This window comes from Sapajus apella, unplaced genomic scaffold, assembly GCF_009761245.1.
Source record: "Sapajus apella isolate SASKATOON/1434 unplaced genomic scaffold, GSC_monkey_1.0 scaffold2, whole genome shotgun sequence".
In the NCBI taxonomy this organism is placed as follows: domain Eukaryota; kingdom Metazoa; phylum Chordata; class Mammalia; order Primates; family Cebidae; genus Sapajus; species Sapajus apella.
In genome coordinates, this window is record NW_022436942.1 from 84,667,969 (window position 1) to 84,740,057 (window position 72,089).

Sequence of the window (72,089 nt, forward strand, 5' to 3'; positions counted from 1 at the left end):
CCTTCCTCTGACCACTTGGAGGCACCTGGCCGAACATGGACAATCTTAGCTGCCTATTCCCCCTAGATAGCTTCAGGGTAGGCATGGAAACTAGGCCAGGCCTTTCTGAGACTGTCTCTGGATTTTTAATGTTTGAGGTTGGAGTAAAACCAGTCTTGTCTCCAGAAACAAGGCTGGAGAGAGATGGGTGCTGTTTAACCTTGTGGAGAAGACTTTACTGTGGGAACAAAGGAGTCCAAACCAAGACCAGACGAGATGAAATCACCAGGAAGGGAGAGAAAGGCACTGGCTTCTTTCCAGTCCTTGGGACTCTGGTCCCTGCCTTCCCCCACCTCCACCCCCAACACCCAGCCTCCCAGAAACAGCCCCAGACAACCTCTGCTCTGACCTGGTTCCTGCTGCAATTCTATCGCTTAAGACCAAAAAAAGATCCTAAATGATAGGATGAAACTCAGGCAACAACTTTCAGTGTTTACAATCTTCAAGGCATTGTTCTTTATTACTGTAATTTTTATACTTCCTCTGGGTCATGTTAGTGAATCTCCCCTCCCCCAATTCTCACTGCTCATAAAAGCTGAACCTAGGATGTGGACCCACCAGGCTTCTTTTCAGTGCAGGGTAGTTTTCTGTGAAAGGTAAAATGTAAAAAGTATTTGAAACTGACTTGTAGGAAGTGGAGAGAGACATTAATATACATCAGACTTCTTAATATCATCAAAATGTTTTAAGGTGAATTTTCCTTCTTTTAAGCCAGAGGGATTTATGTTTTTATTGTAAGGAAGGATTCCATTAATGAAAGCATTTACATGAATACTTTGAACATTAAGCAACATGTGTTAAGTAAGCTGAAGTCATATCATAATTGTATTTCTTAAAGTAGGCTATTCGCCTAGTATTTTGCAAGTATTTATTAATAGGAGGAATGGAAACGAGGAAATCCCGGGTAGTAGGTACATTGAAGACGCAGTTTATGGGATGTGATTGAAATGCAATTATTCTGTCTCCCTGAGCCCTTAAATTTTCTCCAATGAGTTAATCCCTCCTGTAAATGGGTGAAAATTTCAGCTAGCCCAGGATTTTCCACCACCTCTCTTAGGGTAAAAAAAAGTCCTATGTTCCCCTAAAAGTTGCGAACAGTCTAAATTAGAATAACCAATTCAAAATATGAAGGAACATTTCAAATACAGTTCTATATTAAATTATTTCCTCTCTCAGCTCAGGCTGGAAGACTTTGGTAGGAAACAGTCTCCCCTCTCTTCTTTCCAGGGTTTCTAATCTCTCCAGCGTTGGTGAGGGTTAATGGGAGGAAAGGTGTGGGAAGTAGAAAAGTTCCTTTTTAAAGTTTCCTTTCTTGTTAAACAATAAGTGTGCTAATAACTTTGTTAAGCCCTATCCTATGTAGCTGTTAGACATGCCATGTTTACAGGCACGTAGTACATTCTATATCCTTATACTTTCACCAAAATATCTGTGCTGGACGTGTTCACATGCATGACCCAGCTCTCCATTGCTTTTCCCTGTTAAGAAAAGTTTGAAGTTGTTAGCCAATTGGGTTTTAGTTTACATTGTGAGGTCTGATTCCAGCCAACGGAGATCAGACACAGCAGTAAAGACGATCCCAAATGGGTAAAGAATAAATTTGTGTGTTTTTCCTTGTTCATTGTACTCTCATGGCATGATGGCTAATGAGGGTACCCTCCTGCAGCCCAGGAAGTAAAAATTGCATTGCTGAAAGATCCTTTGTCTCAGTGCTATTTTTTTCTTTGCAGCACCAAACAGCTATTTCCAACAGATGGGAAGAAAGGACACAAGAGAAGACAGGAGAGATTGTAGTACCTTACTGTCTTCAGTTGGCTTAAGGTCTCTCGTCTGGTGGAAGCTTCAGTCTGATTCATTCTCTGTTGACTTCATGGGCTCCTGGAAGGTACCCTGTCGGGCACTCAGATGACGATCCCCCTGAGCAATGCATAGTTTGCTTCTACTGACCCCTCCTGAACCTCCACAACTGCTTTTATTTGTTTATCCACCCCACTCAGACTCTGCCCAGGCCCCATTGACCTTCAAAGGCGCCCTTTCAATGGCTCCAGGCTGGTTTTCTGCATGGCTAGAGTGACCACAGGGTTCCGATTGCCTGGCTTAAGTCTCAGCTTTGTCTACTTTTTATGCATAATTATCAATAGCAAACATGCTCATATTCAGACACAACTCTCTTTGGACAATAAATGCCAAATGTCACAGTTGGCCCAGGGCTTACCCACTTCTGGTGCACAGGACATGCAGCCTCCTTCCTCCAGTACATTCTGAGAGCCCAGGTCCCTTCTAGGACTAGAAGCGCTTCCTAGCTGTGATGTCCAACAGGAAACCAGCCCTTTCTAAGCCTCACACATCCTAAGCAAGACTCAGATCCCAGACCACAGCGCCCATGAGTTTCAAGATCGCTTTTAAACACAAAGATGTCTCTTCGCCAAGCTCTGTCCAAAGAACTTTTTTTCTTGCTCACTTCTCTTGACACTTCTCTGTTCTGGAAAAGGGTGAGATCCTTTAAGCATTAAAGAACCACTTTTCAAAGGTTTTGTCTGAAAATCTGCCTTTTGATTTTGTACCTGATTTTGGAATTCTTGATGCTTAAAAAAAAACTTAAATGTTAATACCTTGCCTCACATGGTTTTGCAGCATGAAAGTCTAATTAAAGCACCAGCATTAAAACTCAATCCTTAGCAAGATGCTGTCTATGATCTCCTTAATCTTTACAAGACCATCTAGGATTGTGTATCGAGGTTAGCAGCAGAACCGATGGGAGTCAAGCCTGCAGATGAGAAGGAACCCGTGTGGCTCCTCTAAGATGCTGGATTCACACTGAGGACTGGACAGCTTCTTACCTCTCCACGTGTTGTCTTCTCTTTCATTACATTTTTGGTCCAACTCAGTGACTGTCAACACTTTGAGGGGCATGGATGTTACTTAAGAGGATTATGTATACAAATACATTTATGCTCTATAATTTATGGTTGATTTAAAGGAATTTCAAGAGTAATTTTGACCTCAAATAATTTCCTTTTATATGCTAACTGTGGAAATGAGATATGCATTTACATATAATTACATTTTTGTCAGATGTATGAAATCTTCTGTGAAAATATTCTAAAATAAATGAAATGTCATCCCTTCATTTGCACTAAAACGTATTTTAGTCTAACGGGAGTGAAGATTATACAAAGGACTGATGATTCAAAGCACTATGATTATTACAATTATAATTTTAAAAGAAAATATCTATCAAGCTGTGATAATATGTCCATTTTCTAATTTATTTGTATATATTAGCTCACTTTTTAGTAACTAGTTTTTGCTTTATTCTACAGTTTGCAGACAACTCCAAACTCCACACTTGGTTTCCCTCTTCTACCTTTGTTATTCTTTAAATACATACATTAACAGAGACCATTTCTCCTAAAAGAGACCATTTTTTCCAATAGCACATGGAGCTGGACTCTCATCTGGCACACCCAGGCCCTCCTGGCCCTCCAGCACTGCTACCTGAGCTCCACCATTTGACTGTGCCCATGTCTGTCTGTGCTGGGGCTCTGTCCTGATCCTGTCACCCTTGACGTGTCTTAGGGCAGAAATGCCAAAGAACCCCATGTGATGTGTCAACTCTGAGTAAACTCAAGAGGCTCCTCGGAGCTCTGAGTTGAGGGTGAGGTAGCTTGTGCCTGGGCTTCATCACAAAGAAAAGCAGCAATTATTTGACAATGCCCATTAGGAGGTTTTAGAAGGGGCCTGGCGGGGGACACACTGAGAAGGGGACGAGGCTTGTGGTCCCTCCCTACCTTAGATGTTGCTTTGTTATCAGGCTGCACTGTCTCACTGGCCAGTGGCTGAGCAGGCAGTCAGAGGACCACGAAGCTGCATGTGGCTTTCCGGGGGCCTGCAGGGAACAGCATTAGCCCTGAGCTGGAGGGAGCTTGGAAGGGCACCCACAGGGGGGTCTCACAGGGGTCTGCACACAGCAGGTCACGTTGCCATTAGCCCCTCATCCTCTGGAGTTCATTTCATCCAGGCAAAGACAGCTGCCTGGCCTCAGAGGGTGAGATGCAACTTGAAGTTAAAAACATTTTTTACAGGGCATGGACACGAACGTGGCCTTTACTTCTGGATAAGCTTTTAAAACTTCCCATCTACACTAAAATGTGTTCTTTCTGTGAAGAAACCTAAACTGAGTAAAAGGACTATTTCACTTTAATCAAGTTCTGGAATGCGGGTGCATAGCTCTGAAAAGGAGCGTCGCAGCAGGAGATTCAAGGGTGCATGCCAAGCAATGTTTCTAGAAAACACCGAAGGAAACAGAATTAACTCCGATGTGGACTCTTGCTTCCCCACGCTATGGCCACATCCCCAGGGTGGAGACCACATCGTCCAGCTCACTGCAGAAATGTCATCATGCTCCTTGGGTGTGTGCAGCAGGTGTCTGTTGAAGTCCTCTGCCCTCTGCCTGTAGGTTTTGGATGCTTTCTTCAGGATCCTCTCCATTTGTTCTCCTGCATCTTCTTGAAGGCCACCTGGGCTGCGGTCCACTTGTCCCGGCCACACTCCTCCTCCTCATTCTTTTTGCTCATTCTGTCACTTCCTTGAGTTTCACCTTGTCTTGGTCTTTCTTTTTCTTCCTCTGCTTGGTTACGCTGAGCTCTGTGATGCTTTTAAACTTAAGGGGTTGTTTTTGGACCTGCTTGTGGACCACGGTGACATCTGCCTGCAGTTCTGTGGGTAGACTGTGTATTAGGTCATTTAATTCTCCTAAAAACCTTATGTGGTAAGTACTATTATTCTATTTGTACACGTGAGAAAACTGTAATACAGAAAGGCGAGCACCTTGCCCAAAGTTATGCAGAAAGTGAAAAAAACAAGAATTCTAACCCAGACAAGTAAGTTCTGTAAGGAAATGTGGCTAATAGAGTTGCCAATCAGGTGTTCTGAAAGTGAGAGGAGGCTGTGTGATAGCTAAGACGTGAGCCTGGCTCTGCAGAATAGAGACAAGAGACAATGAGAGACTGGACTCTGCCAAGAAACCAGCAAGACTGAGAACACGGGGATGGAGAGCAGCCAGGAGTTTACCTAGGTTGAATTTGGAAAGTCTGTGGATAGAAAGATGCAGGTCCCACCAGGCATGGCAGCTCACACCTGTAATCTCAGAGCTTTGAGCCCAGGAGTTTGAGACCAGCCTGGGCAATATGGTGAGACCCCATATCTACAAAAACTACAAAAATTAGCTGGGCATGGTGGCATCCACCTGTGGTCCCAGCTACTTGGGAGGCTGAGGTGGGAGAATTGCTTGAGCTCAGGTAGTGGAGGTTGCAGTGAGCCATGATCATGCCACTGTACTCTAGCCTGAGCAACAGAGTGAGAACGTGTCTCAAAAGAAGAAAGGAAGAAAGAGAGAAAGAGAGGAAGGGAGGAAGGGAGGAAGAGGCGGGTCCCTTATTCCCCAGACATTCACTGAGCATTTAGTGTGTGTCACATGCAGGCTTTTAGGTTTAAGGTCCTGGACAATGACACAGACAAGATAAACAGAGTTTTCTTCTTCATGAAACTTACATGAGTGGGGCAGACAACAAACAAGTCATCCAGACGATTTCAGATAGGGATGAGTGTTTGGAGAGCACTAAGCAGAATAATCTGAGGTTGCAACGGGCATTGCAGTATCTGCTGTGCTCCTTACCCCTCAGGACCTTTCCATCGGCTGCTCTGAAAGGTTGAAAAACCTTTGCCTTGTCACTGCAGGGCCAGATTGTCTTCATCCAGGATTCCCTTGGCTAAACTGTCACCTTGTTAAAGATGTCTGATGCCGACTAAACACCCTCTGTTGCTGCGTGTGCAGAGAGAAGGCCATTGTGGCTGGAGGGCTGGGTGAAGGAGAAACGCACGAAGTCAAGGTAGAAGCAGGAGCGGTCACACAGGCCTGGCCCAACACGGTGGAGTGTGTGGATTTCATTCTAAGCAAAATGGGAAGTCATTTTGCTTCTAAGCACAAGAACAACATGATTTGATTTCTACTTTAGATTAGGCACTTTGCCTGCCCAGCTGAGAATAGATAGTCAGATAGATAAATAGATATATAGGTAGGTAACTAGATAGATAGACAGACAAACAGAAAGACAGACAGATAGATGTATATGTAGGTAGATAGGTAGATAGATAGACAGACATGAAGATGAATAGGTAGGAAGGTAGATAGATACACAGATACATGTAGGCAGATAGATAGATAGATAGATAGATAGATGCACAGATGGATGGACAGACAGGTGGATGGATAGATAGATAGATAGATGATACATAGATAGATACATAGATAGATGATAAACAGATAGATGCACAGATGGATGGACGGACAGGTGGATGGATGGATAGATAGATACATACATAGATAGGTGATAATAAATAGATGATAGATAGATAGATAGATAATAGATAGAGAGATGCACAGATGGATGGACAGGCAGGTGGATAGATAGATAGATAAATACATAGATACATAGATAGATGATAGATAAATAGATGATAGATGATAGATAGATAGATAGATAGATAGATAGATGCACAGATGGATGGACTGACAGGTGGATAGATAGATAGATAGATACATAGATACATAGATAGATGATAGATAAATAGATAGATAGATAGATGCACAGATGGACAGGCAGACAGGTGGATAGATAGATACATACATAGATAGATAAAGAGATGATAGATAAATAGATGATAGATAGATACATAGATAGATAATAGATATATAGATAGATGCACAGATGGATGGACAGACAGGTAGATAGACAGATACATAGATACATAGATAGATGATAGATAGATAGATGCACAGATGGATGGACAGACAGGTGGATGGATAGATAGATAGATAGATAGATAGATAACATTTATGAATACAGATCTCTATCTGTCTCTCTCTAGCTAGAGATAGAAATAGATAAGTGGGCCGATGAATTGACAGCACTGAAAGACATCTTGGTTGTGGCCTTACTTCAAGGTGACGGAATTTCTTTTTAAGCTCAGTTCCTACTTCCCTTCTGAGGAAGTCCATACCAGGGAGCTGCTGTAATAGATGTGACTTTAAACTCTAATATCCCAGTAATATAAATACACTGATCAGCTCAGCAGGGTTTAAGGTGAGATCTCTACTCAAGAAGAATTATGAGACACACTTTAAATTCTTTAGCCATCAGTTTCACTGCCAGTCAAACTACATCCTCAGAGGTGAAAAAAAAAAATGCCCAGAAGGTAATTTTTGAAGTGATAAAACTGCACTATTTCTATATTTACAACCAAAACACCTTTGAAAGGATTTTTGGTGGGGCTCCAAAATCCTTTTTTAGCTCTGTCCACCATTTGGGTCGACAATAGGATTTATAAAGCGGAGAACCAAAAAGCTTACATAGACGAAGATATATAGATTTAGATACAGATTTAGAATATATAAGGTAGATATAAAAGTAGATAGAGCTGTAGAATGACATAAATATAGAAAAGATACAAATGTAGATAGAATATAGACACTGGATAGATAGAAGAGAGAGAGAGAGAGAGAGAGAGATATGACTGCATAGAAGAGACATAAATGTAGATATGGAATGGATGTAATGTTGTGCTTATGAGCTCAGCCATTCCCCTGCCCCTTTATCTGACCCCAAAAGAGCAACATTAGAGAGTATATAAATATTGTAAATAAAGCAGATAAAAGTAGAAAGATGTTATAGTCTTAGAGACAATCACTACTGCTAAAAGATTCTCAATGGAAAAAAAACCCTTAAAACAAAAAGCTGTGCTTTGCATTAAATTGGCTGTTTAAATTAGCCTGAAAGATTTACACACCTCACCCACTTGTTTTAGAAAGAATACTCCGAGCGATCTTTTGTTACGACCTGGCTCCAACTTATTTTCTTGGGTCAGAAATTGATTTCTAATTTCAAGAATTGACTTCTCTATTGGAAAGTCCATGTCACATTAATTCATGCTGCAACTGGTAGAGAATTCTTTTCCTTGGCATGTGAGCGATTCGGACTCTGTTTTTTCAGAGAGGAGTCTGCAAACCGAACAAGATATGCCATCTAAGTGTTCCTGGCATTTCACACTAATTCTCTTGCAAACATTTTGCTGTGTGTGTTCTGGGTATGTTGTTATCTGTTTGGACAGTTTAAAAAGTATTAGTGGAAAACATATGTATTTCTAACAGGTACACAAATGCCAAGCCTTGAGGTGAATGTGTACAGAATTGTGTATTTTTGAGATACTATCATACGTCTTCAGTATAGCTCTTCAGTAGCTTGCTGGAGAAAAACAAATTCATAGATAGCAAGTTCTCTAAATTGTCCTTATGGAAATGTCCACTGGAAGAGTGCAGGAAGTTCTAAAGTGTAGAAATTAGGCGACACAACTTGATAGAGAACCTTAGATTAAGAGAATAAATAAATGCAAAAGAGAAGAAAGTGTAAAAGAGAAGAAAGTGCTATTAGAAGCGAGAGAAGGCAGGTGTTAAAGGAAAATTTCTCTGGAACAAAATTCATGCTCTGGAAGTCAGAGAGTATAAGTGGAGATGAAATCACCATTTGGAGAAAATCTGGATTAGAGACTGGTATCATTAGTTTTAGACAATATTTATTTATTTTTTCTATTATTTGATTGAATTAAGGAGAACAATATTGATTTATTTACATGCATTCTGTCCGTGTGGACACGGAGGCTTAAAGAGACAAGGTCTTGCTCAAAGTCACACAGATAGTAAAAGGCAGAGAAAGAATCTCACCTTGAGTTGTTTGATCTCCATGCTGGGGGTCGCCTCCTCTCACTTAGGCATGCCCCTGGTGCTGACTTGCTGCATGTGTTCACTGTGAGGATGCATTGAGGGCCTGCAAGAAATGTAAAGGTATAGTGTCTGCTCTCCAGCATCTTACAGTCAGGTTCAGGGTCAAAAGCTTACAAAGGTACAAATCCGGAAAACAGATATCAAATAATGCCAAAGGGAAATTCCAAAGCAGGGTTTTTATGAGCATACCATAGAATGTCTTAATACTCAGGGCTTCAGGAAATGAATCATACGCAGAAACATCTTAGTCTAAAATAATCTCCTTTTACAAACCCAGAAATAAAGACTTCACTATCTCTGTCAATAGAAATTAATTCATGTCTCTTTGAGAATTTAGAAGCTGGTGAAGCGTAGAATTTGCAATAATAGGGAGTTCTTGTAAATCACTAACTGTCATTAATCAACACTAATTATTTGCTATTTAGGTTTTTATTTCGAAAGGCAAATGCATTTTAAAGTAGTACAATGCATTTTATTCTACATCTAGAATATGATTTTCCATTTCCCTTAAGATATCCTTACTTTTCAGATTGACTATATCAAACTGATAGCTCATCAGATCTAATAAATGATTCTATGTGTCTGGTATCTAGTAGGTGTTTAATAAATATCTGTTGAAGAAATTTATTCAACAATTTTTTTTGTTCACCCTGTATATACTAGGTAGGTGTCCTTACATATGTTGGAGGTACAGCAAAAAATAAACAGCCAAGTTCCTGGGAGTTGATAAAATGGTGGAAGCGGCTGTAAAAATTAATGAATTATCAGGTTGTGATCACTGTGATGATGTATATAAAACAAGGCAAGGACAAAATAGAGAGTGAGGGGAAGTGCTTGCACGTGATTTAGCTTACACACAGAAGGCCTGTCCCGCAGGTGATGTTTGAGCACCTGAAGAACATGAGTGAGAAAGGTGTGGGTCATCTGCAGAAAATAACTCTCTGCAGAGGGAACAGTAAGTGAAAAAGTCCTAAGGAAGGAAGATGCTTGGTGTGTTTGAGGAGCAGAAAAGAGGCCAGCAAGGAAGAAAGAGGGAAGAAAGAATGAAGAAGTTGATTTCAATCTTGTACATTTGTATAGAACGCTTTGGTTGGCTTGCTCCTGAAGCCTCTCTTCAGGGGTAAGGAGGGGGAGTGACGGCACATCTGAAAAATCTTTCTTACATACCTTGCGATGTCTTTACCCCTTCTGGCTTTTGAATTGTATCAATTAGGATACATTGACTGCAAGGCATGGCACACCTAACGAATAGGTAATGATAGTTACGGTTACTGGGTACGTAACAGTAAATGCAGAGACAGGCCAGTGCAAGGTGTGTGCACAGATCTGTGACGTCATCAGGGAACCAGGCTTTCCTTTCCAATCGGTGTATTTTGGGATGCTGGTTTTCTATTAACTCTTGTCTCTTCATGGTCAAATACGGCTGCTGAAATTACGGATACTATGTCCACACCGACAGCTTCCAATGAATAGTGAGAGCAGTGCAAAAGTATTTTCCATATGTAGCTCTCTCCTTCTTTCTCCCTCTCTCTCTCTTTTTTTTTTTTCCTGGACAGGGTCTAGCTTTTCTACCCAGCTGGAGTGTGCAATGATGCAATCACAGCTCATGGCAACCACAAACTCTAGGGCTCAAGCCATCTTCCTGATTTACTTTCCCAGGTAGCTGGGACTATACACATGCACCACCAGGCCTGTTAACTATTTTGGTATTTTTTTCTGTTGAGACAGGCATCTCGCTATGTTGTCCAGAATGGTCTCAAACTCCTAGACTCAAGTGATCCTTCCACCTCAGCCTCCCAAAGTGCTGGGATTACAAACATGAGCCACGAGGGCCAGCCAGCAATTTCTTTTTAAGGAGAGACAACTATTTCCCAGAAATAGCTAGCAGATCTTCTTTTATTACTTTTTGGCAAGTCAGCCATGAAAAGAAATGGCAAATAAAATGGTGTTCCACTGATCAGTTTATTGCAGTTGTAATTTATTGCTTTAACCCACAATTCAGGCTCTTAAACTGTGTCTAGCACTTTTCTAAGCACTTTATGTATGATACTATTTATTTCACACTACAATACCATCAGGTAGGAACTATCATTATCCCAAGTTTGCAGGTGACAAAGCTGAAACACAAAGAATTTAAATATCTTACTCATAAGAGAAGAAAATAAATAAAACCCAGGATGTCTGTCTCCAGATGAGAGAGCACAGAGGGCATCAACTCCCTTTAGGAACAGAGTTCACGGCTCAGTGTGTTAAAAGCATCCACATTCATTTCATAGAGGCCACATGTAAGACAATATGTTAGCTTAAATAACCAGTAGAAAAAAAAGAAAACATTCTTTATATTAACATTAACATTATAAGACAGCAATTAAAATTGTTAAAATACTTTGGAGTTATTAAACAGTACCTACTAAAGCTGAATATATGTAGACCTGACAACCAACATTTCATCCTTACATATTTGTCAATATGAATGAGAACATATGTTCGCTAAAAGACACATTCTAAGATTGGCTTATTACTAAGTTATAAGTCATTGCAAAATCAAATGCTTTGAAAACCACAATTTTCTTGCAAAGAAAAAGAAATTAGGCAGTGGAATCCTGAAAAACTTTCTAAAATAGTATATGTATGTTTGTCATTGTATTCAGTTATGAAGCTGTATGTAGTATGCCTTCTAATGTCCAATTTGATCTCCACAGGTTATGCTAAAAATTGAAAGCAAAGCAAACACAAATAAAAATTTTATTTGGTAATCTTTACCAATGGAAAGCATATATTTCACTGTCCATTATGTTGCCCTATTCAGTGGAAGATACCTGAATGGAATTACTTTAGTATTAGAGTAAGATTAATTAGTACAGTGAATTTAGCCACACTTACCAGTGTCGCCTTTCAGAAAGCTTGACTTTTTGTTGCAGCTGGTTGAGGCTTTATTCGATTCAAATTCAAGCTATTAAATCAAGGCTCTCAGACTCCTGCTGCCTGGCCAGTGGAGAAATCAAGTTTCACATATGGCTTTTGGGGTTTCTCTCTGTTATCCTGGTGCATGTGTTCTCTCATTTTTCTGAAGTCTGGGACCTCAACACAGACATCTGGGTGAAGGCGTTGACAGCACGGCTGGTGCAGAATGAATTGTCACATCACACCCAACTTTCTCAACCTTCAGAATCTGAAAGTAAGAAAAAAAACCTCAAATGCTGGGCCTGGTGGCTCACACCTGTAATCCCAGCACTTTGGGAGGCCGAGGCAGGCGGATCACGAGGTCAGGAGTTTGAGACCAGCCTGGCCAATATGGTGAAATCCTGTCTTTACTAAAAATACAAAATTTAGCTGGGCATGGTGGTGGAGACCTATAGTCCCAGCTATTTGAGAGGCTGAGGCAGGAGAATCACTTGAACCCGGGAGGTGGAGGTTGCAGTGAGCCGAGATTGTACCATTGTACTCCACCCTGGGGGACAGAGGGGAAACTCTGTCTAAAAAAAAAAAAAAAAAAAAAAAACCAAACCTTTCAAATATAGGTAATACATTTTTATGTTCTCTTTTCAGATTTCAAGTGAACTGTCTTTTTATATTATATATAGTTAGTTGATAATTTCTTAGCTGCTTAATCGTTATTATTTAAAATTTCATCTCACCCATTGAGTAGAAAGAGAAGTTCAAGACAGAATCACGTTTGTACACCATTGATATTCTTATGCAGAGATATGAGGGATAGAAAATTGTGCACAAACAAACAGGTCTCTGAACCCCTTCTGATATCCTGATCTCTTTTGTTACCTGGATTGAGGAAGCCTATTATGCCTTCTTAGCAAATGTTGAATAATTACTCTCAGCACAGGGTCAACAAAACTGTTATTTCTTTCAGCCTGAGGAGCTTGTACCTTGGCTTAGGAAAAGTCCATCAGGGAAACGGGGACACATATTCCTGGACCACATTTACATTAGAAATCCAGATGGATTTTTGTAAGCAAACATGAAGTAATCTAAAAATGGACACACCTAAAACAATAGACTATGTCTCTTGACTCCTGACCCAGTAAAAATAGGTCTTTAGGCATATCTCTGTTTTTAGAAAACAGTAAATATAGTGAATAATTCAAGGCACTATGCTTGGTGCTGAAGAAGACATAAGGAGGTCTACACATGGAGACCGCATCCACTCCTCAGCCTCCCTGAGCCACACCATTCTCTTCTTACAGCATCCACCTCTCTTGGCTCTCGTAAGAACTGAAACATGCCACAGGCTTACTGTAAGCATGGAACACCTGCGAGGCTTTGATGCCGTCCCATTGCCATACTGAGCAGCAAGTTTTCTGGACTTGCCTGAAACTTACAACAGAATAGATAGTTTTATTTCACTGAACAAAGTTTAGAGGTCCTTTTACATCAGTGAACAAAGTTTAAAGATTGGGAGATTATTTGTTTTTAATTTCTAGGGATCTTAGACTTCTCTTTTTCATGTTGAAACATCATGGAGGATTTTTTGGAATTTAGGTTGAGAGATGTACATGGCTTCAGAGTTGCTGTGGAATTCTATCTCCATGGGGCTGTCTGTATAATGGTCGTGCACTTCCCAGACCCTGTTCCAGTGCCTGCTATACTATGGCCATTTTGCCAGTATTATTGACTAACGGATGGCTTTTAATGGCAGATAAACCTCTATTTAGCAAGTGTTCCTTTTACCCTTGAATTTTTCCACCTGTTGTTTACACCAGCAACTCCCAGGGCAAATTCGAAAAAGCAAAGAATAAGGAATATTACAAGATGGGACTAACATTAAAAGGTGTATATTCATCAAACATGATCAGGAACCTACTGACAATTTAAGGTATCTAAAACCAAAGGAGCCCTTAGATGAGATGTTGCAAATAATTCCTAAGGGGTCATGGGAAGGGGGCATGGGATTTGAGGAGAAGAACAAAAGAGAACTTGTCTATAAACTTATTTAATCCTTAATAAAAATGTGCATTCTACATATTATTATGTACTCCTATACTACAGATAAGAGACCAGCCTTTGGGAGGTTACATGTCTTGCCTAAGGTCACGTTGCTAATTAAGAGGTAATCTCAGGGCAGGGACTCTCTCTTGTCGTGGCTGAAGCCTTAGTGCTGAGAACAGCCTGGACTTCAGTTTTGTGTTTCATATTTTTTAAGTATTTAATAATAAATATATTAGGTAGGGAAGGAGACTTTTTAAAACAGGTTTTCCTCACTGTATTAGTCTGTTCTCATGTTGCTGTGAAGAGCTCCCTGAGACTGAGTAATTTACAAAGAAAAGAGGTTTAATTGACTCACAGTTCTTTATGGCTAGGGAGGCTCAGGAAACTTACAGTCATGGATAAGGCACCTATTTATAGGGTGTCAGGAGAGCGAATGAGTACGAGCAGGGGAAATGTCAGACGCTTATAAAACCATCAGATCCCATGAGACTCACAATCTTGAAAACAGAATGGGGGAACCACCCCAATTATCCAATTGTCTCCATCTGGTTCTGTCCTTGACAAGTGGGGATTTTTTTTTTTTTTTGGACACAGTCTCACTCTGTTGCCAGGCTGGAGTGCAGTGGTGTAATCTTGGCTCACTGCAACCTCCACCTCCTGGGTTCAAGTGATTCTCCTGCCTCAGTCTCCCGAATAGCTGGGACTACAGGTGCGTGCCACCACACCTGCTAATTTTTTGTATTTTTAGTACAGACAGGTTTTCACCATGTTAGCCAGGATGATCTTGATCTCCTGACCTGTGATCTGCCCACCTCAGCCTCCCAAAATTCTGGGATTACAGGTGTGAGCCACCACGCCCAGTCAACAAGTGGGGATTATTACAATTCAAGGTGACATTTAGGTGGGGACACAGAGCCAAGCCAGATCATCCACCTTGATATGATTGACATTTTGCAGCAGGTGATTCATCACCTGGGAGGCCGTCCTGTACACGGTAGAATGTTTGACAGCGTCTCGACCTCTACGCTCTAGACTCCAGTAGCATCCTGCCCACTTTCAGCAACTAAAGATGTTTCCAGACATTTCCAAATGTTCCTGCAGAAGTAGGAGGAGGCAAAATTAATGTTTGCGAATCATCACATTAATTCAGGAGATTGTCTAAAACGTTCACATTGAGATAATACACAGGCTTCTCAGAGCCAGTGTCTCATGGCCTGAGTCCTGACTTTCACTGTGAAACCTGTTTTAAAATACTGCACTTGGTGTAGCCTCATGTGTAGAGGACAGAGTGGCTGGGTGTGGCTCTGTGATGCATTCCAGGGTGACCAAGTGGACCTCAGCAGGGATGGTGTCTAGACAAGAGTTTCTGCTGAATTTTATCACCCTATGAAGTATTTCATGAGGAAACTCGCAACGTGTCCAATCCCGCAAAGATGCCAGAGAAATGCTGTACTCGTTTAGGTTGACTGTAATGAATAACAACTTACCTTTGATTACCAATTAAATGTGTGTATGTGTTGTTGCTGCTAGGTGGGTTTTTTTTTTGTTGTTTTTGTTTATTTTTTTTTTTAGACCAAATTGGGAATAAAAATATCTGATCCCTGAAGAATCACTCCTGATTTGATTTCATCCAGTGTTGCTAATTGGCTTTCGTATGTGACTCTTCTGTAAGGAGTTTCAGTACCTCTCTTCTGCAACCCATGCATATCTTATTTATCCCCAAGCTTCTAAGGTCAATATAGGATCCTACTTTTTTCAAGTGCTATTGATTAGTTGCCTGTGTAGGCTTATGCTATATGAATTACAATTTTAAAAATGTAATCAAAATATAATATTGAACATAATTTGGGGCATTATGGCATAAATATTCACTAAGACAATGTTTGCATTTCGTTTTTTTTTTTGTTTTTTTTTGGGACAGAGTCTTGCTCTGTCGCCAGGCTGGAGTGCAGTGGCGCGATCCCAGCTCAGTGCAATTTCCGTTTTCCGGTTTCAAGCAGTTCTCCTGCCTCAGTCTCCTGAGTAGCTGGGACTACATATGTGTGCCACCACGCCTGGCTAATTTTTTGTACTTTTTAGTAGAGACGGGGTTTCACCATGTTGGCCAGGATGCTCTCGATCTCTTGACCTCGTGATCCACCCGCCTCGGCCTCCCAAAGTGCTGGGATTACAGGCATGAGCCACCGCACCCGGCCTGCATTTCATAATCTATAATACATATTGATTTTAGTATCACTTGTACAGCTTGATTCTCACTCGTTAGCACAGATTTCTAAAAGACACTTGATGGAATGTTGAGGCATGAATAAACACTTTATTCCTTTGGGATAAAGAAGATGACACCCGCAAGCTAAGAAGGTGACACTGCATGTCGCCATCGCCTGAAGAGCCCTCTTTTCACAGGGAAGCAGTAAATAGCAGAGGTTGTCCACGTGGATTCCCAAGTCAGATATGGATTCAAATCCCAGCTCCGCTGCTTGCTAAGAGACCGTGGACTGTGGACTCTTTAGGCCTCAGGGTTTTGTTTGTTTGTTGTCTGATTTCCATTTCTAAAACCAGAAAATGATAGGATCTTTTCCATAAGATGGCGGTGGTGAGTAAATGTAATTATATGTCTAAATCTTTGAGCAGGAAAGCTTGGCACACATCTAAGTAAGTGCTTGATACATGTAAATTCTTACCACTGTTAGTATCATTTAGATTTACATTGCTGAATTAGTTGCAAATAATGCCCTCATCATGTGAGGAATCCCTGTTCTCAAAAGGGGATACGATCATTAGAATGCTGACTGTTTTCAAAACAGCTAATTGACCATTTTATTCAGAAGCACCATCTGCTACTCATTAGGGTCTAGATTTTTGTCAGCGCAGGGGTGCTCACATATGAGTTGATAAACCTATTTCATTCTTGGTTATTGAATCCTCAGTGTCTGGGATTGACTGACTATCAAGGATCTGCATCTCTGAAAGTATTCTTCAGCAGTGAGTTTTTAGTTAGCTTCTTTGGTTACAGTTCTGGATAATTAACACTAAAATGAGACTTCTTAGAAGGCTTTGGCTCAGATACTTGAGAGAAGTGAGTGTTGAACAAGGTTCAGGAAGAGAAGAGCTGGGAGACTCCAGTGTCTGGATTTCACGTGCCTTTTCTCCAAGCACATCTATTGGGGGTGTTGGCCTAATCCCTTATGTGTCTTCAATATAATCTTTACCTCTCAGAAGAATAGAACTTGATGGACCTTGCTTGAACAAAATGCCTTCACCACTAACTCAGTCAGCTACAGGGATGGGTCAAGGACCTGGTGGGTTTACAGAGAAGGCTCCTGGTCAAATCTTTGTGAATGAAGCAACCATTCCAACGTTCGATAACACGATAAATGCTGGCCAATGATGTCATTATCATCCATCCTGTGACTCCCACACATCAGTGATCTTATTAGATTTCCTAGGAATTAGTTGTTTTTAAAGTTCTTCAGAGTTAATTTGTATACTCAGTCCTTATAAAGAACTATCCTCATCCTACAAAGACCGGTGTTTTTTCTTCCTTGTATATCTTGAAATTTTTTTTCCAATTGCAGCCCTGCAAACATGTTTCCAATAATGTTAGAATTTGCTCAAAAGATTACAAAAGACAGTAACCTGTATTGTAATACTGGGTCAAAGAGACCACTCCAAGAGCCAACCATGCTAAACCGACAGAATTTGTAAAATGCCTAACTGTAAAATACTGAATTACAATGTTAAGTTCCATAGCGTGACAGGGTCTATGTGGTACTTATTATTTTACACACATTTTCCCACATGTAGCATAACTTTCTGCTAATTAAATATGATTGTTTTAAATTAGCTGATGTGTGTTTTATGTGATATAGCTTCATATCCTAAGCCAGAATAAAAATATTCTGAGAATGACAGTCTTTCTTCTCTATTTCATAACTTGTCCTGCATAATTTTGTTTTTAAGTTAGATTTTTATATTCAACTGGTGAAACAAATTAAAGCGAAAAATGAACACTAGGAAAACAAAATGGGTGACGTGGCTTCAGGCCAATTATCTTAACAAGCAAACACTCTACCTTTTCTTTTAAAAGTTTTTAAAAACAGTGACATGCAGGCTCTTTCATTTCTGTCTACAATTCACCAATTTATACTAAACTATCTATACTTTTGAGAACAACAAAAATACCCGACCAAAACCACCAAAGGGAGACATTTTAAAAGACATCAAAGAACTCTCAAGGTTTCCAGAGCTGGAAAGATCAAGAAAAAGAGAATGCAAATTCATTAAGGTGAGCCTAGAATTTTATGCTTTTTTTTTTCTTCTAAGGCACTTAATAGATTTATAAGTGGTGCAGGCCAGTGAGGCTGAATGGAATGTATAAATAAATAGAGTATATAAAATGTAGAGTGGGTGAGCAGAGATTTTAGTCATCTCATAGTGATGGGGAAAAAAAAAAAACTGAGGTTATAGTTGCCATGGTAGGAATGAATTGAGGGGCCAACACAACATGGAGAAGGGAGATCAGGTAAATAAGCCCAATGTTCAGAGCTAATTAACCTCTCAACAAATTTACTTGTTTGTCAACAAAGTCATATATGAGGGCAGAAGAACTAAGCACAGAGCAGTAGCTAAAAACTTAAATTTCTAATAAAGTTTTCACAAGTCTTATAGTGCTGGGGTGTGAAACTGAAGTGTAGGGTTCACCTAAGAGAAGGATCCTATTAAACAATTCATAATTCCATTGGGAACTCTAAAGGCGGTTATCCTAAAAAGATGAGAAAGCTAACAATATCTTAGAAATACAAAGACTGAAACCCAGTCTCACATCCATCCATATTCCAGATTAGACAAAATTGATAAGCTCCTACACCAACTATCTTCTAGTAATATAAAATCTTTTATTCAGATTCATCCAGATGCTATACTTTTTATTTTATTATTCAAACACCAGACACAAAAAGAAATAGGACACAAAAGTGGAGGCAGCTCAGTGAAAAAGATGACAAGAAAGATAATGCCCACAAATAAATTTCACAAATAAATTTCTAAGTTTCTGAACTTATAAAAGCTCAGATAAAATTTCTAGGACCTGGTTTTTGTGATTTTAGGTCTTATATTTAAGTCTTTAATCCACCTTGACTTAATTTTTGTGGAAAGTTTAAGGAAGGGGCCCAGTTTCAGTTTTTCTGTATAAGGCTAGTCAGTTGTCCCAACACCATTTATTAAATAGGGAATCCTTTCCCCATTGCTTGTTTTTGTCAGGTTTGTCAAAGATCAGATGGTTATAGATGTGCAGTGTTATTTCTGAGGCCTCTGTTCTGTTCCATTGCTCTATATATGAGTTCATGTCCTTTGCAGGGACATGGATGAAGCTGGAAATCATTGTTCTCAGCAAACTAACACAGGAACAGAAAACCAAGCACCACATGTTCTCACTCATAAGTGGGAGTTGAACAATGAGAACACATGGACACAGGGAGGGGAATACGTCACACCGGGGCCTGGTGGGAATGTGGGGCTAACGGAGGGATAGCATTAGGAGAAATACCTAATGGAAATGACGTGTTGATGGGTGCAGCAAACCACCATGACACCTGTATACCTATATGACAAACCTGCACATTCTGCACATGTATCCCAGAACTTAAAGTAAAATTTAAAAAATTTTAGAACTAAAATTTAAAACATTTAGAACTAAAATTAAATTTTAGAACTAAAAATATAAGTGAATTAAAAACATAGTGATTATATTTAAAAGCACATTGACACAGTTAAAGAGAGTTCTAGTGATTTCAAAACTATATTGATAGCAAATATTTAGATTTCAGAATAAAAAAATAAAAAGAATGTGAGACACACAGCAGCTGAAGAGGCATGTAGGGGAGTGCTGTGGTTACGTCTATGTCACAAACATCTCCCAAACTTAGTGACTTAATAAAACCATATTATTATTAAACATTTCTCATGAATGAGTAATTTGAACAAAGACACTGTACGATCAATCACTGAAGCTCCATAATGTCTGGGGTGTCATCTAGGATGACACAAACTACTAGATGCAGAAATATCAAAGGTGCAGTATTTTATATGTCTGATGCCTTTGTTTTCCCTGAAAGAGCTCTCTCCAGCAAAGAATTCTTCTGTGGAATTCTGTGATGACAGCCCCAAATAGGAGTATTCCAAGAGTGTGTATTTTAACAAAGATAATAGTGTCCTTACAATGTCATTTAGGGGCTGTCAGAACATCATTTCCACCATATTCTACCATTGGAGCTTTAATAATGTCAACTGCAATACAAGAGAAGATAAAATAAACTTCAACTTTCAAGTAAAGGAGTAACAAAGAATGTGCAGGTGTTTTCATCCTCCATTGACATGAGGAAAAAAAAAAGTCTATCAAGGATTTCCAGTTTCAGCTCCTACCTATAACGAGTTCAGAAATCATTATTTATAGACTTACAATTAAATAAATAAACAAACAAACAAATAAATAAATAAATTGGATATATGTAAACTCCACAACTTCTCTTGGACTCATCAGATAATTGAGGTCACAGACCAAACTGACATATCTAAATCTCAAGGGACAAGCAAATCCAGAAAGACAACACAAGTGAGATCTTTTCATGTGGAGCAGAAGCCACAGAAATATAAACTTGAGAAGAAAGTCAGGGGCATTACATTATTCAACTTCAACTATACCACAAGTCTACAGTAAATAAAACAGCATGGCACTGGTACAAAAACACACATAGACCAATAGAATAAAATACAGAACTGAGAAATAAAGCCACATACCTACAACCATTTGTTCTTTGACAAAGATGATAAAAATAAGCAATGGAGACAGGACTCCTTGCTTAATAAATGGTGTTGTGATAACTGGCTACTCATATGCCAAAGAATAATACTGAACCCCTACCTCTCACCATGTACAAAAATAATTCAGGATGGATTAAAAATTTAGATGTAAGACCTCAAACTATAAAAATCCTAGAAGAAATAGCATTCTGAACATCAGCGCTGGCAAAGCATTTATGACTAAGTCCTCAAAAGCAATTTCAATAGAAACAAAAATTGATAAGTGGGACCTAATTAAACTGAAGAGTTTAATTACTATTAATATAGTAAACAGACAACCCACAGAATGAGAGAAAATTTTCACAAACTATTAATCCAATTAAAATCTTATATCCAGAATGTATAAGAAACTTAAGTCAACAAAAGACATGCAGATGGTCACAAAGCGTATTGCTCAATATCACTAATTATCAGAAAAATGCAAACCAAAACCACGATAAGATGTCATCTCATTCCAGTCAGAATGGTAATTATTAAAAAGACAAAACAAAACAAACAAACAAACAAAACCAACAACAACAAAAAAACGATGCTGCTGAGGTTGCAGAGAAAAAGGAATGCTTATACAGTTTGTTGGGATGTAAATTAGTTCAACCACTGTAGAAGGCAGTTTGGAGATTTCTTAAAGAATTAAAAAGAGAACTACCATTTGACGCAGCCGTCACATTACTGGGTATATACACAAGGGAAAACAAATAATTCTACAAAATTCTGCAGTATTAGCAGCATGCATATATGTTCATCACAGGACTGTTCACAGTAGCAAGGACATGGAATCAGCCTACATGCACATCAATGGTAGATTGTATTAAAAAAAAAAAGTGGTAAGGGAGGGACGGTGGGGGTGGGGAGTTGGGGAGAGATAGCAAGGGGAGAGATGCCAAATGTAGGTGATGGGAAGGAAGGCAGCAAATCACACTGCCACGTGTGTACCTATACAACAATCTTGCATGTTCTTCACATGTACCCCAAAACCTAAAATGCAATAAAATAAATAAATGGGAAAAAAAAAAGAAATCTGAACAACCAAAGGAATGTTCTAAAGATTGAATGAAATGGTATATATAGAACATGCAAAACAATGCCTGGTTCATGGTAATACTTAAGAAAGGTTAGATATTGTTATTAATTTTTATTTCCAATTTTTCCATGTCTTTAGATCTCACTTGGAATAATGTCAGTTAAGGAGGGTCTACCATTCAAAGGGTAGCTTTGATAATAAAGCTGTCACCTTATTTGCTAAAAAAAAAAAAAAAAAAAAAAAAAGTGGTATATACACACCATGGAATACTACACAGCCATAAAAAAGAACAAAATCATGTCCTTTACAGCAATATGGGTTCAGCCTCAGGTATCATCCTAAGCAAATTAATGCAGGGACAGAAAACCAAATACCTCACGTTCTCACTTATAACTGGGAGCTAAATATTAGGTAATCATGGACATAAAGATGGCAACAATAGACACTGGGGACTACTAGAAGTGGAAAGCAGGACTAAAAAAAGGGCTGAAAAACTACCTGTTGGGCACCATGCTTGCTAGCTGGGTGACAATATCATTTATAAACCAAATCTAAGTGTCACACAATATACCCATGTAACAAATGTGTACATGTACCCCTGAATCTAAAATAAAAGTTAAAATTATTAAAAACAATGCAACTCCACAATAAGAAAAAAATATATAATCCCCAAACTGCCCAGTCAAACAATGGCAAAAGTCCTTAACAGACACTTTACCAAAGAAGAAATAACAAATGCAATGCAATTATATACTATTAATGTGGGTCTTGCATTGCTAGTGGGAAGAAAAAATAGTACTGCCAATTTTGGGGAAAATTTGTCAGATTCTTAAAAAAGTGGAACATAGTGTTATTATTACAATCTAGCAACCATGGTCCTGAGTATTTATCCAATTGACTTAAAAATGCATTTTTGGTCAGGCTCAGTGCCTCATGCCTCAGCACTTTGGGAAGCTGAGACAGGTGGATTGTCTGAGTTCAGGAGTTCAAGACCAACCTGGGCAACAGGGAAAAGCCCTATGTCTACAAGAAATACAAAAATTAACTGGGCATGGTGGTGCATGCTGATAGTCTCAGCTATTCGGAGGCTGAAGTGGAAGAATTGCTTATGCCTTAGAGGTTGAGTTTGTAGTGAGCTGAGGTCATGCCACTGCACTCCAGCCTGAGCAACAGAGTAAGACCCAGCCAAAAAAAAGTATGTCCACACAAAATTCACACATGCATATTTTAATAGATTTATTCATAGTCAACAAACACTGGAAGTAATAAAGATATTGTTTTATAAATGATTAAACAAACCTTTACATCCATACAACAACATATTTTGCACCAATATAAAGGACTGAGCTGTTCAGAAACATAAAAATGTGAATGCGTCTTAAATGTATATTGCTAAGTGAAAAAGCCCAATCTGACATGGCTGCTTGTTGTATGAGTCATGGAAAAAAAAGGAACTGTCATAGCATAGAGGAGCCTAAGAAGATATGACTACTAGATAGAAGAAGGGATTCTGGATGAGATCCTGAAACAGAAAAAGGACATTAAAGAAAAACGAAGAAACCAAAATTAACCTGAAATAAGTATGTATTTTAATTAATGATTGTATTAGTCCATTCTCATGCTGCCAATGAAGACATACCCGAGACTGGGTAATTTATAAAGGAAAGAGATTTAATTGACTCACAGTTCCTGTGGGCTGAGGAGGCCTCAGGAAACTTACAATCATGGTGGAAGGGGAAGTAAACATGTCCTTCTTCACATGGTGTCAGGAAGGAGGAGTGCAGTGTGAAGCTCCTTATAAAATCATATCTCGAGAGTACTCACTATCACAAAAACAGGATGGAGAAAACTGCCTCCGTGATTCAATTATCTCCACCTGGTTCCTCCCATGACAAGTGGGCATTACAGGAACTACAATGCAAGATGAGATTTAGATGGAGACACAGTCAAACCATATCAGTAATAATGTATTAATATTGATTCATTAGTTGTGACAAATGTTCTGTATTAATGTAAGATGCTAATACTAAATGAAACTCAGTGTGGGGTATATGAAAACTCTCCCTATTATCTTTATAATTTTATATATCTAAAATTATTTTGTTTTATTTATTTTTTTAAAAAGCCTATCAAATTTGTTTCTAGACTCTTAGAAGAAGAGAAAATAGAGTAGAAAAAAATTTGAAAAAAAATTATGGGTAAGAAATATCTAAACTTGATAAAGGAAATGTAGGCATAGGTTAAATAATTTCTATTAAACCAATGCAAGAGGAATATAAGGAAAATAAAACACCCAGACACACCACGGCTCTCCAGCCTGAGAGACATAGCAAGGCCCTGTCAAAAATAAACACACAGATACACACACACACACACACACACACAAACACACACAGAGAGAAACACACACATACACCACAAAACCAAAATTAAGCCTGAAGAAAACCAAATTACATAGAGAGTAGAATGATACACACTGGAGACTTAGAAGGGTCAGGGAGTGGTGAGAGGGGACTGGATGATGAGAAATTATTTAATGGGTACAATGTGCATGATTCAGATGATGGACACACTAAAATCCCAGACTTCACCACTAGGCAAAACAGCCATGCAATAAAAAATTGCATTTGTACGCTTTAAACTTACAGAAATTTTAATAAAAGAGATAGCTGAAAGAAAATGCCTGTCATCTTGGAATTCTATATCTAGAAATAACATACTAAAAAAGTTTAAAATGAAGGCAAAATAAGAATATTTATATAAAAACAAAGACTGAAAGAATTCAGTCCCACCAAATGTACATTGAAAACCATACAACTTGTTAGTGTGCTAAGTTGTGCTTGCATTGCTATAAAGAATTATCTAAGGTTGGGGTACTTTATAAAGAAAAGAGTTTTAATTAAACCGACTGGCTCATGGTTCTGCAGACTTTACAGAAAGCAAGGTGTTGGCATCTGTTTCTGGTGAGGCCTCAAGGGAGCTTGCAATCATGGTAGAAGGGAACAGGGAGCCAGCAGTTCATATGGCAAGGTCAGGACGAAGAGAAAACAACCACTTCTCTCATCACCAAGGAGATGGTGCTATGCTACTCATGAGGGATTCATCCCCACGATCCCTACCCTGCCAACCAGGCCCACCTCCAACACTGGAGATTACATTTCAACATTAGATTTAAAGGGACAAGTATCCAAACCACATCAGTTAGTTTTAGGAATAGGAAAATCATTTCAGACAGATAAATAGAAACGAAGAAATGAATAATGAACACAGATTAAAAAATGTCTGTGGTAAATCTAAGCTGCATAAATCAATCATAATAACAGTAACGCCTTGTGAGTTTCAAAATGTATGTAAAATTTAAAAATGTAAATCCGATAAATCAAAAGACAGAATAAAGGGATTGAATTAAAATGTCTTAAATTGTTAACACTTTCCAGGTTATGACGAAAGTATTAATTTATATTTAATGATTATGAATTATGAATCAAAGATGCATGTTATAGTCTCCAGCGGAACTGAATAACACAAATATAACATGCATAGCGGATGCTAAATGAAAATAATCTGTTAATGCAAGGAATCAAGAGGAGAGAAAAATGAATGTAACAAACAGAAAACAAGGCTGAACGCAAATGTATCACTAAAATCATCACATGTAAACTAACCAACATCCAAGAAAAACTCCAGCTTTGTCAAACAAGATAAAAACATACAACTAAACCACATGATGCTAACACTATAGGGATCTTAAATATAAAGATGTTTCTTCATATTTAAGATGTGGAAGAATAAAAGTAAAAGTCCAGAGAAACGTTGTTCAAACAAGAAACAAAAGCAGGCTGGCATTCTCACAACAGGTTCTATGGCAAAAAGTACTTCAAATTATACAATGATATTATGAGAAAGGAGCCTAAATAGCATATACAAGTGGAAAGCCAAATTTTGACAGAACCAAAGGAAGAAATATAAAGAGTAGACGGTCACAGTGGGAGATTTTAACAAACCTCTCTTAACTGATAGAGCTCTGGCATAAAATGTGCAGGAATTAGGAGTTTTTCACAGCAGAAATACAGGCTTGATCCAAATGGCACATTTAGAACGCAGCAGCCAACAACCACAGAACATGGCATACGCATCCCAACTGACCACAATTGGCACCACCCAGCCAATTGTAAGCCATTCAAAGAATTGAAATGGTAGAGTATCTTCTCTTCTCACCGTGGAATAAAACTAGGATGATGATGATGATGGTAACTACAATATCCCCAAATGGACAGGCTTAAAGAAATAGTCTTCTAAATAGAGCATGTCAATGAGATCATGCTGTAAACTACAAACTACTTTGATCTGAGTAATTATTGAAATATTGTATGTCAAAAGACAGCTAGGTCAGGCACGATGGCTCACGCCTGTAATCCCAGCACTTTGGGAGGCTGAGGCGGAAGGATCCCTTGAAGTTCAATACCAGCCTGGCCAAGATGATGAAATCCTGTCTCTACTAAAAATACAAAAATTAGCTGGGAATAGTGGTGCATGCCAATAATGCCAGCTACTAGGGAGGCTGAGGCTGGAGAATCACTTAAACTGGGAGGCGGAGGTTGCAGTGAGCAGAGATTGTGCCACTGCACTCCAGCCTGGGCAACAGAGACTCTGCTAAAAAAAAAAAAAAAAAAAAAAAGGCAGCCTAAGCCATATTGAAAGACAAGTTATAGCAATAAATGCACATATTAGAACAGAACTGCCCTGGACTTGGGGACTCAAGGTGACTTCCCTTTCTCCAGTGGCAGAGTAGTGGGACCTTCAGACCACCCCAGCTTCTTTCCTGGCCAGTGAAAGGCTTCTGGCCTCCTAGACACACAGCATGGGCCTCTCAACTCTGCCCAGAGACCCAGCAGCCAGGCGGGGCTCAACCTGCTGGGGGCATGGGGTGGGGTGAAGGAGGGAGGAGGACAGTATGCATGTGTTAAGGAACAGAAAGGAGTTGTGACTTTGGAGCCAGCTCTCAGGCCTCTCCTGCCTCCCTCCCTGGGTTCTGAAGTGTGGTGGGCCTCAAGCCACAATTCCCTCAGTCCAGCAGAAACCTGGTCCAGTGGCAGACTTACTCCAGCCCCTTAGGCTGTCCCTCCTCCCACGCCTGCTGGTTCCTTACTCACTGCTGAGACCTCTGCACAAAATGATGAGAAAGGTCAAACTTTGGCATCTACACCCTGGAGCTCTGAGACTTGAAATGAGAATTGTAATTCTCCCAGCGATGATCTCACCTAGGACCCTTTTCTCTTATTTATTTACTTATTTATTTTTGAGACAGGGTCTCCCAGTGTCGCCCAGGCTGGAACGCAGTGGCACAATCGTAGCTCACTGCAGCCCCGATCTCCTGGGCTCAAGCGATCCTGCTGACTCAGCCTTCTAAGTAGCTAGGACCACAGGCCCATTTCACCACATCCAGCTGTAAATACATATATATGTGTGTATATATATATGTGTGTGTGTGTGTGTGTGTGTGTATGTGTGTGTGTGTGTACATATATATATATATATATATATATATATATATATACATATAGCGGGGGGGGGGAGAGAGAGAGATGGGGTCTTGCTATATTGCCCAGTCTGGTCTCAAATCCCCTGCTACAAGCAATCCTCCTATCTTGACCTCCCAAAATGCTAGGATTACAGATACAAGCCATCTCAACCCACCCCCTTCCTCTTAAATTGCCCTCACTGCCCTGCCCTGGAAGCCACAGCCTCTTGGCCACACATTCATTCCACAGATATTTGCCAGATATCAACTCAGGTGAGGCCCTGGGCTAAGAAATTGAGAAAATGGCAGCCCCCCTTTCTCGGCATGACGACCTTCAGAAGAAGGGCTTAGAAGTGTGGCCATTTGCAATCCATAGTGAGATGGGGAAGAGGAGAAGGAGAGAAAAAAAGAGTTTCCAAGGGGTAGGGGGCTCTGTGACCCAGGAGGGGCACCCAGGAGAGGCAAAAGCCTGAACAGAGGAGGTGGCAACAGGCACTCCCAGGCTCAGGTCAGAAGTCACCCACCTGCGCACGTAACATGGGTGCCTTGCTTTGCTTAATGACTCACTAAAGTTGACTAAAACAAGCCATGGAGAAAACACGTAGAGGGTCTTTTCTTGACGAATAGTAGATTAATCAAGCTCCGGGCCACACAAAACATGTCTTCTATGCATTTTATCTAGTTTTCAGAGCGGGCATGAGACATTTCTTTTAAACATCATTTTGTTCGTCGAAAATTTTTAAGCTTCCCCAGACACCTGGAGTTGGAAACCCTCACGCATGCATTGATTTGGGAGCTTCGTGCCTGGTCCTCTTTTTCCTTGGAAATGCTTATTTACCTCATCCCCAGCACAGCCGACCCCAAGATAAACGAGATCATCTTTCCTCAAGTTCCTTGCAACAAGAAGGAGGAAGGAAAATCAATATGTGTGATCATCATTCTTCTCCATTCGCTGTAAATAGGTTGAGGAGGGTCATTATTCATCTCCACTGGTGAAAATCAGATTATAAATGCTGGGGAGGCTGAAAGCAAATTTCAAGACCAAAATATGCTCCTCACTCCACGCCTGAAAGGCCTGCTGAGGGATTTTTAATCGCATATGGCAGTTTCGAGAGGCACAGCGTGACTCCAGCCTGGATCTGGGGTCTGTAGTTTCTGGGCTTTCATTCTTATCTTTTGATCAGCTATTAAAATGATTGCATATCAACTTTCCTATACATAATTCATGCCTAGTATTAAATAGAGTATTATTATTATTATCATTATTAAAGGAAAGCGTGAAATTATATACGGAAAGGTATATTTTCTTGGTACAGCTTTACCGCCAGCCAAAACACGCAAAGAGCCCCTGCAGATAGGTTTGAAATTGTCCAGCTCCCAATGTTCTCAACCCAGTGTCTAGAAATGATTGAATCCCACGCATCTTTGTGAGGAAAGACAAAGCAAGCAACATTTAACTGAGCCTGAACATGAGGCTAAAGAATTAATGCTATGTGACGTGATGGGTGGTTTGGCAGAAGCACCAGAAACACGTGGACTCTGTTTATGCCAGCACTGTGGTGGAGCAACTTTTAGTCGCAGCCCAAGTGCCTGGTGTATCCATGGTGACACACGCAGGTGAATGCAACATGGGCCATATGGCATCCACGGTACACCCAAGTCCGTGTCAGTGTGTCGGTTTCCGAGAAAAAATAAAAAGGTACGTGCTGCCATTTGAAAAGTTTGCAGCCTTGTCCGGGAAGACAAGCAAGGCACAGCCACATAGAAAGTGTGGGGCCGTGGGCTATTCTTTTTATAAAGGTGATGCTTTGTACCACACTCTCCTTACATTTACTCACTCCCCCCCAGGCACACACTCCCATGCTCACACTCCTACTTGAGCTACTTAAACCAGACATAATGTACGGTGTCTTCGTCATGATCTGTATTTAAATCACAGTGATATATTACCAAGATTCAAGGTCTGCATTCCTCTTGCTGTGGTGAGGGAGAATCTTGATTAGGGACAAGGCGGTATTTTCCATCTTTGCATTCTTCTTGTCAAAGCAGAGCGCACAAGTGACTGACAGCACTTTGAAGGTAAAAGGAGACTGCATGTCTTGGCTATGTCCCAGAACTCAGTCCTTCCATCAGGGAAATGTTAAACTCTCTCTGGCTTACTTCTAAAACTTCTGTTATGTTTTAAGTGCCTTATTTGGAAATAAACAAATAAAAGTTTCCCTAGCTTTTTTCTCCTACTATTTCCCTGCCCAAATTTTTTTTTTTTTAAAGACAATTATGCCAGAACTGTCTTATGATGCTGGGTTTCCCAGAGAGGAATTCAGTAAGAGAGGAATTACCCCTGGGCTCTATCCGTAGGTTCTTCCTCCCTTCCCTCCTTCTCTCCTCCCTTCCGTTCTTTCCTCTTCCCTCCTTCCCTCCTCTTTCCCTCCCTCCCTCCCTTCTCTCCCCTCCCCCTCCTCCCCTTCCCTTCCCTTCCCTCCTCCTTCCTCATGAGCCTACTTGTGAACCTGGCCCCTTCCTAGTGCCTAGGGAAGCAGTGTTGAAAGTGACAGCTTAGAATCCTGCTCTCATGCAGCTTAGAGCCTAATACAGGAATTTGGTCAATAAAACAAGTAAACAAACTATTTCAGACTGTGATAATGCCGGGGTGAAAGGGTAAAAACAAGCAATTTGATGGAGAGAGACTAGAATGGGGTGGCTGGGCTATCTTATTATGGTGAACAGAGAAGCTTCTCCTAGGAAGTGACATAGGAATCCCTCTTCTAAAGGGAAAGGATGAAGAAAGAGCTCAGCCATATACAGAGAGTTCAGGTAGAAGCAGTGGCAAGTTCAAAGGTCCTAAGATGGGATGTGATTACTTACTACTTGCCAATTATCAAAAAGCTATTTATTGATAAGATAATATTGAGAAAAACCAAATCATAAGCCCAGGCAATAGGGGTATATTGGTTTGTTTATATATCTTCTCTAACAAACTTTAACTTCACTTTCATAGGAATATAGAAATATTATTTTGAACTGTATTATGGCTTTATATACTGTGCTGAAACAGCTTAGACTCTTGTTTTAAATCATTTTTCTTCCAAAAACAACCTACACACAAACTATTTGCTCTGTTGGAACGGAACAGATCTGAAATTAGTCACTCATGATAGGTATGAGTCACTTATAAACCTATTTTTTTTCCTATTTGTATCTGAGATAATCAGATGAAAATCAACCCCTGCATTATCCAGGCAATCCTATAAATTAAGAAGACATTAACACCATTGTTCTTTCCCTAGTGATGGTGGTTCTCACCTTTGTTACTATTTATGCATATTTTCATTGTTTCAAAAGCTGATGTCATTTCTTCCAGTCAAATGCCTTCATTTTTTCCACCAAGCTGCTAGTATGTTTGGCTTTTAAATCAAACTAAGCCTGGTTTTTGTCTGGACAATTGAATTGTATAACTTGCGCCTTGCAACAAAACAAGCTCTGTCAGAAAAGGCAAGCTACAGAAATGCAGGCAAAGATGTACCTAGTATTAGGAATTGCTGAGTACAGTGGGAACAAAGGAGAATGAAAGGCTGGCATGCTAACTTAGAAGAAAAATTAAATCCACCCATGGTATGTTAATAGCTCTAAAACAAGCTTCCAGCCAGGCACGGTGGCTCAAGCCTGTAATGCCAGAACTTTGGGAGGTGGAGGTGGGCAGATCACTTGAAGTCAGGAATTCGAGACCAGCCTGGCCAACATGGTGAAACTCTATCTCTACTAAACACACACACACACACACACACACACACACACAATGGTGGTGTGCCTTGGTAGTCCCAGCTACTTGGGAGGCTAAGGCACGAAAATCACTTGAACCCGAAAGACAGAAGTTGCAGTGAGCCAAGGTAATTCCACTCCACTCCAGCCTGGGTGACAGACGCAGACTCCGTCTCAAAAATAAAATAAAGTAGAATAGAATAGAATAGAATAGAATAAAACAGGCTTCCATAATTGGAGAATTTGAATGCTTAAGGCACAGTTGATAATAATAAAGAATTATTATTATATCTGTAGAGTATTTTTGGTTCTCAAGAAATACAGTTTTAAAAGAGATATCCATTAAATATCTGTGGATCATGTGGATAACCACAAACAAATTAGAAAGGATTTTCAAAGCTTGCAAAACCCTTAGGGCCAAATTTTGTTTTCAAGAATTTATTTTCCCTTCAGATGAGAACAGTGACCTGACAATGATTATATTTGGCGCCCAATTTATCAGTGTCACAACTACACAGGAAGTGTGTGTAGTCTTTAACCTTTTAATGTCTCTTCCTCAGGAGTGTGCCAATATTTAGTTTACAGTGTTGCTTTTGAATGTGCAGCCAGCGAGCCCTTCACAGCTAGTTCAAATCCCCATGCGTAAGAGAGATTTTTCAAAGGAATTTTCGGCCCTAGTGAGACATTCTTAATGAAAAATTTTTTGCATGTACTAATTAAATCTATGTAATTACAAGGTATTGTGTCATGTTAAAACTTTAGCACCAAATATGTAATTTACGTGCAGTTATGATAGAGCAGCTCATTATAGGTCCAATTTTCATCCCCGTCATTAGCCAGGCTTGTTTGTTTCCCTGATAAAAGAGAACTCTGTCTTTGAGTCAGAGGCAGCCTCATCAAAAGAAAGATGCTTGAGGGGGTAGACCGAGGAATAGAACTGGGCTTGGAATAGTCCTGATGACAAGATATCCATACACAGTTATACCGCAGGGGAGTTTTTATACCACATACAAAGAGGCAGGAAGCGTAAGACCATGAGGGTAAAACCTGCATTGGATTCATTGTTTGGATGTCAGCCATCCTTAATAAATAAATTAAAGCTTCCCTAACCAAAACCAAAACGACAAAATGTGAAAACGTAAGAAATATGCAATCACATTTCATATCCTTTACAGAAATGTGGGATCAGGAGAGCTTTGTTCAATAAGAAATTTAAGTTATTTACACTTGGAATCACCAGATTTTTTTGCTCCATTATACCAAATTCAATTCATATACCCCTCCTGTGGATATATGTTTTTATATCCAATAAAATTATCTCTGGTCTCTATTTTGTCTTAAGCAGCATCTCCCAAAGGATAGGGGGAGCTTTTCTTTGTCTCTACACTTTTTCCTGATGGACCATGAAATAGAAGCTTCCAGGCTTCAGGAATGTTGGGATGCCCCCCGCCCCCACCACCATCGCCATACACATGCACAAATGCTTGCACATTCTTGTGGAAGGGCAAAGGGTGTGTCCAATTAAAGATATGGTGGGATGCTGAATATCCTTTTGGTTACCTCTCTCTATTGAGTGTGGTTAATGTGTGAAATGCCTTTGGGAGGCTGAGGTGGGAGGATCATCTGAGGTGAGGAGTTCGAGACCAGCCTGGCCAACATTTTGTATTTTAGTCTCTACTAAAAATACAAAAAGTAGCTGAGAGTAGTGGCAGGCACCTCTAATCCCAGCTACTCAGGAGGCTGAGGCAGGGAGAATCACTTGAACCTGGGAGGCAGAGGTTGCAGTGAGCCAAGATTGTGCCATTGCACTCCAGACTGGGAGACAGAATGAGACTCCATCTCAAAAATTTATATATATACAAAAATTAGCCAGGCCTGGTGGCAGTTGCCTATAATCCCAGCTACTTGGGAGGCTGAGGCAGGGAGAATTACTTGAACCTGGGAGGCAGAGATTGCAGTGAGCCGAGATTGTGCCATTGCACTCCAGACTAGGCCACGGAGTAAGACTCCATCTCAAAAAAAAAGTGAAATGCTTCGTCAGAGGACAACTCATTGTTGAGTGTTCTGAGCTCTCTGCACCTGGCTGGGAGCAGGTAGCCTTTGTTCTCCATCCATATGCATGATGAGCCCAAGAATCTAGCCTTGCAGTGTGGAGTCCAGTCATCCCTCGGTATGCACAGAGGGCTTGATTCCAGGACCCCCAAGTAACCCAAAATCTGTGCACACTCAAGTCCTGTAGTTGATCCTGCAGAACACACATATGTGAAAAATTATCCCTCCATGTACGTAGATTTCAGATCCCACAAATACTGTGTTTTCTACCCATGCTTGGCTGAAAAAAAAATCTGCACAGAAGTAGACCTTAGCAATTCCAACCCATGTTGTTCAAGGGTCAACTGTACTAGGAAACCAGTTTTACCTCTGATACAACCAACCTGGCATTTGCAGCTAGGAAGATAATGTTTTTGATAAGTATTTAACCTTATTTAAAAAAAATACTTCTATTGGTTTCAAACAGGGAGGGTAGTCCAGTGAGGTTAATCATCACTTTCCAATAAATATTTGTATTACAATCAGGATTGACTCGAGGATATAAAAGCATCATCGAGCCATGTATCCTTATTGAGGTGTTGCATCTTGCTGAACACAGTGATCCTGACTTAGCCTTCTTTCTGTTCAAATCACAAGTAAAGGACATAATGTAATTTTGCTTAAAAAAGAGAGAATTTCATTTTTCTCCCATATCAAAGTCCAAAAGTGAGAAGCCTAGGGCTGAAGTCCCCAGAATCTAGGTTCTTTTCAGCTTGTACTCAGCTGTGTGGGGCCTCCATTCCCAAGACTTCCTCACAAGTGGTGGTATCAGCTCCATCAATCATCTTGAAGTATAGAATTCAAGAAGGAGGAAGAGACAAGGTACACAGGTGGGTCAATGACATGTGCTGCTTTGTCATAGAAGCTGCCATAGGACTCTTCTACTTATATTCCACTGTCTGAAACCTGGTCACCAGGGAAGATTTAGTTGTAATGGAAGTTGGATACTATGCCTTTTGATGTTACTATAGTTGACACACAGCTATCAAGTTAAAATCAGAAGTTCCGTTACGAGGAGGCACGGATATCAGGGATAACTAATAGTCTCTCCCAGAGGAGCTGTGGTTGTCTGTGAAGGACAAAGGCTAGCACATGTTTCCAGTCCTGGGTAAAAGGATAACAAGGTGTCATCTCACCTGGAGCGGTGCTGGTGCATCATGGGAAACTCCTGGCATCACCGAGACTATGGCTGAGGCACCATGTGCTGGGATACAGGGCGGAAAGTACACGTAAATGGGAGCAAGTGTCTTGGAGGATCAGTGGCGGGGAATGTATCTGCCCTCAGCCTGATTCCCTGCCTCTGAAAATATGGAGATGGAAGATAAAAATGGGATTAGAATGTTTGCACTGCCTACATAGAAGAGCTACAATACGATCACAGGAGCTAACGTATAGAAAGTAGATAGCATGCCATCAAAAATGATGAGTTTGTGTCCTTTGCAGGGACATGGATGAACCTGGAAACCATCATTCTCAGCAAACTGACAGAAGAGCAGAAGATCAAACACCGCATGTTCTCACTCATAGGCCGGTGTTGAACAATGAGAACACATGGACACAGGGAGGGGAGCATCACACACTGGGGTCTGTTGGGGGAAAATAGGGGAGGGACGGTGGGGGGTAGGGAGTTGGGGAGAGACAGCAAGGGGAGAGATGCCAGATGTAGGTGATGGGGAGGAAGGCAGCAAATCACACTGCCACGTGTGTACCTATGCAACAATCTTGCATGTTCTTCACATGTACCCCAAAACCTAAAATGCAGTAAAATAAATAAACAGGGGGAAAAAAAAGAAAGTAGATAGCATGCTTTCACATGCAGAAGGGCAGGCTTTTTATTTTCCTGCCATAATACTACTCCGTTCTTCATGGGTCTGCTGGGAGGAATTACTAAACTCATTAACTTCTGAGTGCACTGCCTGGCAAGGAGGGAGACCTGGGGGAACAAGAGTCAGTTTTTAAAAGAAAATTAGATAGACTCTTTTACTTCTACATTAAAAATCACCTTGGGAAAATGATGGGAAGCCATGTCTTCTTGATGGAAGAGACTATCTGATGGGTCATGAGGGATTAGGGCTACACTGAGAGAAGCATTTCAAGTCTGTTGTGTTAACCTCTTCTTCCTTGCATTCTGCACACCTTCCCACAGGCTGGGCTACCAGGTGGCTCCTTCTGTGCCTGGTGTTTAAAAGCTTAGTTGATACTTTATGATGAATTCATTACATGCACTTCATGCCACACTGTCTAGAATAGAAATCATTAATGAGAAGCCCCTTTGTTTCAAATTTAAATACTCTCAGAGCTCATTTTCATATAAAAGTTAATTATGAGATTCTTATGACCAGGGAGAATTTGTTTTCCTCTCACCATCTAGTCAAAAGCATGGGCTCCATTTCCTAGTACTTATTTTTCTGAATGGTCATTTTTAAGAAAAAATTTAACCGCATTTCATCATTGGATCACAAAACCTGTTCAAATGGCAGAGCTTCGAAAAACCACAGAGCTCTATGCAGAAAAATGAAGGTATATTAGCAAAATATATCCAAGTTAGTGTTCTCTGTTATGCTGGAAACCAATAAACATTGAATTCTGATATGAACTACATTTAAGAAATAATACATAGTCATGTGTCACTTAATGACGGGGATGCTTTCTGAGAAATGCATCATTAGACGATTTTGTCATTGTGCAAACATCGCAGATGTACCTACACATGCTGTGCTAGCTAGCACAGCATACTATATACCTAGGCTAGAGGACAGCCTATTCCTTCTAGGCTACAACCCTGGATAGCATGTTACTGTCCTGAATACTGTAAGCAATTGTAACACAATGGTGTTTATGTATCTAAGCATATCTAAACATAGCAAAAGCACAATAGAAACAGTTCTATAATCCTATGGAAACACCATTTTACATATGATTTGCCATTTACTAAAATGTAGCTATACAGTACATGACTGTATAAGAAAAATTACATCTATTAACTTGAAGTTTTGTTTTTTTCTGTTTTATGAGCTATCTTATGTTTCAATATATGATAACAGCACCTATTTCAAAGTGTAATGTTGTGAGGAAGAAATAAAGTAATGTTAAAACATTACTTATTACAGTACCCAAACATAGAAGTTGTTCAATCCATGACATATTGTTTGAGGAGACATCATACCATAATGAGGTTTCGGAAGTACTGGTCTAACAGTGAGGGTAGGTCTGTATGAAAGATTTGCTGCAGGTTGTTCAGGTAGTTTTCAGCACTCTGTGGAAGGCAGTGTTGCAGGCCTCTTGCTGTGTGGCCAGGGACTGGACCATCCCCGAGCTGGACAGCTGGCTGGAGGCAGCTTCAACACTGGCACGCTGAGAAGCAGAAGAAGGAGCTGCTGAATCAAGGGCTGCCAAATCCCAGCACCTCTTTCCCAATGTCAGACCAGGTGAAGACCACAGCCAGGTGGGAGTCGCACCCACCAAGGACTTATGTTCACTTGCTGTTCACGTGGAAAGATAGGACCAGTGTTTCCAAAACATCCAATGTTGTAGTAAATGCAGAAAGGTGGGCATTATGTTTCATCACCAGGATTCTACATGGCAGAAGGTGATGAAATGAATGTGTTTAACATTATGTGTGTCAAACAGCACACGCTTCCAGACTGCATTTGCCTGGATGAAGGTGGGTTTGTAATGTGGGGTCCGGAGAGAAAGGAGGGCTACATTTTTTCTCTCCTTTTTCAATAGAAGGCTTTTCTCTTTTAACTTAATCAGAATATTTCAAAACAGTGAAATCATATTGAGTTGAAGTTTCTGTTCTTGTCCACAAAGATGCAAGTGAAATGTTGAAAATGATTAAAATAAAGCACGTTTAAGAACAAGTCTGAGGCTGTGTGTTGTAGGATTTGGGAGCAATGATTTGCAGTGGTAAAATCCTCAGTTGTCCTGTGGCTTCCACTCGAATTTCCAGTTATATAACTAGCTTGCTTAAGTCTTATATATTTGTCTGTAAAAAGACAATATAATATCCAATTCTATTTATAAATCATTCTTCTCTTTTTTTAAAATTTGAGATGGAGTCTCACTCTGTTGCCCAGCCTGGAGTGAAGTGGTTCAATCTGAGCTCACTGCAACCTCTGCCTTCCAGATTCAAGTAATTCTTCTGCCTCAACCTCTTGAGTAGCTGGGGTTATAGGCACCCACCACCATGACTGGCTAATTTTTTGTATTTTTGGTAGAGATGGGGATTCGCCATGTTGGCCAGGCTGGTATTGAACTCCTGACCTCATGATCTGCCTGCCTTGGCCCCCCAAAGTGCTGGGATTATGGGCATGAGCCACCATGCTCAGCCTATAAGTCATTCTTAAAAAGACAAAATCATAGAGAGGGAGAATGGATTAGTGGTTGCCAGGGCTAGGAGTAGTGGTGTCAGGAGGGATGTGTGTTTATAAAGGGTCAGCACAAGGAATCCTTGTGATGATGGAGCTGATCTGTGTCGGGACTGTGGCAGTGGAGAGACAACCCACACATGAAATAATGCTACATAGAACTAAATGCACACACATAGACATACAGCTATACACATGGGAACTCCGAATAAGATCAGATCATTTATGTGTCAATTTCCTGGTGGTGATGGTGTACTGCAATTTTATAAGCTGTTACCACCGGGAGAACCTGAGTTAAGAGTGGATGATGAGATCCTTCTATATTATTGCTTAACGCTGAATGTAAATCTATAATTATGTCATGACACAAATTTCAATTTAAAAAAGATGATGATGCTCATACTTACTCAGGAGATCCCGTATAAGGATGGATGGACAGTGCTAATTACATTTGTTTTACCTGGTGTGACAAACCTGGTGTGTCCTGCAGAAGAACTGCCTCTCCTGCTGTTCAATTGCAACTGCCCAAACCTTCAGCATAGCTTAAGAAATATCTTTATTTGAGAAACTGCCTTTTCTGGCAAGGCACAGTGGCTCACACATGCCTGTAATTTCAGCATTTTGAGAGGCCAAGGTGGGTGTATCACCTGAAGTCAGGAGTTTGAGACTAGCCTGGCCAACATGGTCAAACCTCGAATCTACAAAAAAAATACAAAAATTAGTCAGGCATTGTGATGTGTTCCCTGTAGTCCAAGCTACATGGTAGGCTGAGGCAGGAGAATCACTTGACGTCGGGAGGCAGAGTTTGCAGTGAGTTGAGATGGTGCCACTGCACTCCAGTCTGGGCAACAGAGTGAGACTCTATCTCAAAAAAAAAAAAAAAAAAGTCAAACAAACCAACAACAACAACAAAAACAAAAAACAAAAACCTGCCTTTTTGTTTTTTTGAGACAGAGTTTCAGTGTGTCATCCAGGCTGGAATGCAGTGCTGTGATCATGGCTTATTGTAGCCTCAACCTCACAGGCTCAAGCAATCCTCCCACCTCAGCCTCATAAGGAGCTGGGACTACAGGCATGTGCCACCATGCCCAACTAATTCTTTTTCTTTTTTTGAGAGATGCACAGTCTCACTCTGTTGCCCAGGCTAGTCTCAAAACCCTGGGCTCAAACCATGCCCCTGGCTCAGCCCCTGAAAGTGGGGGGGATTACAGGTGTGAGCCACTATGCCCAGCTAAAAAACTGCCTTTTGGGCGAAGCTCCTGGTGGTAGTTGCAAAGTTTAATTGATTACCTACAAATGTAAGCTTTAGAGAAAATCAGAACGCAAATCCAAATGGCCCTGGTTGAGAGCTTCTATAGTGCATGTTGCTTGGCTACTCTCAGGAAAGAACATTGTGTTAGGTCATTTGTGAATATTAAGTTATTTGCAAGTTACAACTTCATAGCAGTGAATCAGCTGGTTAGAGATGATTAACATGTTGCTCACATGAGGGATTATATGGCAAGAGAAAGACTTTGTGTTCCTCTGACCCTGTGATTTCTCTCTTCTCTCCGGCCATCTTGCTGAGAAAAGATGTTGGCCAACCTGAAAGAAGACTGAGCTGGCAGGAATTGGAGCAGGGTTGACTATTTTTTTTCTAAAATAAAAGGGAAAATACCCATGCCAATGTTCATTGTGTGTGTGTACACACAGGCACACACACGTGCACAGGCACACATAAATGCACACACGTGCGTGTGCACACAGGCACACACAAGAACACACACACATAGAGATTAGGTTGGTGCAAAAGCAATTGTGGTTTTTGCAATTAAAAGTAATTGCAATGACTTTTAATAATTACTTTTAATTGCAAAGTGCCTCTATGTATATTCAAAGTCATATAAAACACAGAGATGAATCTCATTTAAAACATTTTATTTGGGAAGAAAGAATTGAAATTTGGGGCTTCAGTACCAACTGGATGGTCCTTGGTATCTCTGAGGGACAAAGAGAAGGTTGGAGGTTTTATAAAAAGGAAAAGTGTTATGAATTGTATTGAAGGAAAGTTCATTGACACTGTAAAGTTTTGGAAAGCTGGCAATCTCTGACCGGTGGATGATGGCCTTGGGTAAAACTACTCTTAAGAGTCATAGGCCAGACACAGTGGTTCACTTCTTCAGTCCCAGCACTTTGGGAGGCCCAGGTGGGCGGATCACAAGGTCAGAAGATGGAGACCATCCTGACTTGTCTTTACTAAAGATGCAAAAAAATTAGCCAGGCTTACTGACAGGCACCTGTGGTCCCAGCTACTCAGGAAGCTGAGGCAGAAGACTTGCTTGAACCATGGAGGCAACAGTTACAGTGAGCCTAGGTCACTCCATTGCATGCCAACTTGGGCAACAAGAGCAAAATGCCATCCCTCACCGCCCTCCCCCCCCAAAAAAGAGTCACAGCAGTTTGTTTCAGTAGCTATTGGATAAAACCGGTTTCAAGGTACAACAGGCAGTTTCGGCAGTTGGACTTGTGGAAAATTTAACTGTTGGAGCAGATGCTGTGAACCCAAAGTGCTTTTTCCCCCTGCCCACAAGAATGATTGACTTGAGTATGACAAGAATGAAGCAATTTGTATAATCAACTTTCTATATAAGTATACTCACTTTTTTTAAATTGCATTTTAGGTTTTGGGGTACATGTGAAGAACATGCAAAATTGTTGCATAGGTACACACATGGCAGTGTGGTTTGCTGCCTTCCTCCCCATCACCTACATCTGGCATTCCTCTCCATGCTACCTCTCCCCAACTCCCCACCCCACGCTGTCCCTCCCCTAGTTCCCTCCCACAGACTCCAGTGTGTGATGCCCCTCTCCCTGTGACCATGTGTTCTCATTGTTCAACACCCGCCTATGATTGAGAACATGCGGTGTTTGATTTTCTGTTCTTGTGTCAGTTTGCTGAGAATGATGGTATACTCACTTTTATTTTAAAATGTACCTGATTTATTTCAAAGCATTAATTTTCCTAAAACCCATTATTTTTGTGACTATGAACTACCAGTTCTTAACTGGAAAAAGACTTTCTTCTAGATTTTTTCCCCCTGATTTTCCAGGGAAATATGAATTATTGTCCTGTTGATCATGAGCTCAATGTTAATGAAACCACATGTATTAAATATCTTTAAACAGAAACACACATAAAACAAGGTTATGTGTATATTTGCTGACGAAAACATAACAACATTCACTGGAATGTAGCTCTATATTTACCTTAGAAGCAATATTCAGTATTTGCTAATTGTTCAGTGTTGCAGGTGATTCCATAGAACATAAGAATCACAAGAATCAAGTGAGCTTCCCAATGCATTCACATTGCTTGAATTCCATTTTCCAGCTCTCCTGTTAGTAATTTATATGCATGCCTTTGCATATACTGTTCCTTCTATCTAGGTTTCTTGTCCTCTGTCTGTCTTCTTTGAGTAAGTGATTATCTTCATTAATTTGTAGGAGATTCTACTGATGTATGATCCAGCATCTCTCCCCACCCATGTCTTCTGCTGTCAGCCTCGTGATTGCTCTGGGAGAACATCCCTACTCCTACATGATAAAATTGGCAGGGACTGGCTGTCCATCATAACTCTCAACCTTCCCATAGGCAAGGTAGTTGGGGGAGGGTGTAGGGAAGAGAGTCTGAACCAACCTGGGCCAATCTGGGACAGGAATCTTGAGTTTCCAGAAAAACAGGGGGTGGAGCCGGGGTGGGTGTTGACCAAGTTTTTCCCCATGTGTCACATTCCTGGAACTGTCGTTTTGGTTACTGTTTTTTCCAAGGCTTACTTTTTCTATTTAATTCTGATAACAGTGACAAACCTCGTGCCCTTCATTAAGTACGTCCCCGCTTTTTGGTGGCCCAAATCAGTTTTCGTTGTTTTCTACCAAAGACTCAGCTCAGCTTTCTCCTTCATGGCACTTTCCTATCATCCCACCCCCTTTGCATTGCCAGCTCCCCCCACCTTCTTTAACCCCAATTCTACCTGGACTCTTGCTCGTCATAAGAACACGTAACACTTTACTGCTCACTCCTGTTTATCAGTCTGTCTCCTAATGAACCCATGGTGTGGAAGAGGCCATGAACCCTTGGCAATCTAAATTGGTTGATCAGTCAGCAAGTTAGGAGGAGCTGAGAGGCTGAATGTGAGTCTGCCTCAAATGAATTCCCGTCATGTTCTTAATTTTTGTCCCAAACAAAGCATCAAGGCACAAGCAGTTAAAGAAAGATGCAGACACACTGAAAATTGGAGAACAAGTTTAGGGCCATTAATGATTTTTTATCTCTCTGTGCAGTGCATAAAAATGTCACATGAAAGTATGGCTAGCATGGCATCCTTGTCAAGTTAAAACAGTCAGCCTCTTGGCACAGTGAGGGCTGGAAAGAAGGGTATTAAAATGCCACCGCTTGGAAAGATGGGCTTTTTCCCTCCTTCACGCAGTGTTTGTGTTTCCACAAATGTCAGAGGAAATGCTACGTTTAATCTCCATTCGAGTCTGCATTGCTTTAACAAGCACTATTTTTTTTAAAGACAGTTTTAGGTTTACAGAAAAATTGCACATAAAGTACAGAATTCTCATAGATCCTCCCCCACCCCACCCCCACAAACATTTCCTTCTCTTACTAACATTTTGCATTAGAGTGGCACGTTTATTACAATCGATGAGCCAATAGTGATACATTATTACCAACTAGAATTCATAGTTTATGTTAGGGATCGCTGTTTGTTCTGAGTATTTATACAGAATTCCACAGATGCATACTGTCCCATATCCACCATTATAGTATCCTAGAAAAATAGTTTCATTGCCCTAAGAATGCTCTGTGCTCCATCCACCCATTCCCCACCTCGTGCCCTTGGCAATCTCTGATCCTTGTATTGTCTCTAGAGCTTGTTTTCCGAACGTCATAGAGTGGAAATGTTATAGTATGTACCCTTTTCAGCCTGGCTTCTTTCCCTCAGCAATCTGTGTTAAGGTTTCTCTACGTCTTTCTATAGCTTGGCAGCTCATTAACAACATTATTATCATATTTTATGTGTATTTTTGTAAATGAAAGCCTGATATTTTTGCACCTATTTGTTGGGCATGCCTCTCTCATGACTCTCTTGTAGGTTACAATGATTACTAGCATCAAATAAATGAGTGGAAGCAAACATTTTTAGAGGAGGTAAAACAGACTGTGACAGAATGATACAAAATGGAACAGGACAGAAAAGGGAAAAAAGTATTTATGTTCATTGTACTTAACAAAAAGTATAAATTTGTAAAATTGTGTTCCTATTGTGTGTGTGTGTGTGTGTGTGCATAGACACTGGGAGTTATATTTTTACTGTGTATGTTCTATGCACCCCATACAACTATGGGCTGTGGATTTTAAAAAATACAATCTACTCCTCTAGCCCATACCTTGAAATACCTAGTTCACATTGAAATCAGAGAAAAGCCATTTATTATTGATGTTGGCTCTGAAAGGGCACAGATTTTTAGTGATCATCATGAATATGATAATTAAAAAACAACATTTTATGCAGTAAACATTTATAGTGAATTCATTTTATTACAAATTTATTTATAAATAGTTTTAAAAATTGTGTTTTCTGGGCCATGTTTGAAGTGTTTTACAGATTTTAATTTAACGTAGTGATAACTGTGCAAGGTAGGTGTGCATATTTTTTAATTTTTCAGAGAAGACACCAGAAACAGAGTGGAAAATACCTTTCCCCAAATCTAATAGCTAGCATGCTAGCCAGGGTGAACCAGGGAGATCGTCCCTTTTCGTTAAAATAATTCAGTCCCTGGCCCTGAGTAAAGTTTCATCCTTTCTAAAGAATAAAGGTGAAGTAACTTTTAGGAAGAGGAATTAGTTTTATTAATGTTACTAGAATAAGATAATCTGATGCCAAAATTCCGTAGTTTTCAAAATGATAGAGTTTATCTCACAGAGGAGAGATGGAAAACAGTTTTCACACTGAATAAAACTCTGTCTACTGCAATAATGTAAAGGAAAAATGAGTGGGAAAAAGGTGCTGTGAGTGACTGACAATGACAGCCACAGGCATAACATAAGAAAGTGGAAATATTCAGACCACGTATTTGCAACTGTTTCTTCATTACACTACCCACTCCTTCAACAAATTTGCACTGAAGGTCTAGAAGAGGCTGGGTGCAGTGGCTCATGCCTGTAATTCTAGCACTTTGGGAGACTGAGGCAGGCAGATCACCTGAGGTCAGGAGTTCAAGACAAGTATGGCCAATGTGGTGAAATGCCATCTCTACTAAAAATACAAAATTAGTCGGGTGTGGTGGTGCATGCCTGTAATCCCAGCTACCCGAGAGACTGAGGCAGGAGAATAGCTGAAACCCGGGAGGCGGAGGCTGCAGTGAGCCAAGATCTTGCTACTGTACTCTAGCCTGGGCAACAGAGAAAGAAAAAAAGAAAGAGAGAGAGAAAGAGAAAGAGAGAGAGAGAGAGAAGGAAAGAGGGAGGGAGGAAGGAAGGAAAGAAGGAAGGAAGGAAGGAAAGAAGGAAGGAAGGAAGGAAGGAAGGAAGGAAGGAATGAAGGAAGGAAGGAAGGAAGGAAGGAAGGAAGGAAGGGATATCTAGAAAAAATCTAAACCAACAGAAGGTGTGAGCCTATCTATCGGCAGACGCCACGTGCTTGAATTCCTTGAGATGGACTATTCAAGTGTTTAGAGCCTTGGATTTGCATTTAGTCTAGAAGGATAGATTAAGAGCAAACTAACTCAGGGGTAGAGTAGCAGTGGAGAGGGGGAGCGTCTTTTTTCCTACTTCATACATTTCAGTGTTCATTAATCCTTTTACAATACTTACATCAATATTGTATAATATGGACCTTACTTACAAATTGTGTGTCTACTGCCTCAACTCATAAAAAGAATTGTGTAACAATTAGTAGGTACTCCTAGGTCTGTAAAGAGTGTGGGCTGGACTAGTTTCTCTGTGCTCACCAGTCAAGACTTATGTATGATTCTTTCTCTAAGAAAGAAAGGAAGCAATCAATTCTCTAAGAGTCTAGGCAGTTTCTCCATCACTTGTTCCTGCTCTGATGGTCTGGACTGGTTGCCAAAGTAACCAGATAATGTCCACCTGCCAATAGGTAATTGCACAGAGTCAAGGTGAAGAAGAAACATTGGGCAAACAGCAGATGAGCCCAGTGCAGACCACACTGAGCAAGCAGGCTATGCTGACATCAGGTGTTTTTCTTATCATATTGAAAGGAGATGAAGGAAGAGGCTTCTCAAGAGCAGCCAACATTTCTGACCTTCTGACTGCAAAGCGGATTCTGGCAGTGAAGGCCTGGAAGACAGCACTCTCTTCTTATTCATTCAAAATGGGCACAAAAATGGAAGAGCTGCCTTCAGCACACCATAACAAACCATGCTCTCAGTAAACAGGGATATTTCAAAGTGCAGTAGCTCTAACAGTGAGAAAATTCAGGCAGATCTGGAGAGTTTAATCATCTGGTAACAGAACATTTGTGTCATTTCTATTTTGGGAAACTTTTCATTAAATCTGTAAGTTTAGAATTTTCCCCTTTCTATTTTGTTTGCTTCTACTTGACATAATGTTCTTGGGAAAGCACTTAAAAAAATACTTGTGATGATCTTCTGCCAGTGAAAAGGAGAACCGTGGTCGTTTTTTAAGAAAAAATAATTCTGCTTTCAAAATTCCAGAATAAGGTAATTGAAAAATTATCTATCTGAGAAGGCAGCACGAAAAGGTTACGTTTTCGCCAAAGAAGATATGTTTGTCTTGCTTTTATTCTGGATTTTAACAACCATGATAAGGTATCATTTTAGAAATCATTGAAACTTTAACTAATGGGAAGTTCCAGATTAATACACATAATGGAAAGCCTTTATTCATTTGAAAATTATCTCAGAATATATTAAGGCACTTTACATTTCAATCACAGTTTGTATTATTTTAAGAAATTTATTCGCTATGTAAAGAAGTTATACAAGATTGGAATTACAATAAATTGACAGTCTTTTGAAAGACACTTAACTAAATGTATCATCACATTTAAAATTTATCCAGTGGCTCCACAGTTTCACTTTGGAGCATATATCCTGAGAAAATATTATTGACGACACAGGTGCTGGTTATATTTTCCCTTTCAGGAAACATCCTCTTCTTCTGAGACTGAGACCCCAAGTCTCCTTTGGGGAATCCCCTCTTCACTCTCAGTTTGTGTGTTCAGTGGGGTTGACGGAAGTCCCAGTTCACCTGGGTCCCAGGTCTAGGACAATCGGCACATTTCATCTCTTCATTCCCCCTGGTTTATTGGGGCATGAGAATATAATTGAATTTTACTCTTGTCACTGAAGTCTAAAGCCATTTGGAGCGTATCATGAAAAACAAAGGACTTTTCTTGTTTGTTTTGTTTACTTTCACTGTACACGTCACTGGGGAGATATCAGACGAAAGCAGCTGAGTTCTAACCGCTGGAAACAGCCCTGCTACAGTTTCAGACACCTCCAGGGACAGTCAAGAAGTCAGAACATGGGACCAGAGTGTTAGACACACCCCGCGGCCTCCGGAATGTCAGCTCTGCAGCAACAGTGGCTGCATCTACTTTGGTCGCTGCTGTGTTTCTGTTATTCAGAAATGTATCACGTGTACAGTGAGTGTTCAATCAATACTGTTGGAATTAAACTATGATGCAAGAGAGGCCAGGCACAGTGGCTCACATCTGTAATCCCTACACTTTGGGAGATCGAGGCAGGTGGATAGCTTCAGACCAGAAGTTCCAGATCAGCCTGGGCAACATGGTGAAGCCCTGTCTCCACAAAAAATACAAAACAACAACAACAAACCCAAAACATTACTAAGGCATGGTGGCACATGCCTGTGGTCTCAGCTACTCAGGAGGCTGAGGTGGAAGGATAGCTTGAGCCCAGGAGGTCGAGGCTGCCGTGAGCCAGGATCATGCCACTGCACTCCAGGTTGGGTGAGAGAGTAAGGCTCTGACTCATAAAATAAAATAAAATAAAATACAGAATTCAAGAGAGAGTCTGAATATATTAATTGGGTATCTGGATACACCCTTGCCTGGTGCCAGATATCCCAAGATTTTTAAGTTATTTAAGTGAATATACTTTTTCTTTAAAAAATCCATTTAAGTTGTATTTTATATGAATTAAATATTTCTAACATGAATGAAGGGCTCAAAAGCATATTTTCAGTGATGTTTCACAGAAATTTATTTCTTTTTAAATTTTGACTTTTATTTTAGGTTTGGGGTACAGGTGCAGGTTTGTTACATGGTATGTGCTGAGGTTTGGGATATGAGTGATCCTGTCACCCACGTAGAAAGCATAGTACCCAGTAGGCAGTTTTTCAACCCTCAACTCTTCATCTCTCCCCCTTCTAACAGGCCACAGTGTTTATTGTTCCCATCTGTATGTCAATGTATACTTAATGTTTAGCTCCCATTTATAAGTGAGAACATGAAATCTTTGGTTGTCTGTTTCTGTGTTAATTTGCTTAGGATAATGGCTTCTGGCTGCATCCATGTTGCTGCAATGGACCTGATTTTGTTTCTTCATGACTGTGTAGTATTCCATGGGGTATTTGAATCACATTTTTAAAACCCAATCCACTGTTGATAGGCGTCAAAGAAACATACCTCAGAGTAATACTAGAAATCAATGACAAAGGCACAGCCAACATCATACTGGAAAACCAAAAGCTGAAAGCATGCCCCTTGAGCACTGTAACCAAAGATGCCCACACTTACCACTCTGATTCAACATAGTACTGGAAGTTCTAAACTGAGAAAGAAACAAAGCCATCCAGATAGGGAAAAAGAAGTCAGATTATGTCTCTTCACTGATGATATAAAACCTAGAAATTCTAAAGACTCTATCAAAAGGCTCATAGGACCGATAAACTACCTCAGTAAAGTTTCAGGACACAAAATCAAGGTCCAAAAATCAGTAGCATTTCTGTATATCAATAACATTCAAGCTGAGAGCCAAATCAGAACGTCATCTCATGCATGGTTTGGGCTTTTCTGGCAGGTAAGCAAATGTGCCACACCTGCCAAGAAAGCCAGATCTCGATGCTTGGAGGCATGATGCAATTAATGAGAAAGAATGAAAGTGCTTCCTGGTTTCTTTTCACAGATGTCACAGCATCCTTGAAGAGGCATAGAGGGGTAGCCGGCAATCTCTCTGCGGTCCCTTGCCTTTGTGGCATGGCTACGTTTGGGGGTGTTTATAGACTCTTCCTTAAAACCACCACATGCCATCTGGCAGGATCTCAAATTTCACCCCCCTCTTGCATTCTAGAAATCCCTGAAGTGGGTAGCAATGTTTTCTGACTGAATTTCAGTTCAAACATAATTCAATAATCTTGTTATAATAGTTTGAAAAAATAGAATCAATAGTATAACCAACACAAAACAATCAACAGATGTCCTGTGATGGGATATTCTGTGGTAGCTGCTTATCTATGTCTATATCTAAAATGCTGCTTATCTATCCCGTCACTGATTCATGCACCTAATTTTATTAAGTTCATGCTGTGGCCTGGAGACGAGGCTGGCAATGGGAGACCCAGCTGAACAGCTATAGAGAGGTTGTCATCTTCAAGAGCTCACACCTGGAGGGGAGATGAGCAGGGGGCAATCAGATAAAACAGTTACAGATTATATGAAGGAGAATACAGAAATGAGTAAGGAACATGGCAGAGAACGAGCAAGGAGAAACTAATTAACAGATGACAGTAGGAGGAAGTCTTTCTGCGGAAAAACTTAATCTGAAATCGGAACAGGGAGAAGAAGCCAGGCAAGGGCTACAGCTTGGGAAAGAGCGATCCAGGCCGAGGAAAAGAAAAAATGCTGAGGATGATGGTTTCCAGGTTCATCCATGTCCCTACAAAGGACACAAACTCATCGTTTTTGATGGCTGCATAATATTCCATGGTGTATATGTGCCACATTTTCCCTGTCCAGTCCATCATCGATGGGCATTTTTCAGAAGAGCAGAAGATCAAACACTGCATGTTCTCACTCATAGGCGGGTGTTGAACAATGAGAACACATGGACACAGGGAGGGGAGCACTACACACTGGGGTCAGTTAGGGGGAAATAGGGGAGGGACGGTGGGGAGTGGGGAGCTGGGGAGAGATAGCAAGGGGAGAGATGCCAGATGTAGGTGATGGGGAGGAAGGCAGCAAATCACACTGCCACGTGTGTACCTATGCAACAATCTTGCATGTTCTTCACATGTACCCCAAAACCTAAAATGCAATAAAATAAATAAATGGGGAAAAAAAATGAAAAAATGCAGAAGCCCAGCTGTAAGAACAAATGAGTGAGTGCTCAGGGCACGAGGAGAAGGCCCATGCGGCCTAAAACCCTAACCCATGTACCCAGCAGTTGAGTGATGTTAGTTTCTTTATTCATACAAGGAAAATATACTAGTTGTATCATTTTAGGAGGCATACAAAAATAAGCATCCAATTCAAGCCGTGCATCTGAAACATTCTGAATAGACTTAAATGTGAAACTCCTATTTGCAAACAGTGACCCTGGGCAGGAAAAGGCAGTGTCTGGCTCCATTGGCGCATACCAAGGGCCCTGCCTTTTCAAAAGCATCTCTCACAGGAAAGCACTCTTCCTTTAGAGAAACACATCCATCATCATCTCTTTTAAAATGTAGACTCATGTGCAGATATTCAGAGAAATGGCCCTTGCTTGACGCGTAAATAGCAAATGAGGTCATTTGATCTTGTTTCTTGCCACTCTTAACGCCATGTTACAGAAGCAAATTCTTGGTAAACAAAGTGGCATTAGTCCCAAGTGGCATTACTGTTCTCTGAGAAATCTAATTACTATAGATTTTTCCTTCACTATTCTCCAAGATTTTCTAAGTTAAAGGCCAAAGTGGATGCCAATTAGATAGCTCTTGACAGTATTACTAAAAATAGTATTTAGGACCTACTATAAAGTTATGTGTGTTTATCTGCCTCGAAGACTAAATTGATGTTAATTTAGTATAGATCAGGAAAAGACTAGGGCAGAGACTATCACTCGTTCTTTTTAAGGCTCTTTTGATGGTTGGATTCAAGTGAATGGGAGAAAAAAAGTCTTCCTCTTTAGTTGTGCTGCCTGAGACATACTGAGTTCTCTGCCCCAGAAATAACTTTGCAGAGGCTTTAAGAGGGATTCAAGTTTCTAACTAAGCCAAAAAATGCAGAAGGATGTGAAATTCAGAGACGATGGAATAAAAGAAGAATGAGTGAGAGACATTCCACTTTGGGGTTTGATGGGTTAGTTTGCTGCAGCGCAAATCTGCCATTGGGAAAAACTAAGAAAGTTGGAAACATTTTTTAAAAAAAACTGATGACATTGGAGAGCTACCAAGACAACCAGTGTCTGAGGGGCAGGATGCCAGAGGGATCAGAAACTTATCAGGGGGAGGCTGACATTCTCAATTTTTTCCTTCAAGGATTTGCTGGTTGTAAGCAGCATGGAATAAGAGGCTGAGAAGTCAACCAGAAATCCTCACAGAAAACAAGAAGTAGACAGGGTTTTAGGTAGTCCCAGGAGGCTGAAAAAATCAAAATGGAATTCAGGGTTTCGAAGGCAATCAGGACATGAAGGGCCGAGATTCAGGGAAGAAGGGAAATGCAGAGACGCACGCACAGTTCCATCAGGCTCTGATCCTCTCAAAGCTGTTTGCAATGCCTGACTTGCACAGAGCAAGAAATTCTGCCAGAAGCTTTGTCACAGGTGCTGAGCAATTAAATCAACTTATCAGTCTACTCACAAGGGGAAGACAAACATTGGACTTTAGGCTCTTCTATGACCTTAGGAAACTGAGTTTGTCTTTTTATTTCGTCCTAGTAACAAGATGATAAGAAATGAGGAGGTTCAGTAATAACCAGTTCAGTAAGCTAAAAGACTTAGAGAAGAGAGTACTGGCATGTTTTTAACAGAATCCCACCTTTCGATGGCTTCAGGTCCTTTGCAGGAACATGGATAAAGCTAGAAATCATCATTCTCAGCAAATGGACACAAAAACAGAAAACCAAACACCACATGTTCTCACTCATAAGTGGGTGTTGAACAATGAGAGCACATGGACACAGGGAGGGGAACATCATACACAGGGGCCTGCCGGGGGTTGGGGGGGAGGCTAGGGGAGAAATAGCAAGGGTGGGGAGATTGGGAAGAGATAACATTAGGAGAAATACCTAATGTAGATGACGGTGTGGTGGATGCAGCAAACCACCATGACACATGTGTACCTATGTAAAAAACTTGCATGTTCTGCACATGTGCCCCAGAACTTAAAGTATAAAAAAGAATCTCACCTTTCATATTATTACCAATACTTACTATGTATCTATGTGTTTATGTAGTTGCAGAGAGTGTATTTTAAAAATTTCAACAAACCTTTTCTACCGAGCTTATTATTTTATATTGTTTGTAATGTATATGTATATTACAAGCACGATGACCATTTACAGACACATCAAATGTGAGGCAAGGGTAAAATACAGTCACACGTGTATATGGCACCAAAGTGCGCATTGGGCAAAGGTTTGGGCTTACCATTACAGGTAAAAGAACTATGGCATCAGAGGCTGGATTTATACCCTGATCCACACTTACTGTTATGCGTTTATTAGCTCTTTAGTTCAGGCCATATTAACTGCTCATAGCCTTTGTTTCTCCATCCATGAAACTGGAATGTAATAATAACAGCTTCATAAGCCTATTATTAGGGTTAAATTAAATATTTTATGTAGACGTCTAATGGCTTAGCTCGCCGTGTAGTAGACATGCAATAGATGCTAGCTGTTTTTGTTATCTATAATATTGAAAAGAAAATAACGTGATGTGTGCAAAGTACACAATACAAAGCCAAACGTGGAAATTGCTTTGGTGGGATTACAATAATGAATATGAAGCTATGTTAGTGATGGCCTAATTTCATCCACTAAAATTGAAAAAAAAAAAAAGACATATTCTTCCATATGTGGAGTTTTCTAGCCTCAAAGTACTTCTGATACCCTGAGAACTGTGTGTATTTTCCATTTTTAAGACATTTAAATGCATCCACCTTGTTGCATTACAAAAGGTTCCCAGGGCGGACCAGTGTGCAGGCTGGAAGATATGATTTCTGGCTCTTTCAAACATGTGCCATTCTTCAAAACATACAACATGATTTTCTCAATGCTAAGTAGATGAATAAATGTGGCCTGGAAATATTTGCCTTACAGCATTTTAGTAACTGAATATTATGTCTCAGTATTTTAAAGTTGAGATACCAGAATTTACATCCTTGTTAGTCGTAGATACACTTTTCAACACCTTTTCAACTCCAAAAACAGCGGCAATGACATGCAAAGCTCTTTTTCCCACAATTCTGACATGTTACTCATAACATACACATATGAAGCAAAAATGGATTGTTTTAATATTAAAGCAATCCAAAAACGGATTGTTTTAATATTAAAAAATTAATATTTCAATTTGTAAAGCACAGTAAGAAAGAGTAAGTGTTAAATGTCTCTTCATGTCAGTTAACTCAGACAAAAAGGCTTAGAGGAATTCTCAGGAAATGCAGTCCTGAAACTAGGTGAGAGCTTCCTGTTACAATAAACTGCTATCACAATTCCTATTTAAGGATTTATAACAAGTGTACTTAAATAATTATTGAGGCAATTGTTTTTTCCAGGGGCCATCATCAGAAACACTGAAATGAGCCCGCAGAGAAGATGCAAATGTAGGAGGTCAGTTGGGGACTGGTGGACTGAGTGACTGTGGCTCAACTCCAGTGGACAGAGCCACCAGTCACCCCCAACCAAGTCTTTGTATGCAGGAATGTGGTCAGGTGTTTATGAATTTTCCAAATTTTTAGGAAAACTAGACAAATTTTATTTATTTATTTATTTAAGACAGGGTTTTGCTCTGTCTACCAGGTGGAGTGCCATGGCATGATCTTGGCTCACTGCAACCTCCGCCTCCTGGGTTCAAGCAATTCTCCTGTCTCAGCCTCCTGAGTATTTGGGATTATAGGTGTGTGCCACCATGCCCAGCTAATTTTTGTATTTTTAGTAGAGACGGGGTTTCACCATGCTGGCCAGGCTGATCTGGAACTCCTGACCTCAGGTGATCTGCTCACCTCGGTCTTAAACGTTGACAGTTAATTAGTTTAAAAATCACTGTGGCTGCCTATTTGCAGATCAAAACTCAATTGGATATATATGCATGTGTTTATTTTTGGCATCTCATTTCTAGTTTGTTGAGTTCTATCCTGCTGGTCTGTATGTCTATCTTTGTGTGAAGATCACACTGCTTTGATTACTTCAGCTTTGCATTAAGTTTGCAATTGGGAAGTGTGAGTTTGGTCATCCAGCACCTTTGTGCTGATATTTGCAAATGTATTCCTTTTCCATGTATTGTATATATTATTGGCCTTACTGTATACAACATTAGATGTATGGATAGTAGACAGATGAATAGATAAGTAGATAGATTAAATAGATGGATGGAAGATGAGAGATAAGCGAAAAGACAGATGAATAGATGGTTAGATAAAAGAGATTAGATAGATGAATAGATAAATTACATGCTGGATGAATAGATACACACATACATAGTGTTTTACACAATTTATTTTGCATACAATTACACTTTAAATCAGTAAAGAGACAAAAGGAGAATAAATATACTTCATACTATCATTTATAATTACATAATTATCTTAACAAGTGCTGTTAGTTTGTTTACGGGAAGTTGAATTACTTTCTATGGCCAGCAATAAATTCTCTGAGTTTTCAGTTGTTTTGTAATACTTTTATTTTGTTTGATTTTTGAAAAATAGTTCTGTTGAATAACGACTTTTTTTGTTGACAGTGTTTGTTAGTTTGTTTCACACTTAAAATATGTCATTACCGTTTAGCTCCTATTGTTTTTTGTGAGACATCATTCACTAATACTATTTGGGGTTACCTGCATGAACAAGTTGTTCTCATTTTACCTTCAAGATTGTCCATTGTCTTAAGCTTAGCATTTTTGCCATAATGTTGTTAGCTGTAAAATCTTTGTATTTATTCCACTTCCAGTTTGTTGAGCTTCTTTGAAGTGTAAATTAATGTTTTCCAGCAAACTGGGGAGATTTTCCACCATTATTTTTTTAAATAAATATATATATATATTTTTTTTTTCTTTATCACTCTTCGTTTCTAGTATGCTCATTGTGCATATGCTGGTGTGCTCAGTAGCATTTCACATTTCTTTTAGGTTCTACGTATTTTTATTAATTTTCTTTCCTTTGTTATTCAGATATTATAACCTTTGTTGATCAATTATCAAGTTCACAGATTCTTTCTTCTTCCAGTTCATATCTATGGTTGAGTCTCTCTAGTGAAATTTTTATTTTAGTGATTATTCTTTTGAAATCCAGAATTTTCATTTGGCTCTTTTTTATAACTCCTATCTGTTTTTGAAATCATGTAGCATTGTAATCATTGTTTCTTTGTGTGTGTGTTTGCTTTTGGTTTTATTTCCATTTTACCTTTTTTTTTTTTTTAACTTTAACTTCTGGGATACATGTGCTGAATGCGCAGGTTTGTTACATAAGTATACATGTGCCGTGGTGGTTTGCTGCACCTATCAACCCATCATCTAGGTTTTAAGCCCTACGTGCATTAGGTATTTGTCCTAATGCTCATTTCTCATTAGCTGTTTGAACATATTTAAATCTGTCTGTTAAATTTGACATCTGGATCCTTTCACAGGAGATTTCTGTTGTATACCTTTCTTTACCCCTATGGATGAGTCACACTTTCTTGTTCCAAGTGTCATATCATTTGTTTTAGTTGTTGTGAAAACCTGGACGTTTAAAAGAATATGTGTAGTCATTCCTGATACAGATTTCCCTTTCCCCTCTCCGGGACTTGTTTTGCTTATTGTTTGCTTATTTAAGTATTGGCTAACCTACTTTGTGAAGTCTACTTTCCCCAGTGAAGGCTTTTGTGCTCATGCCTCAGAGGGCACAGCCTCAGACATGGACAGGGTAAGCACTGGATTACTGTTGTTTAAACTAGGTTCTCTTTGAACGCTTTCTTGATCTCTCTGTTAACCTGTCTGCCTCATTTCGTTCACATCCAATTATTAGGCTCCACTAACTGCTGAACTGATTATGCTGTTATTTTCTAGAATGCCCTGGATCATATATTGCCCCACAGTCTGATACAATTAAATGTGGGCAAAGTGTAGTTTTTGAGGCCATTGTTTGAGGTTTCTTTGACCTCAACATATGGGTTATTCATAGCAGTCACATTATCTGGTTTTCATAAGTAAACTAATTGGCTTGTGTTTTAGCATGTTTTTCTTAATTATGAGGAACCACCAGTTTATTATTTGCATATCACCAAAATTTCCATTGTTTTTAAGCCCTTAGATGTGAGCTTCCCCATACTCTTTTTCAAATACACACAGCTCTTTTGGGAAAAGAATCAGGGCTCTCTGTTCTTACACACTTCCATTCTTCCTTGGCACAATCTCTGAGCTACCACTACAGCTACTGAGTAGAGTGTGCTTTTCTAGGCTTGTCTCTCCCAGCATTGCCAGAATCCTTCAGGTCATCTGGGGCATGCTTTTCAAGTCAGCCTGAGATGCCTGAGATAAAGCTTTTATCTTAAGAGGGAAGGCCAGGCTGAGGAAGTGATCCTTTGACCTCTCAGTTGTACTCACCAGCAATTTAGCTTCAACTTGGAGTTTGAGGAGACATGAACTGTTGGTGACCTGTACCTCCCAGTGAGATAATATTCCTCAGTTGGGAGCTGAGGAAAGAGGGAACCCTGTCTTCTTTCCGCCATATCTCTGGAGTTGAGCTTCCATCTGCTGAACTCAGGGAAGAGAGGTGGATCACGCCCTGAGTGCCTCAGACTCTTGCTATTTGGTAGGCTTTCTAGAACACATATTTCTTCCTTGGCTGTATGCTGCTGAGACAATTGCGAGAGGCTCTCCACAGCTGCTTTGTAAGTAGTTTTCACCTTAGTGCTCTTTCTTCCTCCATGGAACTCCTCGTGTTGCCATCCCAGAAGTCCTGTTAACTAAATTTTAGTTGGTGCTCTACACAAAATGTAAACGTTTTATAAAGAAAAAAATATTGCCTTAAGTAAGGCAATCTTTAAGCAGGAAATGCAAAATAAAAGACTATAAGCCAGACATGGTGGTTCATGCCTGTAATCCTAGCACTTTGAAAGAATGAGGCAGGCAGATCACTTGAGGTCAGGAGTTCAAGACCAGCCTGGCCAACATGGCGAAACTCTATCTCTAGTAAAAATTACAAAAACTAGCCAGGCATGGTGGTGGGCGCCTGCAATCCCAGCTGCTTGGGAGGCTGAGGCAGGAGAATCACCTGAGTCCAGGAGGTGGAGGTTGCAGTGAGCCAAAATCACGCTGTTACAGTCCAGCCTAGGCAATGGAGTGAGACTCTATATCAAAAGAAAAAAAAGAGAGAGATCATAAAAAAACAGTACTTTCAGGAATATAATGCTGAAGAGTCATTACTTTTTTCACTGAGGACCACAAGAAAAGCCCTTGAAACCAAAATATTAGAAAAAAATTCAAACGAATGATTTGATATTTAAAATGCACTCGCTAAGATGTTCTGATGATTGGAAAATTTATTTATTTAGAGAAAATGTTTTTAAAAACTTAACCAAACATTATACTTTTAATAACGAAAAGTAGGAAATTATTCTTTTAAGATTGGAGCTATTACAAGTGTGAAAGTTATTACTGCTTCATTTAAATATTGGAAACACCAACCAAATAAAAGTTATCAGAAATGAACACTTAAACATTATATTGTAGTTATTAACAGATACATATTCAGATAAAATATTAAAAACATATGCAAGGCTGGGCACAGTGGCTCACACCTGGAATCCCAGCACTTTGGGAAGCTGAGGCAGGCAGATCATTTGAGGCCAGGTGTTTGAGACCAGCCTGGCCAACATGGTGAAACCCCGTCTCTACTAAAAATACAAAAATTAGCTGGGCTTGGTGGTGCCTGCCTGTAGTCTTAGCTACTCAGGAGGCTGAGGCAGGAGAAGCACTCAAGTCCAGAGGTGGAGGTTTCAGTGAGCCATGATCATGTCATTACACTCCAGCTTGGGCAACTGCGAGAGACTCTGTCTCAAAAAAATAAAAATAAAAATAACAACAACAAAAAAAACATATGCAAGACTTTGGTTAATATTCACATACAAAAGCAATTAAATTTCTATATTTTGAGAACAAAAACTTGGAAAGTTAAAGAAAACAAAGATGAAACTACATCACATACCTAGGAATAAATTTTTGGAGTAAAACTTTGGGACAGGTCTATACAGAAAGCTTTACCACTACTTTATTAGAAAAACAAGAGAAGACCTAAATAAACAGAAAATATATTATGCATATAAATTGGATGGCTCAACATCATAAAAATGTCAGTTCTTCTCATGTGATATATAGATTCAGTTCTACTCTAATAAAAATAAGCAAGGTGTGTGACTGTGTGTGTGTCAGAAATTGACAAAACGATATTTCCAAATTCTTGGCAAAGGGTCAAATGACAAGCTGATCCTAAAAATTTTGTGAAAGGCCACAAATAACAAAGTTACTTTTGTATAAAATTAACAAGGTTGAAAACAGGGAGGTACAGAGATGGATAAATCAGCCAGTGGTTACTTTATTTATGACAAAGCCAAAACTGCAGAGCCGTGTGAAAGGACCACTTTTTCAATGAATTACCATAGAAAAATATTGGGAAAATTGGTGACTTTTTAATTGTACTTTACTCCTTTTATGCCTAGTGTTCCATTACTGGAACGCTAAGCATGTTGGTGTTATCCTACTCCTCAAGGTCATCACCAAGGTTTGATTTTTCACACACGTCTCTCTCCTGAGGATACATGTCATCACATGGTGCACAGCGTTAGTCACTGCTACAGATAACTGGTGTGCTGGGAGCTTGTCAAAAAGTGATGTTCGTTTTTGGAGACATTTTTGAGGAAGTATCCAAAGACACATACATATAACTTTCCTGCATTACACAGTATACTAGGAATATATTTTATTGCTTCTCTACTAGTTATATTATTGTGCTATAAAAAGAAAATAGCGAAATGATTATTGTTGCATTAGTTATGGGGTTGACATTTTTTAATGTTCCATTTTTGGAACGCTAAACAAAACCACTACCACTAGCACTAAAAATACCTATTTTTCTGTTTTAGTCCCAAGATGCCTCAAACTCCAAGCTACATGAAATAACTGACGTTTTAGACACAGACGACAGCATAGACTCAAGTGCTATCGTGATACAACCACCTGAAAATGATGCAGCACCAGTTTCTGTTGAGGACTCAGGAGGTGAAGAAGGGGAGCATAAGCTGCCAGGTTCTTTGATGCACACAACTATATATCTTATTCAAGATGGCTCTGATGCTAAGTCTGATGCACATGATCCATCAGATGCACCTAAAGATGACTCTCCTGACAAAGTTCCATCTACCTCTACTGCACAGCAACCTCCACCATCAAGGAGGAGGAAAGTAACAAAAATTATTTGCAGATGGAAAAAAGCTGACCTAACTGCACACTTCATAACAGCTAGAGTTACAGAACCACCAAAAATTTTTTATTTCGTCACCAAAAATAAAAACTCTCACAGAAATTCTTGAGCTTTTTCTTGATGATGAGGTTGCTGAACTCATCGTCAAGTATTCCAGCGTACATGCTCAAAGTAAGGGTGTACATCTTGGCTTGACTGGCTCCAAATTCAAATGTTTCCTGGGGATTTTTTTTTCTTACTGGTTACATCCTAGTTAGTAGAAGGTGCATATTTTGGGAAAAAAAAGAACAGATGCTCATAATGTACTGGTTAGTGCTCCATGAGAAGTGACCACTTTGAAAGTATATTTTCTAACTAGCAAATATGGATCCAATGGACAAGTTTTCCAAGTTGCAACTTCTCATAAGCAAACTCAGTGAGAGATGTATGAAATTTGTTGAAAATGAAAGACATTTCACTTTGATGAATCTGTGGTTCCTTATTTTGGTCATAATGGGTACAGTTTATTCGGGGAAAGCCCACTCTGTTTTGCTGTAAGTTTTGGTGTGGTATCTCATGTCTGGGCTATATTTGCTGGTTTCAGCCATATCAGGGTAAAAACTCAAATACTAAACATGAAGAATACGGTGTTGGTGCATCACTTGTCCTTCAGTTTAGTGAGGCACTTACAGGGGCACACCCTGGACAATACCATTTTGTATTCAATAACTTTTTCACCAGTATTGCCCTTCTTGATAAGCTCAGTTCCATGGGACATTGGGCAACAGGTACAATGAGAAAGGATCACATTGACAAAGCTCAATTGGAATAAAAAAAGGAAGCGGCACATCCGATTATCGCATTGATGGCAAAGGCAGTCTTGTCTGCAGGTGGAATGATAACAGTGTTGTCACTGTTGGCTCTTCTGGTGCTGGAATCCATCCCCTGTGTCTTGTCAGTTGTTATTCCCAGAAACTGAAAGAGAAGACCCAAGTTCAGCAGCCAAACATGATCAAAGTGTATAACCGGTGCATGGGAGGTGTAGACAGAGCTCATGAAAACATTGGTAAGTATTGGGCATCGTCCAGTGGAAAGGAATGGCACTCAAGCCCTTTTTGTTCTGTTTCAAATTGGTCTTACAAAATGCTTGGCAATTGTATAAAACATCTGAGAAGCCAGTAGATTTTTTGGAGTTTCATTGACATGTGGTATGCCATTATCTGGAGACCCATGTTCGCCCTCCAGAACCTGGCTGAAAAGAAAGATCTTCTCAGACTTTGGCTTACGTTATGATGGCATAAATCATGTGATAGTCAAACAGGGAAAGCAAACGTGGTCTGCTAAATGTCATAAGAACACCACTTTTCGAAGTGAAAAATGTGATGTTTCCTCACATGTGAAGTGTTCTGTTAAATACACACTGAATAGCAGGTGTCACCATTCCCTGAGACAAGAAACATGATTTTATACATTATGTACAATTTAGCAGTGGTTTTGCCTAGTGTTCCATTTTTGGAACACCACATAACTCAACAATGGAACATAATAAAAATTATTTCTTTTAAATACATGTTCTATGGATGAATTTCATGCAAAAATTTGAAAAGACATTCAACCTCAGTGATAAATATCTTTAAACCATAAACAAAATTGAGGATGGATTGAAAATCTAATTCCTAGATGACATAATAGAGCTTCCAGAAGCTTAAGTTGAGGAACGGCTGCATGAACTAGAATTGCTAAAAACTTAAACTGGTTAAAAAGAGCAATTCCCTTTGCAGAGGACAAAGAGAGATCCTCATCTTGCAGATGACAAAACCAAAGCACAGGCAAGTGACATAAACTTACTCAAGTTTGTACAATTAATAATTGGCAAAGATGAGATCTGACCATTGGGATACCTCATTCCAGAGTCCATGCTTGTAAGTCTTACATGCTCAGCATTTCCTGATATAAACAAGAAACATAAGAGTTAAGCTCAATTTTTTTAAATGAGAGAAAAAGAAGTCACAGGGAGAGATCAACCAATCTAACTCAACAGGATTGCTTCTCTGCACAGACCAAGAAAGATAAAAAATATATGAACACTTAGCAAGAATACCACAAAACAAAACAAAACAAACAAAAACCAAATTATATTGGTAAAGTAGATAGTACTTTTCAAGATTGCCACAGAAATATTTCTGGTCCCACAAGTTTTCCAATCAAAACATTGAGACTATTATCATTCCAAAGCTATACAGTTTCTACCTGGCTTGACTCTATTGTGATACTCACCCTGGGAACCCATATACCATGCTGTGAGGAAGCCCAAACCACCTGAGGAAAACAATTGCAGGGATTAAATGGGATAAGACACATAAAAGCTTAGAAGAATTAACACTTAATAATCTCTAAATTAACACTTAATTATCTCTTAAAATTACTGTGAAATCCAATCAAGTTATTATAACAATTTTGATTTATAGCATAATATTTAATAACCTACATTTATTTAAAAAGTACAAACTGACAATTGGAGAGTATTTTATTGAATACTCTCCTTGTATTGTGTGTGAGTGTGAATTCTTCTACTCCAAGAATCTGTAACACTGTATGCAGAATACAGATAGCATTGGGATGTAATAAATATGAATATACACTCATACCAGAGATATTGTGGTTTACTTGTACATGTTTAACAGCAATAAAAATGCATATGTATGTGTATATATAATATATATAATAAGTTGTACTGATATAAATAATGGGTAAAACACAATTTATAATAAAAATATAACGTTTATTGTAAATTCCATATCGTTAATTGATATTCAGATGATAGTTTCATTGATTTTGGCTGAACTTCTATCTCAGTAGATACAAAGTAGTTTCTTTTTTTTTTTATTTTAACTTTTCAGTTCAAGGGTATATGTGCAGGGTATATGGATTTGTTACATAGGTAAATGTGTCATGGGGGTTTGTTGTACAAATTATTTCATCACTCACATATTAAGCCTAGTACCCATTAGTTATTTTTTCTGATTCTTTCCCTCTTCTCATCACCCAAAAATAATTTCTTTTTTAATGGGATTACATCTCCAGTCTGTTCTTCACGTTACATTTATTGGCATTAAATAGGATAAGTGAGGTACTTTTACACTGTTTTTAACATTCATATAACTTATATTCATCATGCTGAAACTCCTTCAATTCAGCATTGTTCGTGGCAGAGCACTTTTTTGGGGAACAGTTGCAGGAATTGGAGCATTATTTGGTTTTACATTGTTTAATAGCAGTTGTATTTAACAATAAGCTCATAAAATTCTTGGAAACTGTGTAAGTTGGCTTTCAGTATACCACTCTTACCAACCTTGTTTTCTGCTGCTCTTATTTTGAAGTGTAAGAAGGCTTAGGTGTAAAAATGGCTTTGAAAATTTATTATCCCCATTAATTTGCAAAACAAGATGTGTAATCATCTTTGATTATGCATAAATTATCCCTTCTTATTCTGGTTTTGCACTGTCTCAATAAAAGAAAGTAAGATATTGCACACTAATTATACATTAACAAGCACGAATTAGCTGGGTCCCAAAAAAACTAACTTTTCTGTTGCATTAAGGATCATTGGGTGACTGGAGAGCTCAGATAAGGACCTCAAATAACCACTTCTCACGGTGAATGGTGGTTAATGAACAGCAAATCTGGTAATAAACACTGTCGCTGGGCGACGGCAGCAGGGCTGCGGGGGCATCCCAAAGACTCTCCCAGTTCCTGAATCAGGAGGGGGGCTTACTCGGCTCCCTTCCCATTCCAATGTTTTCCCCAATGTGCCCAGGTCCTTGGCCTCTCTTACCCCAAGAATGGGGTAAGGGTCCCCGGAGAGCTTACTGTTTGAATAAAGATTGTGGGCCCAAAGAGTTTTGCAGAAAGTGATTTATTAGGCAGAGAGAGAGAAGGAGAGATAGCTCCCAGGCACTGCCATGGGAGGGGATCCAGAGGAGGAGTCTGCATAGGTAAGAAACAGTGGAGTTTTAAGTTATTCCCACCTGGAATAATTATTCCCACCTCATTCATGTTTTCGTCTAATGAGAGGAGTTCTTCCAAGCTTCCCCTGGAGTGATTGATTTTTGACTCTGATTCAGGACTGGCTGCCTGGGGCACAATAAAGCCCCCTCCTCTCAGAGTTTTCAGTGGGTTTTTTTGAGCGCGTGGGCAGGAAACCTAGACAAACAACTTTACTTTCCCAGACGGGGGCATGGATGGAGGCATGGCGCTGGGACACTCTTGCCTTTGAAACCACGCCCCTTGTAGACTTGGAAAGAGAAGTTTTTTTCTTTCTTTGGCACAGTCCCTCAACACCACTGGCTTTGTAATTGGAAAAGTCACTAGTCTAAGCGGTCCTCATTTAAGATTTTTAAAGTGGCAAACTGCTATCTATTATTGAAGCCAAATCGTCTCAGGTCACATCCCAGTTATGCTACTTACGTGCTGTGTGACTTCAAATTATCATCCAAGGGCTTTAGTGTTCTCTTCGACAAAATCCTTATCTTTTCCAAAGCACCTAAGCACCTACAATCCTGTGGTATGAAGTAATCATATGCAAGTGCCAGCTTAATTGTCCACCATGCAATGTATCGTGGGGACCGTGGGTCACACTCAAATGGGGAAGCAGAAATTTTCATGTGCAGGAATTCCTTAAACAGTTGTTGGTAGAATCAGGCGAAGCAACAAGGTATGATGAAACCTACGAGATCTACCCAATGGGGGAAGCAGTTGCTGCTCAAAACAGAAACGAAGAGGAAGCTATTCCTAGAACACAGTAAGAACCTCATTGGGGGTTGTGGCCTTGGCAGAGGAAGGCAGGCACCTCCAAGCTGTGGCCTGACAGGGAGGAATTAGAGAGAATAAAATACTTTGACTTCTCTGTCTTCTGAGCTCCAAAACTCTCCCATTGGCTGAACACAGCTAGAAGGCGGCAGGTAAGGAAGCTCAGAGTCCAAAGAGGTCAGCTTCCTTGTTGTTATCTAAAGAAAAGGGCAGGATGAAGGATGGAGAGCAGAACAGGGAAGAAAACAGCAGGTATGTAGCCAAGAGGACAGTCATCGGAAGTTCAGCTGTACCTGGCAATCAGTGTAGATACATAAAACAAATACTGCAGTACAGCCTCATTACTCATGCTAAGAACTGGCCAATACATACTTGTCTCCAGCCTGTGACAGTAACTTAATTTTTTTTTGGTTCTGGAACAGAACCAGGAGTGATCATCTTATTTTAAAAGTGAACAACAAGAGTAAACTCACTAGAATTTCCATGATGCTTTATATTTAACAAATCGCTGACAGCTATTAAATTATTTTAAGCCCTATAACAACTTTTATAAGGTAGATCTTTGTCTCTGTCTTACACATAAAGAAACTGAGGTGGGGAGAGGCCTTTTGACAAGGGTCATGGTGACCCATTGTACAATTTTTCACCTAACAGTTGGAGAAATTACATGCAGACAATTTAGCAGAGGATTTAAGAGCACAGTACCTTGAATGCATTCATTCACTCATCCTTTCATTCCTCTTGCATGTTTTGAAAGCGTGTGGTAGTCCATGTTCTCTTCTGCATGTTGGGGACGGAGAAGAAAACAAAACAAAGCCTCACTCCTGTGGAGCTAACAACTAGGGTGCATGGCACAGACAGCTAACGTAAAGACACATACACACCCAATGGATCAGATAAGGTAGGTGCTAAGGGACTGGAAACAGGTCACAAATTTCTTCACATGTTTTTTGTTAAATGTCTTCTTTAATAAAGTGATAGTTCAGCAGGACCTGAAGAAAGCTAGCCAGATGGACATTTCAAAAGGGAAATTGTTTCAGATTAAATGAGACCCAAGTAAAAATTCAGGTCTTTTAAGGGCCCTCTGCATAACTAGGGGCAGTGGCAGTGTTTTTGAAGCTCAATTTCCACATTATTATAATAGGAATACAGTTATCTCATAGAGTTGTGGCAAAGATTATGTATTAGGTGTAAAATGTCTGAGTCGTGTTCTTAAATATCACACCTATTAATAAATAGAAACTCTCCTACCATTATCAATGCTCAAAGACGAAAAGCATTTGCTTCTCACATATCATAAAATTGTACCCAATTCCATAACTAATGCCTAAAATTTCATCCTATAAAATCTTTCAGTTTGTGATAATTTTCTTCCGTTATAATATTTGTGTATTTTCTTTCTTTCAAGAATATCAATTTGGACAGAATCTAAATATAACTGACTATCATAAATTACCTGCTAAAAATTTGATTGTCTACAGGCACATTCTGGAAGTCTATACAAAGAGAAAAAAATGTTTATAGCTACTTGACTGTACCACCTACAAACCACCCCATTTTTTAAAAACTTTTTTTAAGTATGAAATGAATAAGTTAATGAAATTGGCTGTATATGTTTCTTCTGATATTCTCATGTTTTTTCATGGGAGGATATTAGAAGAATCCTTCAATATGCCCTTATCTTGTTTTATATCTTTCTTTGTTGATAAAAGTGCAAATATTTTCAATCTTTCTGAAAATAGCTTTGTAGTGTGTGATCTGCTTGCTTAAATTTGAATATCTATTATTCTCCACTGAAGGATTTCAGAATGTATTAATGGCAAGCAACATTCAATGTAATTGTGCATTCTCTTTCTTTTATCTTTCAGTTCTTGAAAAATGAAAATTACCATATCATAAAGAATTATCGTATGTTTCTCAGTAATGTGAAGCCCTGTAGACTGACAATATAAATACATGTTTGCATAAAAATTGACAAATATGATACACAGAAGAACTTATTGGTCAGAACAAATAGTTTGCAATATTTATTTTAATGTAAAGAAACCATTATTGAGGATGACTTAACTAGTGCAAAGTTATTTGGTGAGCAATGTAGGAACCAGACATCTGAAAAGATAAAAATGCCAATATTCAGACTGACAATTTGTCTATAAAACTGGATATATTTCTTAGACACACACACACACACACACACACACACACACACACACACACACGGAGTTTGGCTCTAAAAGTAGTAATTTTCCTTTCTTCTATATGTACACTGAAATCATTCAAGACACTCTTAACAATGGTGGATGGCAAAATGAAGGATAATGGGTTAAGTTAAACATTCATTCATTTGGAAAAATAACGAATGCAAAAGAAGTGATTAGCTATTCAAGCATGTGCACAGACTCCAGCCCAGAATGCCCAAACATCTCTCCCCAAGTGTGGCATATTCCATCTCACTATAAAATAAAAGCGAAAATTTTTACCAAAGGACCATATCTGGAATGTTTAAAATCAAAAATACTGATTCTCTCACGTTATTGGCATGAAACACTAGTGTTATTTGCTTCTCAAATATTTATTGAATACTGTGACGTGAAGGTATCACACATGTGTTTCTGGAATGACAAAGATAGAGTATCACTAATTCTTTTCTCAAAATCATGAACTTAACATTGAGAAAACCAAATATAGAAGTAAGTGAAGATTAAAAAGCCAGGAAGGGAGGCCTGGGAAGAAGGAGGCAAATGTGGTTGGGACATGTCTGGGTTTTGATAAACTCATCTCAAATCCCAAAGCAACCACCTTTGAGGCATGTGAACTCTGTTCCTTCCCCCAAAAAAGGGCATATAAACATGTAATCTACAAGTGTGCGATTGCTTATATATACTTTATTTCTGTTAATTTCTGATTTATGTATTTTGAAGTTATGTTACTAGATGCATACAACTTTTGAATTGTTATATCTCTCAGTGTTTAAACTCTATTGCCTGTTTTTCCTTTTCTTTATGTTAATTTTTGCTATATATATGTTGAGGCTACACTGTTAGGCACATAGAAGTTGAGAATAATTATTTTTTTCCTGGTGGATTGATGCTTTCTCATTATAAAAGTAATTTTCTAATTATAATAATATTTCTTAATTTACTACTTGTTCAGATATGAATAAGCTGTATATTTGAATTTGTGTTTATCCTTTTTCATCCTATGACTTTCATACTTTTTGTGTTCTAATTTTAAATGTATACCTCGTATAAGTAGCATACAGTTTTAAAATCCAATCTGACATATTTAGCTTATTCCCTTACATTAAATGCACCTGAATACTTATGCTTTGAGCACTTTGGAGTATGTATGCTATTCATTAATATCGTTTACTTTTAACAAAAAGTTCTAATGGTACCTATTTTACATGGTTGCTTTTTTGGAACCAAAGAAGATTTATTTCATTTATTTTTCCAAGGTTTACTGAAGTATAATTAAAAAATAAAAGTTTTATATGTTTAAGGTGTACAATGTGGTGTTTTGATATACAGTGAGTAAACATGATCATTGTGAAATTATTACAGTAGTCAAGCTAATTAACATATAGACATCACATAGTTACTTTTGCGAGTGCGTATGTATGTGTGGTGAAAGCACTGAAGGTCTACTCTCTTAGCAACCTTCAAATATGCAATACCATACAGCGCTGTTAATTATAGTCACCGTGCTATATTTAGAGCTCCAAAGTGTATTCATCCTTACTGAAACTTTGTAACCTATGGCAAACATCTACATATTAAAATATGTACTTTCTAACATTAAGTATGTGATGACCATTTTTTGGTTTCTATCCGTAAGTTTCCAGATATATGATAGTAAAAAAGTTTGTTGAATCCAACTGAAAGAAAAGCATGAAAAAGGGGTAAGTTTCAAGATCTCTCAGAGTCAGGTCAATAACATGACGTACATGTGAATGGACATTAGACAGCATATACAATGTATTTGGTCAAGGCAAGTAAGATTGCCTTCTATAATAAACAATCTTCAAACATATAGGAGTATAAAACTATAAAGTCTATTTCTTTCTCATATTACATATGGCATTATGGCTACAATGACTGATTACTTTATAAAAACAATTTTGGTATATCTCAAATGAAAAGAAAAAAATGTATCCTCTAAAAAGCTCGGTAGTTGTGTGTAATGAATATTCTTGAAGAATTAGTGACTTTCGTTACATAGTTATTGCCTCATCAAAAGCAATGGTTATATTTCCTATTTATTTTCTCTCTTGCTTAATTACCTACGTCATGACCACATCAAATGTGTTCTTTCTAACTGCTGTTGACTTGCAAACATAGGTGAGACGTGCGCTGAAAGAAGAAGAATTAGCTGTATAAAAGGATTGATGGATCTGACTTTGGCAGAGAAGTCCAGAAATTTCAAAATAAGGAAGGAGTTGTGAGTATTGCTTTTTGCCCACAGTAACCGTGTCTAGGATTGCCACAAGGAGAGCTATATAGAAACAAAATACTAAATTGCTGATGTGATCTAAAAACATAACCCCTGTCCCCCCAGCTAAATGAGTATTTACTCTCTTCTCCCTTGAAATGTCTAGTTTGTTGATGGAGGGGAATATATACTATATAGATCTAAGATAGGGTAGATAAGGTACATTTTAAACTTCTTGTGTAAACTTAATATGCTATCCTACTGGGGTTTTCTACCATACCTGATTAGGTTTTATAATGTTTACATAATACATGCTTGTAAAACGTGGTATACAGCATTAAAACCAATGGAGCAGAAAGTGTCCAAGTGGAGACATCAGGGGATCTGCCAATCTCAGATCACCTGAATCAATATCAGGGTTTTCTAACATAGGACAGCATTTACGGCATTTAACAGGTTACCTCAGTTTTCTAATTTTTAAAGTAGAGATGAAGTATTTATCTTTCAGGACTATTTTCAGTATTTATTTAATTAGATCATTCATGTGAATAGTTTGTCACAAATTAAAGACTCCATAGGTTTAAATCATTATCATATTGGCTTATTCTCATTATTCTCATAGTTAGAGAAAGTAGGATATCAGAAACTCCTCAGCTATTGCTATGTAGGTTGGAAGGCCTAGAAACACTTTTAAAAACACATTCTTTTTAATAATTTTTTGAAATGAAGCAATCAGCCATCTAGTTTTACTTTGGGGAGATCTGTAATATTTTTGGACCTTTAAACTGTGTATTTGTTGCAGCATATTTATAAAAAGACTGTATTTTTTCAATTGTACCATGTTATCATAGTAATCCTTTTGAAAAATTAAGCAATAGAATAGGCCTCCATTATATTTGAAGGCCTATTGGGTGGATAAACATGACTGGGAGATACTGAGAACTTGACTGGGGAGATAGATGAGAGTCAGAGCTCTTTCATATGTCTGTAACCAATGCCATTCATGGCTAAAGAATGCAGGAAAGACAGGGTAAACGTGCTTAAGCCTTTCCACTGGGTGTTCCTGACTCTCCACGCTCCTCCTATTTATGAGTGCGTGTGTGTGTGTGTGTGTTTGTATGTGTGTGTGTGTACATATACTATATTTGTATATATTTGTACACACACACACACACACACACACACACTCATGATTTGTCCCTTGAAGTGTAGAAAATATTCAAGTTCCATAGAAACAACTGAAATGAATGCTACGAAAGGAATTTTGTTGTTGTGTTGTTGTTGTTGTTGTTTTCAGAGAAGAGGTCACCCAGGCTGGAGTGGTGCAGTGGTGTGGCCATGAACCACTTCACTGCAGCCTCGACCTCCCGGGCTCAAGTGAGCCTCCCACCTCAGCCTCCTGAGTAGCTGGAACTGCAGGCACAAGCCACCATGCCTGGCTAATTTTTACTGTTTTAGAAAGAGTTGCCCAGGCCAGTCTTGAACTCCTAGGCTCAAGTAATGCTCCTGTTTCGATCTTCCAAACTGCTGGGAATCCAGGCATGAGCCACCATGCCCAGCCAGAATATTTTAACTATGTATTCAAAGGCAGAACTCATGTCGAGAATGTAGTCATGGGCTGAAGTGAAAAAAAAAAATTCCAACGTTTCTATTTTGAAGACTTTGCATGAAACACATAATTATTATAAAGATGAGAATACATTTGAATCCAGCTTCAAAGGAAATGCTAGAAAGCAGTGTGACTGTTAGCTTGGTGATTTAGGCTGGTGGGATGAGGAGCTTTTAAAAGGGCCATGTTTAAATTCGGGATGATTAATTTTCTAATCAGAATGCCCAAGCCCTCATGGTGATACAGCTACATTCAAAGATACACAGGAGACAAACTAATTAAATTTGGATGAATATTTTAGCAAAGTAAATTGAGACAACCACAATATTTGCCTAGTTTGTGTTTGTTCTGAAAAATCTTAAGATAAATGTCCTATTTTCTTTTTTTGATATTTCCAACTGTGAGAACATGAATTCTGGGCACCAGGGAAAGGTCTAGAGACTTAATATCTGAAATAACATATTTTCACTTTCAGCCAAATGACTTAAATCTGTTATTTTTGCCTCATTACTCCCTTCTCTAAACCCCATATGCATCATACGGTTCCTTTGTTCCAGAAAGACTCTAGGTTAAAACACAGTGACATCTAAGTAAGCGTACTGAAATTTACCACTGGAAGTAGAGGCAGAATATGACAATGTTACTGATGGAGTACGCTTCTGAAAATACCTAGAAAATTTCTACTTCCTCCTCTTCGGCACAGCTCACTTGCTATGGGAAGCAGTCACTGTCAGAGACTCCAGATCTCAAATGCATTTTAAGTGGGGTGTCAAATACCATGAAAACAGGGAGTGGTAAATTCACGCTCCCTGAATTACTCCCAATGTCTGCTTAGGATCACTCAAGACTATCCTGAAGTACTAGCAATAATATTAGATTGTAATTCAGGGGGTGGGATGTGTGAGTTTCTTGTCAGGCCAATTCATGCTGCTGGACCTCAGTTTATCTTCACAGGAAATGAGAGATCTCTAAAATCCTCTTCAGTACTGAAACTATGTGTGTGTGCATATATATATATTTACTAAATATATACACACATATATGTGTATATATTTATATATATTTTTTACTAAATACATACATATATATGTGTATATATTTATTAAAATTCAAAGGTTTATGCCACATTATTGTGCTTTATTAAAAAGATTTATAATTACATTGACTATGGGCCTCTATTATGCAGAAAAGCTTTTCCAGATTTATTAAGATATAACTGGCAAATAAAATTATATATTTAAATTAGCTGAGCGTGGTGGCAGGAACCTGTAATCTCAGCTACTTGGGAGGCTGAGGCAGGAGAATCGCTTGAACCCAAGAGGTGGAGGTGCAAGTGAACTGAGATTGTGCCACTGCAGTCCAGCCTGGGCGACAGAGTGAGACTCTGTCTCACAAATTTCTGTGAATATATATATATATATATATATATATTTAAATATATAATTAATGCGGGCAACTTGATACAAAGGAATATAATGTAAATTATGCAACTTGATGTTTTGATATACAAATACATTATGAAATAATGTCTATAATTAACACATCTGTCATTTTATTTACAATCACCTTTCGTGTGTATGTGTATGTGTGTTGAGAGAACACTTAAGATCCATCATCTTGCAAATTTCAAGTATACAATTTATTACCATTAACTATAGTTACATTGCCATACAGCAGATGCCCAGAATGTGTTCATCTTATGACTTCATGTTTGTTCCCTTTGACCACCATTTCCTGTTTCATCCATCATCAGCCCCTGGCAGCCACCATTCTACTGTCTGCTTTTATGAGCTTGACTATTTCACTTTCCACATACAATGAGGTCACACAGTGTTTGTCTTTTCATGTCTGGCTTATTTTACTGGAGGGGAGAGCAGAAATTTTATAGATGGTTTCAGAAACATACTGTGTTCTTAACATTGTCATCTAGGTTTATGCATATTGTTGCAACTGACAAGATTCTCTTCTTTTTAAAGGCCACACATTATTCCATTATATATGTACATACATAATATTTCATCACATATATATATGTTATGTATTCATATGTTATATGTATGTATATACACACATATACAATCATGCATCATTTAATGATGGGGATCATTTTGAGAAGTGTGTCCTTAGAAGATTTCATCCTTGTGCAAACATCGCAGAGTGGACTTACACAAACCTAGACGGTATAGCCTACTATATACCTAGGCTACAAATCTGTGCAGTGTGATGCTTTACTGAATACTGTATGCAGCTGTAACACAATGGTAAATATTTGCATATCTGAACGTGTCTAAACATTTTAAAAATACAGTAAAAATACACTATAAAAGATTTCAAAATGGTACACTTAGGACACTTTCCATTAATAGATCTTGCAGGACAACAAGTTGCTCTGGGTGTGTCAGTGAGTGAGTAAATGTGAAGGCCCAGGACAATAATGTACACTACCATGGAGTTTATAAACACTGTATCCTTAGGCTATGCTAAATTATTATCATTATTATTTTTGAAGATGGAGTTTCTCTTTTTGCCCAGGCTGGAGTGCAATGGCTCAGTCTCAGCTCACTGCAACCTCCGCCTCCTGGGTTCAGGTGATTCTCCTGCCTCAGCCTCCAGAGTAGCTGGGATTACAAGCATGCACCACCATGCACTGATAATATTTGTGTTTTTTAGTAGAGACAGTTTCACCATGTTGCTCAGGCTGGTCTCGAACTCCTGACCTCGGGTGACCAACTCACCTTGGCCTCCCAAACTGCTGGGATTACTTGCGTAAACCTCCGAGCCTGGCCAGGCTGTGCTAAATTTGCAAAAAAAAAAAAAAAAAAAAAAAAAAAAAAAAGAGAAAAATGTGTGCTATGATGTTACTACAGCAACATCACTAGGTGATACAAATTTTTTAGCTCCATTATAATCTTATGGGAGCACCGGTGTATATGTGGTTAGTCATTGACTGAACCGGCGTTATGTGGAGCAGGATTGTGTATATGTATGGTGTCTGTCTGTGTGTGTGTATATATGCGTATTGACAGATACATGCACATATATGAGTATGTTTGTGTTTATCACATTTTCTTCATCTGTTCTCCTGTTAACAGATATTGTTTTCTATATCTTGGATTTTGTGACTAATGCTGGAATGAACATGGAAGTACAGATATATCTATATTCAACATACCAA

At 39.2% G+C, this 72,089-nt stretch overlaps 1 pseudogene; it reads left to right on the forward strand.

Annotated features, from left to right (window-relative positions):
• Positions 1-27,524: 27,524 nt before the first annotated feature.
• On the forward strand, positions 27,525-59,527 carry LOC116555080 (annotated as a pseudogene).
• Positions 59,528-72,089: the final 12,562 nt, after the last annotated feature.